At 39.9% G+C, this 72,089-nt stretch overlaps 1 pseudogene; it reads right to left on the bottom strand.

Annotated features, from left to right (window-relative positions):
- Positions 1–31,002: 31,002 nt before the first annotated feature.
- On the bottom strand, positions 31,003–52,229 carry LOC147443114 (uncharacterized; annotated as a pseudogene).
- Between the last annotated feature and the right edge of the window lie 19,860 nt (positions 52,230–72,089).

Raw genomic sequence — 72,089 nt, forward strand, 5'->3', positions numbered from 1 at the left:
CTTGGCAGTTGGTCCTGTTCCAAGTCCTTCAAACCAACCTGTTGAAAATAGTGACTCATGTAGCCCTGGACTGGCTTTAGTGTCACCCGATTTTCTTCATGACGAGGTAGTTTCTGGTTTTTTAACATTACATTGAAAAGATCTCTCACAAAGTTCATCTCTTGGAATAGTTTTTGGTCCTTGGCCCAATATCCAATCCCTTATGGAGTACCCTTGGTATTTGGTTTGTTCCACCTCCTCACGAGTCATCGTAATAAAGTTATTGTTATAACAATTCCTAAATAGGTAGGTTGGTAGATTTGTTGTTCCCTTGTCTTTGATTTTGAAGATATAGATGATCTTCATGGGTGTTAGCTGTCCTGATTTGTCATGAGGAGTCCATAGAAGATCTTTGACATTTCTATCCTCCCAACAATAGACTCCGATCCTAGGATTATCCATGCTAAGCCGTTTCAGAGGCTTCAAATCAACTTGATCGTATCCCTCCAATTTTAAAGTCGGCGGTCCTTCTTTTGTTGTCATATTGGGAATTATGGTATTTACTTCTAACCCCCATTTGTCTATCACATCAGGGTTTTCAACTTGTAAATATTGAGTTTCGTTTCTATTCATGTATAATTTTCCCTGTTTGTTTGCCCTAATTTCCTCTTCAAACTCTATGCCATGGACATCAATGTGAATAGCATACTCTTCATTAGGATCCATGTAAACCTAAGCTCCATGGAAATTAGTCTTATAGAAAGAGATTATGTTCTTATATCGCACCGTCGTTCCAATTTCTGAATGATTTGAATAGGAAGACATTTTAGATGTTGATCCTGAAAAAGTGTCTGAGACTTCTTCAAAGATAGTGTGCAAGTGATTGCCTTGATTAACACTCTCTTCATCGGTTGATACTTTACTAGCGGTCTCTCCAAATATGCCTTGATTTTCTATTATACGACCAGATCTAGACTTGTGAAGCCCTGGATAGAGTACTTACCGTCCGATTGACTTGTTGTCAACTTCTTCCACTTGACTTGATTGCAACTTCTGTCAAGCTTTCAATTCCTTGTCTGCAACCTGATTCCTGTATCATTTTTAATCAAGTTAGCTATTCTTTCACAAAGATTGTACAATTCTTGCTATGTATTGTGATTGGTCTATGTGTATCTCTTCAAATTAAGCTCGGTGAGTCAGCACTTGAGACTTTCAAAAAGCCAAAGCCAAAGACTAATCTACAACTTAGAAATTGAGTGAAGATCTACTAATTTGGATCCACTTGAACCCAAAATTTCCCGGTGGCCTTGTATTTTGTTGGTCCAACACTGTACAAGGTCAAAAGTAAAAAAGTGTCTCTGTGTATCAGCACTAAATAATCGCGATTATTTACATTTCTCAAAATTTTGCACTTTTTGGCTTGTTTTGCCAAGTATGCAACTTGTTAAGGTCCCTGGACAATTTTCACTAAGTTTGAATAAAATTTATTCAAGTTATCAATTGTTTTGTGTCAATAGGCTCAATTTTCAAGAATCTGGCTTAAGTCTCACTTTTGTGATCCAAATTTCACCAAATTTGATTTTTGTGGTCTACTTGATATACTTGACCTTGTGGTATACTCAAATGTGCAAGAATATCAAAATTTGTAGCAGATGTAAATAATCGCGATTATTTACTTTGCTATTTTTTTGTAATTTTTTGCCACAATCTTGACACAGATTTGTTAAGCAGCTCAACTTAAGCTCCCTAGCCAAGTTTCATCAAGTTTGGATAATTTCTGTTCAAATTGTCAACAGTTTTGTGTCTATAGACTGACTTTGCAAATTCGGCCACAATTTTCAATGCAATGATCCAAATCTTACCTAATTTGATTTGTGGACTTAATATAACATGCTAAAACTAGTGGTATACTGTGTTGGTCACAAAAGTTGAAAATTGGGACAAAAGTAAATAATCGCGATTATTTACTTCTGGCAAATTTTTGCATCTTTTTGGTCAAGTGAGCATGCACACTTGTTTATCACATCAATATAAGCCTATGAGTCAAGTTTCACTGAGTTTGAACAAAATTTTCCCAATTTACACTCAAATTCTTGAAAGGCAGTACAGGATTCAAATTCTATCCCTGTTCTGGTAAGTTTGGTGATCCAAATTCTATGGGCCTTTACAAAAGATGTTTGTACACATGCATAGAGTCTCTGGTATCAACCTTGGTCACTTTTGAGCTGAAAGTAAATAATTGTGATTATTTACTTTAGGCGGAAAATGAGCACTTTTTTGAACTTTTTCACTGGATAGTCTTTTCATGAGCTATTTTAAGCCTCTAAGTCAAGTCAAAACTTAATTTGGCCTAAAATATCAAGAAAAAGTAAATAATATGAGTGTTTGTAAACTCTTGAAATTTTTACCTCAATGCGTTCTTAAGCTTACCCACTGGTTCATACAACTTTTAAAGCATACTCCCCAACTGGATTCAGTGGTTGACAGTCTTCTGTTGTTATTTCTAGCAGTGGACCTGAAATTCTGCAACTTCACATAAACAAATTCTGCAACTTCTGGATAGAACAAGGTTTTGAGATTCCACCTTGAATTCTACTTAGCCTACTCTTAGGTTCTACTACAATGGGGTTGTGGAAGGTGTCCACAAACACTCATTTTCTTGTTTTTTAATGGTCTTTTTAGACTTGATCTTAAGACTTGTATTGTCCATCAATCATTCTCAAAATCCTAATCTAATTCTACAATCCTAAAAAGTACTTAGCAAGTACAACCTACTTCCACGCTACCTCTACACAACAAAAGACGACAATCTTAAGCTATCCAGTTTTTAAAAGAAAGTTTTGACTCTAGGAGATCCTAAAGGAATTTAAAGAATAACTTCACAAGACGCTTGTGTTTTTCCCTAGCTACGAATTACCATCATGAAATGCTTACGCCAATCCGTAGAGCTCTTACCTGCGGTTGCAACGCAACATATGACACTACAATGTGACAACCGGGAAGGGAGTAGGAAGTGCAAGAAGGAAAAAGTGAGCATCATTAGCTCATGCTGTGTTTCTATTATCCAAAACTTATAAAATACTTACAAAAAATGGCTTTTATACCTTAGCCAAGGTTTTTTGTAGTCAAAACTAATAATCTGGGAGCTCTAACTAAAGAGAGGTTGATACAATCTGGAAGTTTGTAGCCTCGGCTCATCAATTACCATGTTTATCTAGAAAGTAGGAGTTACAATATTCTCGATTCATCAAAATAATAAGTGTTTTTACAATAAAAAATCTGAAATGATGTCCGAGTTAATTTGCTGCTAACAATGTTACAATTAGGCTATACAATCCACAACTCAAGGAGGGTGGTCAAAAGAGGGTTGGAAGCCAGCAAGTTTCCAATGGACAACAACATAGTTGGAAGTGGAGAAATCAAGGCTAGACTCCGTTATAGTCGGGGAAATCATAGGGGTCAAAAGGTGCAACAATGCAAGTTTCAACACCCAAATGAGGGTGGTCAAGAGAGTGTTGGGATGGACAAGGCCGGTAGAAGGAGAATAATTTCATTAGAGGGAGCTGGAGGCCATTTGGCAAGCTCTTGCATATCTGGTTAAGGGTAGAATCTCTCTCTCTCTCTCTCTCTCTCTCTCTCTCTCTCTCTCTCTCTCTCTCTCTCTCTCTCTCTCTCTCTCTTTGTGTGTACTTTTGGTAGTGTAGTTTATTTTGTTTGATTTGGTGTTCTTTGTTGTTCCTCTTGCTATCATTTTATAGAAGAAAAATATTTTGTGCAATCTGACTATGAACGTGAGGTAGTACATAGGCAAGCATGTTAGTGCAAGTGTGAAGGCACAAGAGGTGAAGAGTGTGGCATTGTGGCTTGAGGAGGTGGGTACGTAGGTGGTTGTTCCAAGCATCTCTACCCCAAGCTAGCTACAATGGACTACACAGAGTAGTAGGTGGACTCTGTAGTGGAAAGCTGAGGCCAATTGAAGGTCAATTTGAGCTTGGGATAGTCAAAGCACAAGGCCACAATGCACATGGAAGTGCACAATCATGGGAAATGATGGTGAAAATCCTTGGGAGGACATCAGTGGCACATAAGGAGGGGTTGTTTGGGAGTATGTGCATAGGTAGACCTGATGGACAAGGGTAGTGGAATGGTGACATAGTTTGATGGATGAGGGTAGTGGGATGGGCCTCGTACGTGGTGCAGCAATGCAAAGTGAAATTTTGGCAAGAAAGGTGCCATGTGGCTACATTTTCCCCTTCAAATTCTTGTCTCCATAGGCTTTGAGCTCCTTTTTCTTTCTTTTTTCATGGCTAATAACGTATAATGGTGAAGATATTCTCCTACCATGCAACAATGCATGCTCATTCCAATTGTGAGAAAAAGGTTTGTCCTATTTGCAAGGCTGGAAGGGTGCACCTGCAAGGCTGGACCCTTCCAGGTTAAGGTTTCTCCTACCAAAGCCATCATCATGGCTTTGGTAGGAGAAATTCCAATTGTGAGAAAAAGGTTTCTCCTACAATCATGGCCCACACTACCATGTATTTAATGCTTCAATCTAGAATATGAAAAAATATGGTTGGTCGCCTCAAGGCCCACAACCATGCGGAGAGAGAGAGAGAGAGAGAGAGAGAGAGAGAGAGAGAGAGAGAGAGAGAGAGAGAGATTTCTAGCATGTAGATGACTGCACAAGGCATACTCTCCCCTCTTCCTCTCCTTGTACCCAGCCATGAAAGATGGAAGCTTGCACACGATATATAATTTTGATTACATAAATTTAATCGATATGTCAAAAGCACATAAATAGCTTGAAGAGAATCATGCCTAAGCGTCGTTTCTTGAAGTACATAAATTACATGATATGTGCATTTTCCTTGGGATGACGGGATTTCAAATTGAGGGGTCATTTCTTAGACTACATAACTTGGGATTATGCGTAAGATGCACATGGAAAGAACCTCAAGGATGTTCTTTCAATTGAAAAACAAGGCTCTTCTCTACATCCAATCAGATATTCCTGCATCTTGAAGGTTAATCATATTATTCAAGAAGTTGACACCTTCAGGAGACATTAAGGGTCAGTCTTCAAAAGAAGGGTTACTTTTTGTAATGGCTTTGTCAACATGGACTTTTAATTTGGGAGTATGCGTAAGATGCACATGGAAAGAACCTCAAGGATGTTCTTTCAATTGAAAAACAAGGCTCTTCTCTACATCCAATCATATATTCCTGCATCTTGAAGGTTAATCATATTATTCAAGAAGTTGACACCTTCAGGAGACATTAAGGGTCAGTCTTCAAAAGAAGGGTTACTTTTTGTAATGGCTTTGTCAACATGGACTTTTAATGAAATAAAAACTCTCTAATGAGATCTAATCCTAGAGAGGTCATTGGCCTTTGAAGTCAAAAGATTGATCAAATAGGACTGCTCACTTGCACCACTATTGGTTGCAATCAAATCTTGGCCCCTGGTCAACATGTTGGAGGCAAGTGCTACAAGAAGGGAAATTCATGAGATTTCTCTACCTGATAACAAACCACTCTTGGCTAAACTCTTTGCTACTGACTCACTTCTTTTTGTGAAAGCAAGCTCTAAAGTGTTAATGAAGGCTCTAGAGATTGTCGAGACATTTTTCAAAGCCTCTAGATGTAAGTGCAATGTGGCAAAATAAAAAATGATCTCTCTAATAGAGAATGGCTCATTTGACCCTTATGAATGGTCTAAAGAGATCATCTCAAAAGGCAAGGTATTCAGCCACCTCGGCCACCTCGGAGCCCCACTAGGGGTAGGAATATCTCATAGATTCCACTATGCCATGGATAGAATTAGAAACAATATGTAAATATTGGAATTTGTGCTGTTCCCTTTCCACAAGATTCTTAATTATCACCGAACAAAGTTATCCGAGAAAACTAAAAACATAGCAAATTAGTTCAAGAAATAACTTTGTATGCGTGTGTGTGTTTAAATATAGAATGGTCTTTGTATGCGTGTATATGTTTTTTTGTATGTTAAAGTATATGTATATAGGTATACATAGCATGCCATAGATTTTACTTCAAAATAAAAAGTTGATATTTTTTATATGGGACTACATTAAACCAAAATTAAACCTAGGCTTTTAAGAATTCTTTCTTAGCACTATTTTATAGTCAACCTAAAGTCAAAATGAGGCCTATATCACAACACTATTTTTGTAAGAAATGCAGAATACAATAAGGATCTAATAGCAAGAGAGTAGAGAGAGATATGGTACAAAGTAAATTAGGGGAAAATCAAAAACTTAAATTAACACACTATCACAACATGATGGCATCATCCACCCATGTTCTCTCAAGTAATTAGGAATAGAAGGGACTAACAATCCTTCAATAAGGATGTGCATGTTTGCATCTAGTGTGCACACCATTCACCAAATTACTCATGGAGAAGGCCTCCTTATATAGATGTAAGGGAACCTCTAAATGCCCATGTGTAGCCGCCTTTAGGTAGCAAAGTCCAAGTAGAACTTGGCCATGCATCCATGCACGTGGCGGACCTTCGGTAATCAAGTCCAAGTAGGATTCTCCCATGCGCTCATGTGTAGCTGATTTTGGGTAGACAGTTCTCCTAGAACTTGGCCACCAGCCAAGGAAGTCCGGCCACTGGACAAAGACCACTGGCCGTTGGCCACCGACCAAAGACGATGGCCAACCAACCATCGAACGACCATTTTCTAATTGTCTTCCTGCGATAGTCCCTGTCCAAGATATTCTAATATATCAAAAGTTGGCCCTAAATTTTCTGTGTACCATCCACGATCACAAATAAAGATCTCATCAGTGTGCAAAGCTAGAATCCACTAAATATATATGCACTAATGGATTCTCCTCATAAGGGGGCCTTACAAATTGTGCAACATATATCGTGGTGGAAAAATTGAGAGAGGTGGACATTGAAATTGTACCAACACCCCCCCTCAATGAACACCCCAGATGATTTATATCGGTTGTGTGCCAACTCCAAGATAGTAAAAATGTCAAAGTAGCCAATCTTTTCAAGAGCTTTGGTGAAGATATTTACACAATTATCTTGAGTAGGACAATAATCTAGCTCTACAGTCTCATCCTCAATTAGCTCTTGGACATAATGATGTTGAACCTTAATATAATTTGTGTGTGCATGGAAGACAGAGTTCTTGGCGATATCCATGGATCTCTAGTTGTCGTAGTGAAGTGTTGTTGCTGAATCCACAAGAACACCTAAGTCCATGAGAACTTTCCTGAACCAAACTACTTCACAAGCTACAAAACAAGCAACTTTATACTCTACTTCCATTGAAGAAAGAGCGATGGTTGGCTAGCTCTTGTTGATCCAAGAAAACACTCCAAAGCCAAGTGAGAAACAATATTAAAAAAGTGACTTTCTAGAATCACAATCTCCTACCCAATCAGAGTCACAATACCCACTAAGAGTATTTGTGCCACTTCCATAGAAAATGCCATGGCCCAAAGTACCTTTGATGTACTTTAGAACATGCATACCCACCTTCTAATGAGATTCCCTTGGTTGGTTGGAAAACCTGCTCAAACACCTATTGCAAAACAAGTATTTGGTCTAGTATTACACAAGAAAATAAACTTCCCACAAGATTCTTTTACTTCTTGATGTTGACTAAGGGAGAAGAATCTTCCACGAAGAGTTTCACATTTACCTCCATTGGATTGCTCACATGTTTACAGTCCATCCAAAATCTTTTAGGATATTTGTTACATACTTTTGCTAAGAGATGAAGATTCCCCCTCGGACCCCAAATTTGGCCCTGAATTTTCTCACTATCATCCACGATCACAAATAAAGATCTCATTAGCATGAAAAGATGGAATCCACCAAATATATGTACACTAATGGATTTTCCTCATATGGGGGCCTTACAAATTATGCAACATATATTGTGGTGGCATAACTGAGAGAGGTCGGCATTGCAAGTATTCCAAGAATGTTGTAGTCAACCTGAAGCCTATATCAAAGGAGAGGTGTTTGAGCACAACGTATAGAAGTTATTTGATGCATAGTTGCAATTCTTAACTTGATGCATTAATAAATACAAGATGGACTCCCTCCATCTAGCAATAACAAAGAAATGTACAAATCCATGAACCTTTGCTCAAACCAACTTTGGAACTATGGCCCTTTGTCTCTAGCAATCTCTATCTTTGAACCCTTGCTGTGGGTGTTTATAAATATAGTTCTTGATGACATTACAATACTTGGTTCTAGCATCTTTCATCATCTCCATCTAGCAAATTTTGTATCTTTGCAATTATATATTGCACCTCCATTGTTTAGGGCTTTGAGAACAATGTTCTCATCACATTTTGCATTGCTCAAGTGCTTAGATTATTTTTTCTTACAAGGGTCTAGGAGAGATCAATTTTTTCTTTGACCACAAGTGATAGTTTGTTTTCTTAATGAACCATTTTGTGCCCACCACATCGGCCTACACCCTTGAGTATCAAGGTTACTACCATGTGGTTTGAATGCTACTTATTTAATGTTTTATGAAAGCAAGATGATTGAATCTAGCAATAAAGAGCTTTCTTTTAAAGCGTTAATTCAAGCCTATGTGAATTGTGGAACATGGTAAGCAGATAAATTATTGCAATGAAACATAGGTGTCGGTCCAAGATGCATCACCAAAGCTACCTAGATTGTAGACTCACATTGCATTCCAACTAGCTCCCACTATTTGTTTTTTCATCCCTTATTGTGTAAGAGTGTACGGTAGTTATGCACAACCAATCTTGGCAAAGATAAGTACGACATGACTAGACATTTCTGTGCCTTGTGGCTTCCATTGTCACAAAGCTCAAAGAGCTCATCTTTTCTAAGCAGCCTCTCCTTGTGTTTGCATCATATCATTAGTCCACATATTTTGTAAATTTGGCTCCATGATTTCTTTTTTGTAAAATTTGTATCTCAGAATATCTTGCTTCAAAACGAATATGTATTTTCACCCTTACATGAAGAGAGAGAGAGAGAGAGAGAGAGAGAGAGAGAGAGAGAGAGATAGAGAGAGAGAGATTTTTAAGGAGATGAATCTATCTCCTTGAGTAGACTTTGTGTCCATTACAACCGCAATTACAATGACCACATAGCAGGACTACTACCACACTTGTCCATTATTTAAAGCTTCTGATTTATACAACCATTCTCCTTGCTTTTGGGTCCCACTCATTATGATTTCAAGTTTTGGAAGAACCTTGTGACCCTAAGCGCCGAGCCCACTCCACATGCAACCTATGACCATTTGAATTGCCAGTTGGAGACCATGATAGGGATCTGCTACCATTTTTTGTCCAAAGCTTCACACTATAGACACAAAAACTAGGAAAAACTAGCCATCAATATAGTTGTCATCTTCGTAGAGCAAGAAAAAGGAGTCCTTGTAGTCATTGTGCACGCGCACACACACACACACACACACACACAGAGCTGCACGTGCTATTGAATCCATAGAGTTATTCCTTGTGAGCAAGAAGCTGCGAGATCCTTCCTTGAAGGAGAATTAGTAGTGTGAGGAGGAGTGTCAGTGGTCTAAGTGTTCTAGGGTCTTCTAATGTAGCTACTGAAAGGGTTTGAGACCCCCCCAAATCAACCTGTGGTGCCGCAGATAGATTTAGGGGGTCTCAAACCTATTTATTTATGCACATTCTCTTTCAACACCCTCAAAATTTGCAGGAAATATAAGATTTACTAGCAACCCTTCATTACCATTGTTGTATGCTACCAATGAAAAATTTGGAAAATTCTATTAAAAAATATATACCTAAGGTCCTCCCAAATCCATCCACAGTGTCGCAGATGGATTTGAGAAGGGTCTCATACCTTTTTGTAACTGATTAAAACCCAAATTGACTTTGATCGGATGAATTTAAAAATAAAAAAACATTGCAAAATGATTTCGAAAACAATGAAACATATGGCCCTCAATTGCTTCTACAACAGCGCCGCGATTTCATTTAGGGAGGTTTAAAATGCTTCATACCAAGACATGGAGAGGAGGAAATTCAAGGCAACCTACCTTGTTGGGAGTCAAGCTTTCTATGGCATTGTTCTAGAAGAGAAGATTGGTCACACAACTTGGTGCTCGTACGCCTTGATAGAGCCAAAAGGCGTACTCATGGGCTATTCGCAGAGCACATGCTAACACTTCAAGATATCTAGTTCAAAATAGAGTGAAGAGAATGAGTACGAGAAAAACATAGTGTTTCTTTAAGAAAGTAATATAATAGCTTAACTTGCTCTCCATAATGTTGTAAGGGAATAATAAATCCTGTTTATATTTCATAAACATCTAAAAATAAGATAAAATTTTAAACCAAACAAGTAGAGTTAGTTTATAGTCATTACTAATTGGAAAAAAATTCAGATTGAATTCTCCTTTTTCTTGGGAAAGGACACATCATGGTTTGCAATTTATAATATTGTCAAATTTAAATTGCTAGCTCTTATCATTTACACTATCAAGAAGGGGGGCCATTATTTTTTTAAAATACAAGTTTTATTCTGGATTTCCCATTCGTTAGTTCTTACTAGTATGTGACCCGAGCCTTGCCACGGTGGCTAAGATAAAACCTACCTTTTTGGTATCCATGTAGAGTATCCATGTTGAATATCACCATTTTGAGTTCACGTGGTATCTCCTCAAGCTTTGAGGTCTCTTTGGATTGCTCTTTTGACATTAAAAATTTTCCCTCTTCTTTTTTTTTCTCTTATTGCTGTATGGAATTGCTCTCTCTCTCTCTCTCTCTCTCTCTCTCTCTCACACACACACACACACACACACACACACACACACACCCATACTATACATATCCTCTTATTTGCAATCCACATCATGGAAACAATCTCACTCATCTCCACACTCTTTCATGTGAGATAGAGCATTAGTGCGTTGAGCCCCTTAGTTTATGCACAGTATGCCCTTGCAAGTTTGAGAGTCTCTGATCAACTCAAAATTATATGTGACATGTTTCATTTGGCTCCATAGGTCATATTTGATATCCGAAGAGATAATATGATCTCTCAGTCTCTCTCTCTCTCTAAACTAAGTGCAATAGATTGGTTCTCTCAATTTTCTTTTGAGTTACACGTCTTGACTTGAGGACTTGTTGTTGATAGACATATAGGGTCTCTTGGATTGTTTTTCTGAAAGAGAAGAACTCTCTTTTTCTTTCCTTCTTTTTGTGGCTTGGCCATGCAATAGAACTATGCATCTACTTGTGAAAAAGTTAGGATGTTGAACTGTGATTAATAAAAGAAAGAGGAGGCAAAAGGCCTAAGATTCTTGAACAATGGAGTGTCATCATCCTTGGCCTTTTTTTTTTGGGTGGCTCCAATTTTTAGATCCTAAGAGCTGATCATCTCTACAATGATCTACCTCTAGATAGCAGATCCTATAGTAGAACATCAAGTTGAAGTTGAGGTATGAATAGGGATTTTTAATCTATAATACTATTGGAGAATTCATGATATTGTTGTTGTAGGTATAGTAAACGAGCCTTTAGCAAGTTCCATAGGAGGTATGAAGAGTTCAATACAGAATGAGGTGTAGCACACAGGTTTGAGAATGGTGTTTCCAACCCTTCACAACCCTTAACACATTAGTTCCACATATGCCTCCCAAAGCTTTTGGTGAAACAAAGCTTTAACCTTCTCTGTCTCTCTAATCTCTCTCTAGAGGTGTCCATGGACTTATATTTAGCCTCTCCAAGGCTCTTTCTTCTTTGCTTCAGTTTTGGTATTTGGTGAAATATCTAAATTTTGTGAGTAAAGTTTGTCCATGGTGTTATTATGTCAGTCCAATCCCTCTCACTCTAGCCTTTACTCTTTGCTTTTTTGGTGTTCTGGTGGGCGTGGGCATCCTACTTGGCTTCAATGGAATTCTAGGCATGTAAATAACGGTCTCTCAATAGCATATCCCTAGCTCTCTGGTGTGTCAGAGGAAATGTTTCCCAAGTGTGATGGGAGAGAGGAGAGGTGTGAAGTATGTAAGCACCTTCAAAAATCAAGAAAACCATTACAGAATAGTTGAAATGGGTATGAATCTGTAAAAATGATAAATTGATTGATTTATAGTTAAAAGGTAAAATCTCTCGAGGGGCTCTCAGGGCATTAAAGATGAGTGTTCTGCACACTTTTGGTGATGCTAGCCATTGACTTCCTTGAAGACGTAATCCAACAGGTTAAAGGTGTACCTCTTCTGTACTTATCATTGTTGACTACCTGCATTTTCTTGATGTTGTTGCTACATCAAGTACTCACAATGATTGTCAAAAGCATTTTTAAAATAAGGACACGCTTGAAATTAGTTCAATTATTTGTTCCAATTTAAAGCATTTGCCGATGTTCACACTAAAGCTTGTAAAATTTTGTTGGTTTTCTGACTGCAAGCTTAGAATCTAGCTAAGATTTTCATGAGAGAAAAAAAGTTAGACAATGCACACACAATTAAACTCTCTTGCAGAGAATAGGTCATGCATATCCATCTCTAGAAATGGCAGAGGAGCGAAGCATGGATGCACCTAGATTCCTCTCTCTCTCTCTCTCTCTCTCTCTCTCTCTCTCTCATGACACATACACACACGAACCCTCACACCCACACACACATTATTGAAATTATCTTTCTGTCTCCCTCCATCTCTTTCATCACACACACACACATACTTACACCTACACACACATCAATAAAACTCTATGTCTCTCTCTCTCTCTCTCTCTCTCTCTCTCTCTCTCTCTCTCTCTCTCTCTCTCTCTCTCTCTCTCCTCAATTGGCCATGCAATTTGGCTACATATTCAAGCTAGCTAAGTAAAGAGATGCATCTCATGGGTAAACAAAGGGAGCCAACATGATGACATGCCACTCAACCTATTACCTGCCAAGCCAACAAATAGGGTAGCCCACAGTATGATGACCACCCCATCCACTCTCGGTCCCAGCGAAGGCCCATTGCCCTCCCCTAGGATTGCTTGCTCGACTTGTGCAGTATGGATCACCCACGTGAGCACTGGCTAGGCTCACGAGGGAGAGCACCCTGTGTTTGAATGGTTCCTACCTAAGCTATTGCTCTTTACAATCCACCTTAATGCCACACATGTCTCTATCTCTCTCTTTGTGTTCTCCCCCTCCCTCCCAACACACACACACACACACACACACACACACACATAGATGCTTCGATTAGCATGTATACCATGTTTACAATTGACGTCGAGAAAATCTCTCTCTCTCTCTCTCTCTCCCCAAGAAGGCCATAGAAATGTGCTAGATTCTATAAGCTTCTGTTACCATAAATCGGCTACGTGCGTGCATACGTTTGAGAGGTGCTCTATTTATCGACGCATGGCATGGCTAAAATCTTGATAATTCCATAAAGAAAATAGATAGATTTACTTTAGAATTATTTTGATCAAGGAAAAAAGATTTGGCTCGCTTTTTGAGAAACCTCTCTTTCTCTCTCTCTCTCTCTCTCTCTCTCTCTCTCTCACACACACACACACACACATGAGTGTGCGTGCATGCACCCTTCTATTTTGAGGCTATTTGAAATTGGTATTTGATTAAAATTGGGGTTTTGTGTATTAATTACAAAATCTGAGCTAAACTCCATACGAACAATTTCTTAAATTTTGAACTTTTATGGCCATTGTCTTTCAAAATCAAAAGTGAAGTGTAGAAAAGTATAGTCATATCTTTTTTTATTTTTACTTGACAGGTTGAAAGTTGAAAGTTGAAAAGGCTCATAGATTAAATGCTTTATTATTATATCAACCTAAATTACATCGACTTTGTACGACAACAAAAAGTGCATAGAGAATTGAATGAGCACAACAAATATAGAGCATAAACTTAAAAGATTGCACATTTGAGGGGGGGAGAGAGAGAGAGAGAGAGAGAGAGAGAGAGAGAGAAGAAGAAGAACATGGATTTTTTAACTTGAGAGAGAGAGAGAGAGAGAGAGAGAGAGAGAGATGGAGGGAGGGAAAGGGAAAGTAAACAAAAAACAACAATCCACTTCCATTATTGAAAGTAGTCTTTGCAAGCATAACTTAATATTCATCTCTAAAGGAAAAGTTTTTTGAAAGCCGCTACATTTTATCTAACCAAAAATTTCCAACTTCAAAATGACAACCTTTGGGATGTTTTTTTTGGTACTCGTAGAACCCATGAGCCCACACAATGAATGATCCTACCAAAATGACGATGGCCCTCATGCAAGGTGTACAATACAATCCTCCAATTTTCAAACCTATCCCTATAATAGTATTCTGCATTGGCCGGCAAGCGATCTACGAGCTCGCAAACCCGTATGCGAGCTGAACCTTCATCATGATTCAAAGCCACACTGATGTGAAATTATTTTTGTAGTCCGCCAGAAAACTCATGCACTTCCATTAAAATGTTATCACAATAATAGTTATTTTGTGTAAGCCAACGGGTTAAGTACAATAACGTCAATACCCACCCAAAATATAAAAAAGCATTGTGCTTCATTGATGTTCCTTACCTAACAACTTCAAAGCTCTCAACAATGTGTACTACATTGTGCATAGTGAGTGGGCCTCTCCAACCAGGTGGATATACATGAGAAAACTGTCAGTTTGAACACAAACCTGAAAATTTTACAAAGAATATACTTAGATGTTACCATAGATATGAAATGGTGGATGATGAAGCATCCAGCTAAATGTAGATCTTATCTCCAATGCCTTCTTTGACATGGCATCTATAAATAGAACATTTCAACCCCATCCAAGAAACATCATAACATCATCTTTTCATGATAATCAAAGTGTATAGAGAAGTGAATCAACATAATAACTATAGTATGTGAATCATATGTTGATGAGAACCAAAAGAGAACACTATTAATACCACTATGTAGCATTTAATGGCCTAGTAACTTGTGTGTAGCGGAAAATAGCATGAACATAGAGAGCATTTCATTAGAGTAGATTCCTAATGAGAATAACAAGAGTGCTTGGGTGGAGAGAGCAACAAAAATCATAACACCCAAGAACATAGAGAGCATGAACAATACTTCAAACGAGAGAGAAATTAATCTATTCAAAACAATTGAGGACCGGATTTACGTGGAGCTGGTCCCGCCTCCAAAAGCCTTTGTATTATGGTTTCTCCCATCAAGAAAGACATTTTACAATACAATTCTTTGTGTTCCTTCAATACTAGCTAATGCAATGAAGATGGAAACTTCATGCACTAAGCAAAAAACTTATCAAACACAACATCAATTCCCTCACGATCTCAGACCCAAGACCTCACACACCTTTGAAGATGGGGAGAGCTAGCGGGGTATGAGAGTAGATTGAGAGGAAGAAGGAGTATTCTTACGAGAAAGATGTACATGCCCTCACATAATCACTCGTATTAGCATAGCTTAGCTTAGTAATTAGCATGGTAGAGGAGATGAACATGCATTGAAGCTTGGCTCTTGGTTGGATTTGCATCACAAAGCCAAGAGTTGTTGGTGTAGGCCTCCCTTCTCACAAGCTTGGAGTAGGTGATAAGGTTTCCATTAAATCTTGGGAAGGAGAGAGAGTCTTCTTACTCCACCCATGAGCTAGTGTGAGTGTGTAGGTGATAATGCCTTTGAAAGATCAGCCCCCTCTCTCTCTTGGTCGACCCCTCTTGATATTTTCTCTTGCTAGCATCCTATTGGACCTCCCCAGGCTTAGGCAATGGTTATTAAGCAGCGTACGTGATAGCCTTCTGACATGTTTCCCCCTTTACCCTTTTGTGAGAGATTTAGGTAATTAATAAATGCAACTAAAATCTCATTGGATCCCTTTGCCTCCTGGCCAATAGGAATCAGGTAAGCCATTGGGCTACTGAATGCTCATTGGACGCCTTGGGAGACTATCCAATAGTCTCCCAAGGGGCTTAATTCCCATTGGTTCTTTTATTAAGTGTTTTTAAATTAATTAAACTAGATTTTCTCTAGCCTAATTCTCATTGGTCCACCTCCAAGGCCATCCAATAGGATTTGAGTACACCTTGTGGGCATCTAGGCTAGGGAGCTGACATGTATCCCTCATTCCCTTTGTGTAAAGGGAGCTTGTGTGTGTATGTGTGTGATTTTATCTCTCATCCCCTACTTGCAAAGCTTGCCCCCTCCTATGTAGGGATGGATGAAGACTTTTGGCACACACACAAAGCATCCAATTTCCCTAATGTTTGACCTTTAGACACAACCTTTGAATTTTGGAACCTTAGCATTTTGGAAGTCTTAATGGGCTGAACCTTAGGGTCTTTTAAGCCCATTGGTGCACATAGATCTTTTGCAGATGCCCCCCCCTTTGGATCCCTATTTTACCTCCTTTGGATCCCTACTGTGGCCGGTCTGCTATAACTAACCAATAGTCTATCTTTTTCTCCCCTGGCACTTCCCCATATTAAATGATCAGTTTAACATGAGAAAATCATTTTGGAGAATTAGATATTGATTATTATGACATTACGTCTCTCTTGAAATCATAGTCGTCCTCAACTATCGGGTAGAGAATATAAAGCATAGTCATTAGTCCTTTTTCCTAGCGGGTAGAGGATCCCTATGTTACCCTACGAGATCGTTCCACAATGGATGACTAGTCCACTTGGAGATTGAGAGCCTGAGACTGCCGCAAGCATGTTTGCACATTAGTCCTATCATCTTCCATAGTAGAGTGACAAGCTCTACTTGGTGTTCGGGAGACGTCGTCTCTGCAAACTTGATCTAAGCATGCATACTACTTCCTTTTTGTGCACAATAAAGAAAAAGAGAGTCTTATAAGACCAAAACTTTGTTCATTTTAAACATTTGTACATTTGCTTACTCTAGGGAAGCATTGTAAGCATTGACAAGGTTTAGGTTATCCTTTAATTGTATGCCTTGCATCCATCTAGCATCTTCAAAAGGATAATTCTTAAACTTAATAAGATATTGTTGGATAGTCTTACCGCCTCTTAATACCTTGTCTTCATGTCGGAGAATGGACTCGGGCTGCAGTACCTCTTCTTGGTCCTCGATCTGTGGTGGGTCTTCAATTGTTGGTTCTTGTGGTGGCTCTCCTTTGTAAGGCTTTAGTAGGCGCACCTGGAAAGCATTGTGTATGAGCCAGTGGTTGGGCAACTTGAGTTGATAGGCCATCTCATTGACTGGCCTAAGAATCTGGAAGGGAGCATAGTACCTTTTTGCTAAGTTAGCATAGTACTTTTGGTGTCCTGTAGGATTCTTGCCCGTCGTGTGCCTTAATCGAGCCTTGGGAAATTTAAGTAAGAGCCAATCATTTTCTTTAAAGGTTTGGGATCTTCTGTGCTTGTCAGCAGCAGCCTTTTGCCTTTGCTGTGAGATAGAGATAGCATCCTTAATCTTTTGGAAATATTCTTGTAGGTCTCGGCTATACTCATCTGCAACGAGGATCTTCCCGTGTACCTTAAGTAGCAAGGGATTTTTTTATCTTCCCTCAATTACCTCAAAGGATGCTTTTCCCGTGGAAGTATGTACATTGTTATTGTAGGCATATTCCATTAAGGGTAAGTACTTCTCCTATTGGGATCTTTGATCTACTTCCGCTACATAGGCTTTTAGTAGATCGAGAATGGTTAGGTTATCTATTTCACTTTGGCCATCCGTTTGCGGGTGATAGGACGAAGAGAAGTTTAACCTTGTTCCTAAATTCTCAAAGAGACCCTTCCAGAAACTACTGGTCATTCTAGGATCTTTATCAGACACTATGGACATTGACAAGCCATGGTACTTGAAGATTTGTGAAATGAAGAGGGTTGCCATTTGATGGGCTTTGATAGTCTTTTTGGCAGCTATAAAATGAGCTTGTTTACTAAATCTGTCTACTATCGTCCATATTCCCATTTTCCCATGGATAGACTTTGGCAATCCAAAGATAAAATCCATGGTATGCTCTCCCATGGTCAATTAGGGATTTGCAAAGGTTGAAGAAATCCAGGTTGCTTCCCTCTATCAAACTTTGTCTTTTGGCATACCACACATTTAGAAACATACTCTTGTATGTTTTCTTTCATGGTAGTCCAATAGAGATATGTTTCAATCCCCTTTAGGGTAGACTGAATCCCTCTATGTCCTGCATAAGGAGGAGCATGAGATTCATACATTACTTTCTCACGTAGTGAGCTAGTAACACATAGTCTATTGCCATAGAGAAGATAACCATCTTGTAAAGTAAATGGTTCCTCTTTCTTTCCTAGTGAAAGGGCTGAAATCACATCTCTAAAATCGGGATCAATAGCATACTCATCTATCATAGAAGATAGATCATTGTGAGTTGCTATGAAAACCGCATTCACTCTCAGTCGTCTTGAGAGTGCATTGGCTACTTGATTATGCTTTCCCGTAATGTGAGAAATATGAAAATGAAATTGCAAAAAAAAGTTTGCCCACCTCATTTTTTTGTCGGAGAGCTTGGTCTGCGTCATGTAGTATTTAAGACTTTGGTGATTCGTTTGCAGAATGAAAGGAGTCCCCAATAAATAGTGCTTCCATGAGTCTAAGGCATGTAGAACTGCGAGGATTTCCTTTTCATATATGCCTAGAGCTTTCTCAACAGGGTCGAGCCTTCGACTTTCATAGCCTATGGCGTGCCCTTCTTGAAGCAAAAAAGCACCAAGGCAGACTCCACAAGCATCACATTGGACCTCAAATGGCTTTGAGAGATTCGGTAGTGTAAGCACAGATTGAGAGATAAGCTTTTCTTTAAGCTTTTCGAAAGCATTTTTCTCCTTGGAAGACCGTGTGTACCTAACATTTTTCTTTGTTAGGTCATGTAATGGTCCTACTATTAGTGAGAACTTTTCTATGAAGTGTCTATAGGAATGCGCACATACTATAAAGCTTCTTAATTCATGAAGATTCCTTGGTTCAGGCCATCCTTTTATTACCTCTAACTTTGATGGATCCATCTGGATGCCATCTTGAGAGATAATGTGACCTAAGTACTGAATCTCTTGTAAGGAAAAATCACTTTTCTTTCGATTAACATAAAGTTTATTCTCTCTTAGAACTTGAAATATTACGTGGAGGTGTTTCTTGTGTTTGTCTAATGAATTAGAGTAGATGATGTTATCATCAAAGAACACTCCAACAAAGGTTCAGTGAGGCCTGGATAGCTTCTCCATCAAGCGATTGAATGTGGCTGGTGCATTGGTCAAGCCAAAAGGCATGAAAATATATGCGTAAAGAACAACGTAGTGTGAAATGCGGTCTTTACAATGTCTTGATCAACTATCCTTATATTATGGTAGCCACTTTTTAGGTCAATCCTACTGAAGTAGGTCGATCCTTGTAGCTTATCAAATAGGTCTTCTACCCGTGGAACGGGAAACATATTTTTGATAGTGATCCTATTTAGTGCTCTATACTTGACACACATGCGATATGTGCTGTCTTTTGTTTGCACAAGTAAGATAGGTGAGCAAATTGGAAATGAGCTAGGCCTAACCATGCCCTTTTCAACTAACTCATGCACTTGCCAATGATCCTATTTAGTGCTCTATACTTGACACACATATAATATGTGTTGTCTTTTGTTTGCACAAGTAACACAGGTGAGAAAATTGGAGATGAGCTAGGCCTAACCATGCCCTTCTCAACTAACTCATGCACTTGCCACATAATCTCCTCTTGTTGAGCTTGAGAAACTCTATAAGGAGGTTTGTTAGGCGGTGAAATTCCTGGAAGAAGTTCAATTGTTTCTCCCCCTTATCCAAATATATTTGAACTTCTTTAGCACAAAGCTTATCATGCATATCTAAAATTGAATCTACGTCCCTATCCATATTATCGGTACAATGAACCCAATCATATGCAACATCAAGAGATTGCACTTCACTATGCACCCTCTCTGAATAAGCATCATCAAGTTCATGATCATTCTGCCATATTGGCATCTCTACATCACAAAACCTTGCTAAAGAAGGAGTCAGCACCTCCTCTAAATCATCACCATGTGGATCTTCAAGCACATATCCTTGCTCATCCAATCCCTTAAATCCGGTGTATCCAAACCCTGTGAATCTGATATACATGAGTCTTGTGGATGCTCATGTACATCCACACCCTCTGAATCCTTATGTGTGTACAGACCCTCTGAATCCTCATGCTTTTCTTGACCTTGTAGGTCTTCAACTTCAGCCATTAGCATGGAATCTGGAATCCCAAGCTTTGCATAGACAGCTTGGACAACCTCTTCATCATCTTTATCTTGTAATAGCCTATCATCCTCAAGAAAGCATTCATCAATAGAAATCTATAGCTTACACCTAATCTTCTTACAAACCTCCGCATATGTAGGCACATCAACATAATCCTCATCATCTTTATATATACTAACATTCTCGGATAACTACAGCCTTAAACTCGCTCCAACTATGCATATGTTGTTGTTGAAGCCCTTGGACTTGCTTAATGAAATCTGGGATCACAAACCTGTCAAATTTTAGAATCTTTTTCTCTTTTTCCACCCCATGTTGCTCCAACTCCTTGTCATAGCACTCAAAGTATCCTACTGGACCATGACCATCCAAAATCCCCTGCTCATTAAAAACTGAGTGTTTGGCATTTTCAAGTGCTAATTGTAGGAGCGTCTCTTGTTTCCAGTTATGTGATGCTTCAAATTTCCTATTTTTTCATTATTGGCTCCGATACTTTAAAAATTTCTTTGTTATCATGGCCTTGAAATCCACCCAATTCACTTTTTGCACACTGTTGCAATTCTCAGTTCTCAATTTTCAAATTGGCACCCAAATTTTGACTCATATTCTGCACTTGACTTGCATACTGCTCCTGCAAAATAGCAGATATTAACCCTATAATCTGCTACATCTCTTTCTCTTGGTTTGTTGACATGACTGGCTTTGTCTACCACAGTCAAGTTCCATCGGGTTCACCAAAATAATGTCGGAGTGTGCACGTCTCCGAGGTCGATTGGGAAAGCGTCGGGCTTTTGGCTTTAGACGAAGAAGCATGATGTCAAAATGACTGTGAAAATTGCCTCAAAAAGTGCTATGTTTGTATATGTCTAGAAACCTAGAGAAACTGTGTGTGAACGGGCTCAAAATCTCCTTGTAACTTGCCTGTCGGTGTCTATATGTGCCAATTTCCATCGTTGAACGGAAATGTGCTAGTCAAGTAGCCGTCAAGAGATTCGTAGATGAAAATCATACCATAAAGTCTGATCGGTGCTCTCCTCTATTATAGAGTCACCTCACCTCTACAAGTGGCAAGCACAATCGTTCATGGGAAGATGGTCGTCTTTGCGGGAACATTAGCATTGGTTTCAGATGTCAAAAATCCACCACATAACGTGCAAGAATAGTGTTGTGGTCGTCCATAGGAAAGGACCATCGGTGCTCTCTCTCTTGGCCTCAGATTCACCTGCTACTATCGAATCTGCTAACGCTCAGCCTTCAAGGACTTCAAGGCTTACTTGGATTTTGTCTCAAGATCAATTCCCCTCTACTGTAGCTCTCTGTTGGCTCCTAATGCTGTCAAGATATGCACTTGATCGATTGTGTGCGTGCGTGTGTGTTCAAACACCTATCCAAGCCTTTGAAACTCTGTTGCCCAAGTGCTCAAGACCTTGTTTCTCTTGCATTTCTTGAATTCTTGAGGCCTGCTCGACTCCTGTGCTCGGCTGCCAATACTCAATCTTGGTTGTTGGATTTTCTTTCTCTACAACCCAAATTTCCCACTACTGCCGACATTTACTTCAATCTCAATAGTCTACTCACTCTCTCTGCTTGGTTATGCTTCAAGTCAAGCTCATCTTCTCTTGGTGCTTCTCTCACCCTACTGCTGCGGATTTCCCTTACCTTGCTTCAATTGCTCAACTTCTAGAAATCACAAGCTCTCAAGCTTGGCCTCAACCTGGTTCTCAACGTACTTCCGATTCCTGCTCACGATCGCTGCGTCGATTTGAAGCTTTCCTGCTTTTGGCTTGGAATGCCTTGATTGATATGCTTACAACTCTAATTCTCTACCTTGACCTTGACTTCTTGCAGTCTCCTACTTGACTTGCCGTCAGATTCTTATAGAGATTCAACGCTCCTCAAGAAATTCCAAACCTTCTTTTGGGAGAGTTGCACATGCGTTCGGGATCCAATCCGGTCAAGCTCTGATACCACTCATCTGCAAAGAAATGGACTCATTTTCGGGCCTTTTAGCTATAGTGAGAGAATGCTCCTTAGCAAATAGGAAGAAGGCCAACGTTACGTTGAAATAACCTTTTTTCTCATTTTGAAAATGTCCATGAAAACCATTTTGGTGAAATTGTCACTATCATCAGAAAAGTAAGGCGCTTGATAATGACATCTTGCACAAGCACCGAACGCCTTTTTATGACCCGCTATTGCTATCCTATAAAGTGAAGTACTTGTACTTGTGCATCTCGCAAAAGTATTAATCACCTTTTTATGAAGTACTCGGAGTTTAAATTCGAACAGATCGTACTTGATAGTGATTGATAGGTACTATTTAAGACTATGAAGGAGTTAGAACTAAGAGAATAGAGGTCCTTGAGGGGTCTCTGGGACCTCTATTCTCTTCTTTCTGACCTCATGAGGCCCTAGGATTAAGATATATAATTTTTTAAGCCCACGGATGCATCTGGAACGCTCAAAAACCGGATAGCTCTTTAAAACGCTGAAATCTGATGTCTCTAGCACAAGATATAGCATATCTTGAGCTAGAGACATCAAATTTCAGCATTTTAAAGAGCTAATTTTAAGGTTTTTGTACGTTCCGGATGCATCCGTGGTATTATTTTTGTATTTTGAAAATAACTCTTATGTGTTTTCTCTCATTGCACATCACATCACTCATTAAGATTCATAGGCATGGATTTTTGTGTACATTTAAGTTGGGCTCTCGACAAGAATCTTGTACGAGCATGCATTTAAGTGATTGAGCAAACTTTTATGTATGTACTATGAGAAATAGAATTCCAAAAAAAATAAATTGTATTTTTCATAATAACCTCTCTCTGAGTTGGTGTTTCTTACAGGGCCTAGAATTGAGTCCAAGTTTCTCCTAATGTGTAGGAAATGTCTATGGAGTGCAAGAGAGGGTTGGAAAGAAAGGGGGAAGGGGATGAGCACATACAGTATTTGGTGGAGCATTAGAGAGTACACACTCTCTTCTTCTTATTCTCATTATAACCAAGAATGTAAAGTAAAGTGGGTGAGTGCCCGGCCATATCTGGCCACGGGCCGTGGAACCTAAAAAATGGATGTGCACACACATGAGACAGTAACAAAAAGTCAAACAATGAGTATGTTTTTATGAAGAGAGGGAGGCCTTGCCTACTTTTATGACAAAATTGGACCATCCATGGGCTAGCTCTAAATGCAACTCAAGTATCTCATGGGGCTGTGGGGAGAGGGGGATAAGAGAGAGGTTCTATGTATGTGTATATATGTGTGTGTGTGTGTGAGAGAGAGAGAGAGAGAGAGAGATAGACCCCGGGGCGGTCACTTTTTAGAATGTGTATGCTATCACGTGAGTTAACCGGAGAGGATTATTAAAAGATCAAAATGTATCAAAATATATATATACAGAGGGGGGTGGGGGTCTTTTAAATAGGCATGTAGTGTAAATATAGTATGTATATTGAGGTATTATTAATAACCTCTTGAACGCACGTGATATAGGAAGCTTTTGATAAGTGACCGCCCCGGGAGACACACACACACACACACACAGATCAAAGAGGTGTTGATCAATAAAAGGAAGATAGGGAGAGAGAGAAAGAGAGATTAGAGGGAGGTTGGATTTTTAGAACTACTCATGTCAAAGTATCCTCAGTTTTTGGTGAAAGATGATAAATAGGGTTTTCTTTGCAATGAATGTTGGTCGGGTGTCAAGCCTCACCATATCAATGCTAGCAAAGCGAGAACCACATACATAAAATGTCAATCCGTGGGATGTACTTGACCCAACTAGTGCATGGAGGCTACAAAAGATAGCTAATCTCTCATAAGACAAAATTCATATGTGCTCTTGCCTAAATTGGTTTCAAATGTAACATCAAAAACAACTTTCCTTACTGCGAGCTTTACCTAATGATTTTGTATAGCTACGGTGCTTTGAATGCAATGAGACTTACTACATAGATTGTCCAAAGTATTCTAGGTCTCCCCGTATGCTCAAATTTCATTTTTGACACTCGGACAAAATCACACCTAAGATAAACAACCTAATTTGGGAAGGGTGGTTTTGACCTCCAAAGCACTCTATGTCTTCCTTAGGATGTGCTCTATCTATCCCTATGGTCAAAAACCAGTTTAGATGCATGTATTGTGCTTAGGGAGTGGACATAGCTCATAGATGAGCATGCCTAAAAACACAACTTCATTGCAAGAAACTCACTCTAAGGTTTCCAGTTTCTGAAACCTTAGTAATTATACAAAGCCTATAAAATTAACTTGAAACACTATAGAATGATTCAATCATGGCTGATATTGGTATTTTTGGAATCATAACCAAAGCTTTACTATGGTTAGTATTTTTAAAAATCAGATTCCGATTAAATCTGGGAAAGTTACAGGCCCTGAAAGGTTACACTAGGAATTCAATTAGTTAAGTAAAATTGGATGGTTTCAGTAATTATTATTAACAAAGACTTTCTTATCCTAAGGTTCTAGAATTTATTGATATTTTTAATTTTGATCATTAAAAATCAGTGAAAATAGTCAAAATCAATTCTGGAAGCTGAGGGGACAGTGTGGAGCTGTGGGGAACTTGCCCGAGTCAGTTTTAGCAGCAGGTGGCGCTACCTAGAAGCTGGGGCCTTGCTTGAGGTGCCGGAAACTGCCAGGAACAGCCCGAGGCCCAGAAAAACTATAAAAAGACCCCCTTCCTTCATAAAAAATTAGACTCGGAGCCTTGGCACATTCTCTCTCATCTAGAGAGACCTCTACACAGAAATCACTAGAGATCAAAGCTCTAGTTGGTTAATTAACGGTAATTAGCACTAACCTTTCTTAATTAGCAAAGCTAGGTTAACCTATTTATAATTTTCTTAATTAATTGAAGATTAATCCTATGCATACTCAAAAATCCTCTCGTAATTAGAAATTCTTTGCTGATGTGATTAAGCTTAGGGATATTAAGCTAATTAATTATTATATAATATTAGGGTTGAAATTATCCATTTTAACCATAAATTAATGGGAATTATACTAATTAGGTTTAGATTAAGCTGAAATAATTATCAGAGATGTGTTAGACTGTCATTATGCTAGAAGAACTATCTTGTAATTTTGTCAGTAATTTTCATAATTAATTAAGCAGAATTACACTGTTTTTGAGCGAAACGTAAAGGGGAAATGATCAAACTAATCCAAAATTCTTTGAGATAATTATCATAGGTAAATCACATCTTAGGTAACTCGTTATGATTATCTTAGCCTCAGATAGTTAGTTATAATTATCTTAACCTTAGATAATTAGTTTAACTAATTATCTTTGTATAATTACACTATTTTTAGGGGAGATTGAAAGGGGGAAATAGCAAATTGATTCAAAATGCTTTGAGATATTTATTAGAGGTAAATCACATCTAATAAAACTGGTGAAAATTATCTTAATCTCAAATAATTAGTTTAACTAATTATCTTTTTAGGAGAAATTAAAAGGGGGAAAATAGAAAATTGATCCAAAATGATTTGAGATAATTATTAGAGGTAAATAACTTCTTATAAAACCCGTGATAATTATGTTAACCTAAGATAATTAGTTTAACTAATTATCTCAAAGAATTACACTGTTTTAAGGGGAAATTAAAAGGGAGAAAATAGCAAAAGTGATTCAAAATGCTTTGAGATAATTATCGGAGGTAAATCATATCTTATAAAATCCATGATAATTATCCTATCTCAGATAATTAGTATAACTAATTATCTCAACAGAATTACACTATTTTTAGAAGAAAATAAAAGGAGAGAAATAGCAAACTAATCTAAAATTCTTTGGGATAATTATTATAGGTAAAATACATCTTATAAAACCCATGAAAATTATCTTAATCTCAAATAATTATTCTAACTAATTATCTCAAAAGAATACACTGCTTTTTAGAAAAACTAAAAGGGGGAAAATAGTAAACTAATCCAAAATACTTTTTAGAAAAACTAAAAGGGGGAAAATAGTAAACTAATCCAAAATACTTTGAGATAATTATCAGAGGTAAATCATACCTTATGAGACCCGTGATAACTATCTTAATCTCAGATAATTAGTTTAACTAATTATCTTAGCAAAATTACATTATTTTAAGGAAAAAATAAAAGGGAGAAAATAGTAAATTAATCCAAAAACCTTTGAGATAGTTATCAGATGTAAAACAAACCTTGAGTAACCTGAGATAAATATCTTAACCTCAAATAATTAGTCTAGATACTTATCTTCATTAAAAGTAACCGATTTTGTGTATAAAATAGAGAAAGGAAATTAGTAAATGAATTTATATAACAACCAAATAAATACTTGAGGTCCAAAATCACTATTTAAGGTTGGGGAAACTACCTTAGCATAATGATTGGTATAACAAATTACTATCGGAAAAATTTGCCTAAATTAAACCATAAGTATAGGAGGAAAAAGTTATAAATCAGTTTTATGAAAATTCCTAAAGATAGAACATATCAAATTACATCTAGGGTGACTAATCCACTAGTAGATAGGAAATATAATTTACTAAGGCTAATTATGAGATATTCATGGAATATAGACTACGGAGAAACCCAGTAAAATAGCTCTCCTAATTAGATGATAATTATGGGAAAATACTAATAGTACAAGGAAGTTACAGGAGAAAGATCTCATCTAATAAACTATCAAGTATACCTACTTACTCCAAAAATCCTTATTTTTGGGTAAAAAGGAAGAAAAGAGATTATTCAATTAAACCTCTAATCAATTAAGTCCTTTTAAAAAGGCTGCCGATATAGCTCCAAAGAGAACCAGAGGGAATCCTCTTACCGAGGAAGAGGATATTAGCAACAAAATAAATAAAGCCACTTATGACCATGAGGCTGGGCCTAGCCATAGGCCGACGGAGGAAAGTCTGCAAGCTCCAGCGCAGCAGCACATGGACGACCAGTCCCAGGTGGATTTCTATTTTTTTGCTTAAGTCTTTTAAAGTTCATTTCTAAGTTAACATTGCATACGTAAGGGTTAGGAAGGATAAACTGACTGTAAATGGAAGGTAACTTCCAAGAAACCAACGAGCAATGATTGTAAATAGGAAAGAAATGATTGGGTTATGACTGATTGACCTAGGAAAGAAATGTTTGACCATCCTTAAGACAACTTGTCTCAAGACACCTCTGATTCCTTGGAATATTTTACTCCAGGTAATGAGTAATGATGGCGATTCCGCCTTGGATGAGTCGGTTTCCTCAGCACGTCTGGAGTCTTTACCCCGTGCTTGTTTGTGTTTGTGGATATTACTTAAGATATCAAGTTTATCCTAGAGGAATTTCCCGGTTGTATGGGCAACCGGTTGGCATATGGGCGCCCGGACTTTGGGTGATGGCTTTTTCCACCCCAGTTTTTATAAATAAAGAATGGTGCCATTTTTTCACCCCTATATAGGTGGTCTTGAGACAAGTCAGTAGTGGTCAGAGATACTTCAGAATGACAGTACCTTGTCTTAAGTCTAAAGATGTTTGTTTGCTAAAAGAATGTTTTCAATACTGTTTTCAAGGGTTGTTTTAATGAAATTCAGTTATGAAAGTTATAAGAAATCATTGTTTTAATTCTGAAAAGAATGTGGTAGTAATTAAACAACACAGAAATCATGTGTGAGTGCGGGGTGGTAAATGGGGATTGACTAAGGTTGTCAATTATGGAAGGGTGGACCTGTTTAGTCAGTTAACTATCCATTTCCGCGCACTAAAACGTTTAGAAACTTCTTCACTTGGAAGAGGAATCCACCAACAGCTGTGCCCTCACATATGTTAGGGGGGAAATTTTTTGGCTAAGGAAACCTTAATCTAATGATGGAAGTTATAGGGCCGGAATAGTTCTTTTTTTGTGGTCCCGTTTCCACTGCGAGACAAGACTAGGTCTCCTTCTAGGGCTATAAACCTAAACCATTGTCAATGGTAAGGGTGAATTCCCTGGAATTTTTCTTGTGTAAGGACTCTGAATTTAGTAGACCTAGAGACCTGTCAATGGACTCATCCCGCTTTTGGTGTCGGCGGGTTTGGGGATCTTACACTCACATAGAAAGAGAGAGCTTTCACCTGTGACCACGTTGGTGTCCTCAGATTCACAATGCAACATTGCACAAGGGAGACACGAGAAGTTGAAAGTAACATAGAACTCACAGTGCTCAGCTGCAGTGTACACTCACTTTCATTATCTAAAACTTAGGCTCAAAATTACAAAAGTGGGCTTTTATACCTTAGCCAATGTTTAAAGAATGGATTACTAGATATTTAGGCTCAATAACAAGGCTTAAGAACCAAATTTAGATAAAAATCTGGAATCCCTCGGCCCCTTTACACTCTTTAAGAGTCAATGATAATGCAATGGCTTTGGACTTTTACAGGAATTCTCTTTAATACAAAAAGCTGTAATACAATCAATGGAGTAAAAATAAGAAGGATGTCTATTTGTTAGATGAGCAGCTAACATTCTCCCCTCCTTGATTGTGTCGTGTGTTACACAGCTACTTAGGGTGTTGACTAGTGGTTGGGGTTTCTGCCTTCAGTCCTCTTTGCATGGTGTTATAGGCCTTGTTGATACTTTAGACGAAGATCTTTCTCTTGAGTGCACATGAATTGAATAGTGATCTTGTTTCTCAATTCCATTGTTGAATAGATGACAAATCTTGCTTGGAGGTTAGTGATGAGTGGGCCCAAAATCTTTGATATGTAAGTTAAGAAGCTCCTATAGATTGCCCCCTCAAAGGTTTTCATGTAGAAGGATGGCAAGAACATCAATCGAGAATAGAATCCATGAAGTACTTCCACCAAAGGTTTTCCTAATAGATCATAACACAATCCTTTGTTATCTTTGAGGAATGACACTCATGCTGCATCTGTTTGCTCCGCACAGTGCAAATTCAGTAGACATGTAATGAGAATCTTTGAGACCTTTGCCAGCATGATGGAAGCCAAATTTGGTATTCCTCTGAAAAGTTGAATTTTCAAGGAAAGACTGTGCACCAAATAATCTTCAGTAGAGATGCCATTCGGTGGTGGTGGAAATCTAGGATAATTCAGCCAAGGTGCCCTCTTTTGCTGGATGATGAAATGTTGTTGCCAATTACAAAATCTTGGTATTGAAACACTACACAGGATCTTGGTTTGTAGTTGGAGGTGCATTTGCATAAAAAATAAGATACTTGGGGTGTCAATTGAACCAAATCTCCTGCCACTTTGGATGGTCCATTGCAAAGTTGGCTGCAATGTCCTTGAGTAGTCTTTCTCTGATTTGTAGCACTTCAAACTTGATGAGTGGGAAGAGGAGACTCCTTGTTGATGCCATTCTTCATTGATAGTAGTCGGTATGAGAAGATTGACATTGATTGAGTGCAAGATTCACTCTTCCCACTGCATTGCTTCTTTCCATATATAGTATGTCTCCTCTTCCATTTGCTTTTTGAGTGCAACTTCTTCCTCTGCAATAAGTCTTTTTGACCGTGCAGAGGGTCCATACAATCTTGAGGAACCCTAAAATGGCTACTTGATCATAGACCTGAACCCCCCATACTATAACATATCATAAGTTGAGCAAATGATAGAGAAAAACACTATCCATTCTATAAAATAGCACAGGTGTGGGACCTTATATCAAGTGGTTTTCCATATAGCTTGGACAAGTGGTGTACCTTTCTTCTTTCTATGCTTCAATAGGGCTTAACATGCACAAGTGGTGGATCTTGCTTCTTTCCACTCTCCATTAGAGCCTAGCTTGACAAGAGTTAGACTTTGAAACCGACCTCTTCATGATACAAGATAGACTGGATTACTAGAAAAGTAATGGACCTTGTAGAGTGGTTTTTTTAAAACTAGTTAAGATAGATGGTGGATTTTTGCTTCTCTCTATGTTTCAATGAAGCTTTTTGTAGGGGGTTCAACAACACAAGAATCTCTCTCTCACACATGATCTCAAACAGACAATAAATACTCACTCCATGATCAGACTCAACAAAAGACCCAACCAGTTAACTTCAAAATCAGCAAACAAAACATAGAGAAAAGATCAGAAAGAGCCAAGAACACCATGGCTAAAGCTTCTCTCGCATTTCCCTACTCAAAACTTGTCCAGATACAAATACCAACTAATGGCTATAACTGTTCAACCCAAAATTGTTATTGGCATAAAATATCAGAGTCAACAAAATCCGACCTAACCAAAATCCAACCTAGCAATATTCCAACCCAACAAATATTCAAACTCAGCAATAATCAGAGTCAGTAAATATCTGACTGACCAAATATCAAACTCAATAATATTTATAGCCAGCAATACTCAGAGCAGCATTCCAATTTCAGACCCAAGAATATTCAAACTCAACATATAATATCCAGTCAACACATGGCACATCCCGGTGTCAGATTTCATAGAAATTCGACTCGGATGCACACATCGCTTGATCAAAGTCAAATGCCTTATCCTATTTTCCCAAGAGTCCCTAGTTACTATATAGCATAATGTATAGTGCTTGAAACCTAATCCAAGATATACAAATACACCATATGGCACTATGACAAACTCAATGCTAAGATCTTCATATGATGGAAAGTGTAGTGTCTGGTATTTAAACCAAGGTACAGAAAATACATCATAGAGAGAAACTAAACATCCCCCAAAATTTCCTTAAAGGAATATGTCACATGAGAGCTCATAGTAGAACATGAGCTTATGAAACCAAACTTGAATAAGTATGTCAATTCTCCAAGAGCAGGAAGTAAACATTAGCAGAATCAGCCTCTGCAACTTCTAAAACATGATAATCTGACTTTGAAAATCAGGTTCTTGCAATCTAAGCACCAAACCTTGAATATCCTCTTGTATCTTCAAACCTCCTTGAATTTGAAAATCTGCATATTCAGCCTTCAACAACATGTGAATAAAGAGATAATGCTCCCAGCATCCAAATAAAAGATGATCCATATATATTTGTTCTTCAAAATCAAGCAATTTAGGTAAATCTGAGACAAAACAACTACTTCTATATGAAACAATCATTCCACTCAACAAACTCTGCAATTGTGTCATGAAAAACATCCAAAATATCATATCCCTTTTGTGAGGTCCCCACCCCGCCCTATCAACCAACGGATTTGATGGTGAACCTAGTGGCCACTAGATCTATTGCGTAAGCAAACAAAATGGTTCAGGGTTCGACTAGCGGACGATCTCTCATCACAAAGTGAATCGAGTTCGAGCCTACTAGGAGGGAGATCTAGCTCCACCTCGTAGGGGAAGCGTACTTGAATTATCCAGCGATCCTAAGACCCACCTTCCAATAGGAGAGAAAACCCGAGTGCCTTTTTCCCCATGTTTCAAAGGCACGTACTCTCGAGAATTCGCCTCTCTAGGGGCAATGAGCATTACTAATATTGAGTAAGCACTATGGGGACAGAGAGTTCCCGACCAATCAGGACCACCCATCTCGTAGGCATTGGCAACCCAAGCCAAGCCCCCACTTTCCACCCCCACACTCACACTTCCTTGTGTGACCTAATTACTACCACAAAGGTTGTTCAACATAGATATTCCTTGTTTAATTCCGAATCACATTGTTCGTTAAGACAACCCTTCAACCAGTATTGCAAACAACACCAAGACAAAATTCTAGTAAAAATTCTACTCAAACTTATTCATAAAAATTCCAATGTTCTGGAGGTACAACATCGCCCCTCCAGCGAGATTTCACTCCTCCCGTTGTCGCTTAGCTGCACATACAACTAGGTATGTCCACCGCATAGAAAGCACGTCATGGACACTCCCACGGCATAGAAAGAAAGATGTGGGTTCCCACTGCATAGAAAGCAAGTGGTGGGTATCCACCGCATAGAAAGCAAGTCGTGGATTCAAGAGCCCTTTAACGAGGAACTCTGCCCCCTGTGATCAGTAGGGGGGTCAGGACTGATTCAACATTGGAAGTAAAATGAACATGTCGAGTTAAATTTTCCCTAGCAGAAATTCTTTCCTCTTGCAAATAGCATACCCATCAATCATTTCCTTCTTACTTTTAGAACTTAATGTACAATGAATTTAATGCCGAGGTTTCCGTCGGATTTCTCCAACATGTTTGGGAATATGTTCATTCCTAACTAACGTATGCAATATTAATTTAAACAACTTGAACGAAAATTTGACCTACCTCTTCCATTTCTTCATCAATGGCCTGTGAGAGGGCCGGTATTTGTTTCTCCATGGGGCCTTTCCCCTTCCTGTTGGCATTGCTGGTTCCCGCCTCGCGGTCATGGGCACCACCGAAGCGTGTTCTCTTAACCGGAGCCATTTGTCTCACTACTTTAATTAATTAACTTGGAGAAAGAGCTAAGGTTCGCAAGCGTCATAAAAATCTAATAGATAGATTAGCGACATTAATTAATCCCTCCTATATGAGAGGTCTAGATTTTTTTATAGCAATCATTAAGGATGACACATAATCCTATGGGAACCGGCTCTAAAGATAGTTATTCGGCTTACCTGATTTAGAATAATTAGGATTTCACTAAGGGAATTACCTGATGCAGATTAATCTCCTTCTTAGCAATTAGATGATGCAGATTTACCTTATGCATATGTGTGAGGAAAGTCAACTCATAGAGACTTAATGACAGATTAATTTTTCCTTAATTATAACTTAATGCATTAAAGAAATGAAATTAATTTAGTTACAATGTTAATGAGTGATAGAAAGAATGATTCTCTTCAATATACACAATTACTAGCTTACCGATTAATTACTATGTTACCTAGAGAGAGAAAATTACAATAATTATGCACTAATCATTAATCAAGAGTGATGAATGGCTGATAATTCAGCTATGGAGTGATGGTTACATAATAAAATATGGTTAAAGAGAGTTTAGAGAGTAACTATAGAGAATTACGACTAGGAATAAGCATAATAGACGAAGAATTTAGATGGTAGAGAAAGGAATTTACAGCTGGCATTAATTAAACCGTGGTTACCATGATTAAGGGCTGATAATCTTCTCAATTTTCTGATCTAATTGAGCTTCTTGAGACAAGAATTCGGCAGCACCTTTCTCCTTGCTTCTCCTTCAAAAAGTGTGTGAACCGGCAGCACCTTCCCAGTGTGTGTAAGTGTGTGTATGCATTGTGTGTGTGTGTGTGTGTGTGTGTGAGCAGAAGTGTGTGTGTGTGTGTGTGTGTGAAGGCCTTTAAATAGACTCCTACAAGATGAAAATGGATTTGTGGTGCTATAAGCATCTGAGTGAGCACTCAGTCCTTGCATGGTAAGTCTAGTTCCCTACTCTCCAAGTGTCAGGTTGGCTAGTTAAACTGACTCTAAGACTTAGTTACTGGCTTGGCAGCTTTCCCAGGACTCCCACGAGGCAAGAGGGAGCCCCCTAGCTGCTAAAGCTGGTCTCGAGTAGGTTGGAACCTATTCCCACACAGCCTCGGGCCCCCGGTACCTCCCCGGACAATTTTTAGGAAATTTGGTTCTAGGCTAAAACGGGTCATATGAGTTGGATTTTGATGCTGAAATTTGCTATACGAAGCTCTAACTAAGACGTACTGGCTCGAGTACCTGCCATATTTAGCAGCCCCCGAGGTCCGAAAATGCATTTTTTTCAAATTTGGGGTACGGGTGCAATTTTTCGAGACGATCAAAACTGGACGGGTCGGGTGACCAAAAACTTAATATTTTTGGAATTTTTTTACAAAAATTATTTTAATTCACATTTTGAAGCTTTAAAACATTCTAAAAATCATGGCACTGACAGAATTCGGAAAACTGCTAAAAATAGTAACTTATTCCATTATATTCATTACATGGTACAAGGGTGCTCTTTTTGATCGGAGTCAGAGACCTTACAACCTCCCCACGTGAAAAATTTGAGATGTCCTCATCTCATGAATGTGTTTGGGTAGTCTTTTATGAGCGTTGGTTCGTCCTCCCAAGTTGCATCTTCTTCAGGGTAATCCTTCCACTTTACTAGATGCTCCATGATAGTTCTGTTGCGTAATTTCCTTTCCCTTGTTTCAAGTACATAGTCAGGTTGGAGTTCGAGAACTCCTTGTGCTGGCATGACTATCTGATCTGAATCCAAAAATTGATCAGGGTTAGGAATATAGAGTTTGAGTAAGCTGACGTGGAACACATCATGAACCTTCAAGTTTGCAGGTAACTTTAGCTTGTAGGCTTGGTCACTCACAACCTTAACGATCTCGAATGGTCCATATTACCTTGGGCTGAGCTTCTTATATCTGCCTAGCGATAAGTTGCTTTTCTTTGGTCGGACTCACAGAAAAACTTTATCCCCTTCCTTGAAAGTTCTTTCTGAACGGTTCTTATCTGCATAGGTGCTTTTGTCTATCCTGAGCGGCCTGAATATCCTGGCGAATAGCTCTAGTCTGTGCTTCCATATCTTCTAACATCTTTCTAGAGGCTTCTACCATGATGGTTGGATTTGAGAAGTTCAGTGGTGCTAAGCAGTCCTGTCCATAAAGAGCTTTGAAAGGTGACATTCCAATGCTTCTGTGTTCGGAAGAATTATAAGCATACTCCACCAAAGGTAGATATTGTAACCACTTCTTTGGCTCTTGTGAACAATAGTCTCTGAGAATGTCCTCGATGACTTGATTAACTCTCTCAGTTTGCCCATCTGTCTGCGGATGATATGTTGTACTGAAGGCTAATTGTGACCCAATAGATTGGAAAAGAGAAGTCCAAAATTTTGATGTAAACTTGGCATCTCTATCACTGACGATACGCTTGGGCAGACCATGTAACCTAAAAATCTCCTTGATGAATATCCAACTAACATCTAAAGCAGTAAAGGTTGTCTTTACGGGTATTAGATGAGCCACTTTTGTGAGCATATCAAAAACCACGAAAACAGAATCATAACCTCCTGTAACAAAATCCATACTGATGCATTCCCATTTCATCTGGGGTATATCGAGAGGTTGAAGTTTCCCTGGTAACTTGATTCTTTCGGCCTTTATCCGCTGACAAGAAAGACATTGCCTCACATAGCGAAGTATGTCCCCTTTCATTCCAGACCAAAAATAACTCCTCCTGACAACATGAAGAGTCTTAGCATAGCGTGGATGTCCGGATGTAGGGCTATCATGTGCTTCATACAGAATGGCCTTCTTTAGAGCTGGGTCTCTCGGTACACAGAGTCTATGTCTGTAGTAAAGACATCCTCCCATAAGAGAGTAATCTTTAGCTTCAGGCATCTTATTCTACTGGACTAGTGATACTATATGCTGGTATTCTGGATCTACTAAAGATGCTTCTTTGATTCTATCCCAGATAGGGTTATTTGGAATAGAGATAGCCCCGAGAAAGGATTTAAGACCATCTGGGACTGCATTTTCCTTCCCTGGTCTATACTTTATGTCAAGGTCATATTCCTGTAATAGCTCTATCCATCGTCGTTGTCGCATGTTGAGAATAGGTTGAGTAAAAATCCATTTTTAACTCTTGTGGTCGGTAACCAGCTGAAACTTGCGCCCAAGAAGATAATGTCTCCATAACTTCAGCGCATGAATAACTGCTAAAAGTTCCAAATCATGAGTAGGATAATTCTTCTCATGATCTCTCAGCTTTTGTGAAGTACACGCGACTGGTCTTCCTTCTTGAGTAAGAACTCCGCCTAGAGCAAATTTGATAGCATCGGTTGCTACTTCAAATTCCTTACTGAAATCGGGAAGCTTTAAAATAGGAGCTGAGACCAAGAATTCTTTTAGCTTAGAAAAGCTAGACTCATGCTCGGTCTTCCATTCGATCCTCATTCATTTCTTTAGGAGTTCCATCAAAGGTGTAGCAATACGCGCATAGTCCTTGACAAAAATCCTGTACCATCCCGTTATCCCAAGAAATCCTCTTACTTCACTGACAGTGGATGGTTGAGGCCAATCAATGATGTCCTTGACCTTGTCTGGGTCCACTGAAATCCCTTCATCCGATATGAAAAATCCAAGATAGTTGACTTTTGGTGAGAAAAAAGTGCACTTGCTCTCTTTAGCGAAAAGTTGGTGTTCCCGAAGAAGATCAAGTACTTTGCGAACATGTTCTTCGTGACCTGCCTCGTTCTTAGAATAGATCAAAATTTCATCAAAGAAAACCAAGACAAAATCATCCAGGTAAGGTCTGAAAATATCCTACATAAGTCAATTGAAGCTTGCAAGAGCGTTTGTTAGACCAAAAGACATTGCTGTGAACTCGTAGTGCCCATACCTAGTATTGAAAGCTGTCTTTGGAATATCTGATTCCTTGATCCTGATTTGGTAATATCTTGACCTTAGATATATGGAATATCTGATTCCTTGATCCTGATTTGGTAATATCCTGACCTTAGATCTATCTTTGTAAATATTTTGGCGCCATGGAGTCTGTCCAAGAGTTCGTCAATCCTTGGAATTGGATACTTGTTCTTGACAGTTACCTGCTTCAGTCCCGGTAGTCTATGCATAGTCTTAAGTTCCCATCCTTCTTCTGAAAAAGAACTAGATCACCCCAAGGAGAAGTACTGGGTCGAATGAATCCTTGCTCAATGAGCTGCCTAAGTTGTTCCTTGAGTTCGATGGCTTCCGGAAGTGACATTTTATAAGGTCTTTTTGAGATAGGTTTACACCCAGGGATAGTCTCAATCTCATGATCTACCTCTCTATGTGGTGGAAGATTCGTAAGGTCTTCGGGGAATACATCATCATACTCCCTCAACTAGTTTGGTCGAAGTGAGGTATCTGATTGGTCCACCTTGTTGAGTTTAACCGCATAAATTTGCTAACCCTTCCTTAGTCCCTTCAAAAGTGTGCTGGCCTTAACTAGAGTAGCCTTAGGTCTCCCATTTTCCCCCTCGATTAAGGCTTCATTACCCAAGTTATCTGTAAAGGTAAAATTCCCTTGTGCACAATGTATGTGGGCCCTATTTTGCTTTAGCCATTCCATCCCTAGTATCCCATCAAAGAATCCTAAGGGTAGGGTTCAAAATTGGGCAGAAGTTGGGTGTCCCCCTAAATCAAAGTGGATTTTTCCTGCAGAATGTTGAGATACTACTTCCTTCCCGTTTGCTAATTCTACAACTAGCTTGCTTGTTGGATACTTATTGAGCTTTAGCTTCCTCATGCATCTGGGTGAAAGAAATAAAAGAGTACTACCACAATATATAAGGAAGTTAACTTGTTTGCCTCTGAGAGATCCTGGCGTATGAATGAATGTGTATTGCTCGCAACCATTGGGATTGTCAATTGCAGCATGTAGGGTTGCTCTCTCCACTGCTTCGTCACCCACAGTTGGTTGTACCACTGCGGCATTCACTCTGGCGGTAGCTCCACGCCCTCGTCCTCTGTTCATCCTTCCTCATCCTCCTCTTCCATTAGCTTGGCCACGCCCACGGTTATTCAAGGGTATGGCATTGGCATTGGTTGCCTGAATGTTCCTGGGGCAATTGGATCTGTAATGTCCATGCTCGCCGCAGCCATAACATCGAACATCAGGGAACTCCATGGTTGTGGTGGTAGCCACAATAGGGCGCTGGTTATATGCGTGGTTGGCTGGTCTGTTATCCCAAGCAGTGGTCCTTGTCGTCTTTGCCCAATGATTCCTCCTGTTCTGATTAGCCTTTTGTACTTCGAGAGCTAGAGGTTTGGCCCTCAACAAGGCATCCTGTAGCGTCGTCGGCGTGAGAGCTTCCAACCGAGTATTCAGGGGATCGATTAGTCCTTGGCAGAACCTTGCCACCTGTTGTTCCAAGGTCATCTTAGGAGCATATCTCCGAAGAGTGACAAACTTTGCATAGTATTCTTCGACAGATGAATTCAGCTGCCGAAGTGAAAAGAATTCATTCATCCTCAAGGTTCTATAGGCAGGCAGTAAATATCGCCCCATTATTGCAGCTTTAATGTCTTCCCAGGATTGGGAAGATCCCTTAATATCCATGTCCCTGCAATGCTGCTTCCACCATATCTTGGCATCGCCAGTCAAGCGGAACATCGTAAGCATGGTCTGATTTACGGGTTGGGTCCCCGCGGCTTCAAAGTAATCGTCCATGGCTTCCATCCATACTTCCGCATCTCTCTCCACATTTTCCCCCTTGCCCTTAAAGATCAGAGGTTGGGCTTGCTTAAGGAGGAGCTTCTTCTCTTGCACTGCCAAGTACAGAGCAACAAGCGGTACCTACGATTATACGAATTGTTGATACCATTACTTGGATTTCAAAATAGATACGAGACTTTAAATAAAATTCAAGATTCTACTTTATCAAGAGACAGAGATTCATAGACAAAAATCACTTTATTGATGAAAATTTATTACGATTGAAACCCCTCAAGGTTTAGGATAACTGATGATCAGCTTATTACATGGCTTTATGGATTGCGTATAACATACGGCTAGGAGATGGTATTGACATTATGCACTACTTCATTCGTGTAATAGTTCCTATACTCATTCTTGAGTGGATAATAAACTAAGATATCGAGCCAGAGTTTCGCTTTCAGTAATCCAAAGGTTTTGACTCGGTTCGCTGGGATCACATTGGTGACCTTCTCCAAGAGCCAGTCGTTGATGGTTTGATTGGAGTCTGGTCCAATTGTGTAGGCACCAAGTAGAATATCTCTATTACTCTCAACTCTTCTCCCCAACATATCTTCTTCAAGTAGGTAGCCAGGCATCCTAGCTTCCGAGCGTTGATGTAGTAAACCCCTCTTGGAAATGTCCAATCAAGTTCCCATCCTCTATCAATGCGAGTGGAGTGTGGCGTATAAGCCTTCAACACTATCTCCATGAAATCTCGCCTGAACTGGTAAACTAGGGATCTTCGAGCTTGCTCATAAATAAGCTCAAACACTTGGAACTTTCGATATTTGAGCACGGGGTCTTCCTGCAACACCAATGCAAGGAATTCGGATCAGCTACCTATATACTTTCAGTTCCTTATTTAAATATTCAAACAATACGGCTTAATTTCCCAGCCTAACCCAGGCTCTAGTACCAGGTGTGAGGTCCCCACCTCGCCGTATCAACCAGCGGATTTGATGGTGAACCTAGTGGCCACTAGATCTATTGCGCAAGCAAACAAAATGGTTCGGGGTTCGACTAGTGGACAATCTCTCATCACAAAGTGAGTCGAGTTCGAGCCTACTAGCAGGGAGATCTAGCACCACCTCGCAGGGGAAGAATACTTGAATTATCCAGCGATTCTAAGACCCACCTTCCAAGAGGAGAGAAAACCCGAGTGCCTTTTTCCCCATGTTTCAGAGGCACGTACTCTCGAGAATTCTCCTCTCTAGGGGCAATGAGCATTACTAATATTGAGTAAGCACTATGGGGACAGAGAGTTCCCGACCAATCGGGACCACCCATCTCGTAGGCATTGGCAACCCGAGCCAAGCCCCCACTTTCCACCCCCACACTCACACTTCCTTGTGTGACCTAATTACTACCACAAAGGTTATTCAACATAGATATTCCTTGTTTAATTCCGAATCACATTGTTCGTTAAGACAACCCTTCAACCAGTATTGCAAACAACACCAAGACAAAATTCTAGTAAAAATTCTACTCAAACTTATTCATAAAAATTCCAATGTTCTGGAGGTACAACATCCCCCCTCCAACGAGATTTCACTCCTCCCGTTGTCGCTTAGCTGTCCATACAAGTAGGTATGTCCACCGCATAGAAAGCACGTCATGGACACTCCCACCGCATAGAAAGCAAGACGTGGGTTCCCACCGCATAGAAAGCAAGTCGTGGGTATCCACCACATAGAAAGCAAGTCGTGGATTCAAGAGCCCTTTAACGAGGAACTCTGCTCCTTGTGATCAGTAGGGGGGTCAGGACTGATTCAACATTGTAAGTAAAATGAACATGTCGAGTTAAATTTTCCGTAGCAGACATTCTTTCCTCTTGCAAACAGCATACCCATCAATCATTTCCTTCCTACTTTTAGAACTTAATGTACAGTGAATTTAATGCCGAGGTTTCCGTCGGATTTCTCCAACATGTTTGGGAATATGTTCATTCCTAACTAACATATGCAATGTTAATTTAAACAACTTGAACGAAAATTTGATCTACCTCTTCCATTTCTTCATCGATGGCCCATGAGATGGCCGGTATTTGTTCCTCCATGGGGGCTTTCCCCTTCGTGTTGACATTGCTGGTTCCCGCCTCGCGGTCATGGGTACCACCGAAGCGTGTCCTCTTAACCGGAGCCATTTGTCTCACTACTTTAATTAATTAACTTGGAGAAAGAGCTAAGGTTCGCAAGCTTCATAATAATCCAATAGATAGATTAGCGACATTAATTAATCCCTCCTATATGAGAGGTCTAGATTTTTGTATAGCAATCATTAAGGATGACACATAATCCTATGAGAACCGGCTCTAAAGATAGTTATTCGGCTTACCTGATTTAGAATAATTAGGATTTCACTAAGGGAATTACCAGAGAGATGAATTAAGTATGATTAATCTCTTTCCTAGCAATTAGATGATGCAGATTTACCTTATGCATATGTGTGAGGAAAGTCAACTCATAGAGACTTAATGACAGATTAATTTTTTCTTAATTACACCTTAATGCATCAAGGAAATGAAATTAATTTAGTTCCAATATTAATGAGTGATAGAAAGAATGATTCTCTTCAATCTACACAACTACTAGCTTACCGATTAATTACTATGTTACCTAGAGAGAGAAAATTACAATAATTATGCACTAATCATTAATCGAGAGTGATGAATGGCTGATAATTCAGCTATGGAGTGATGGTTACATAATAAAATATGGTTAAAGAGAGTTTAGAGAGTAACTATAGAGAATTACGACTAGGAATAAGCATAATAGACGAAGAATTTAGATGGTAGAGAAAGGAATTTACAGCTGGCATTAATTAAACCGTGGTTACCATGATTAAGGGCTGATAATCTTCTCAATTTTCTGATCTAATCGAGCTTCTTGAGAGGAGAATTCGGCAGCACCTTTCTCCTTGCTTCTCCTTCAAAAAGTGTGTGAACTGGCAGAACCTTCCCAGTGTGTGTAAGTGTGTGTGTATGCACTGTGTGTGTGTGTGTGTGTGTGTGTGTGTGTGTGTGTGTGTGTGTGTGGGTGTGTGTGTGTGCAGGCCTTTAAATAGACTCCTATGATGCATGGTTTTTAGGACCCCTTCTGAAGATGCAATAAAGGCACAGTCAGTTGTTGGGGAGATGAGGATACTCTAGTCCAAGGGATCTCGAAAGAGAAGAAAAATCTACTTCACAAGCACCAAAGAGTAAAAAGTGCCATGGACAGAAGATACGTGGGAACGAGCTCTTATGCATGCCTACAACCTATATCTTACAGAATAGCCCATTCTAGGTGTGAATTTCTAGTGAAATTTACACGAGGATGTTCGTGTGGACTCACAGGCACAGCATACTCCGTTTCACGTTTTTACCGACAGTGAATATTTTTTTACCAGCAGTAAATATTTTTTACCTACAGTAAATATTTTTCACCTACATGGTAAATACAAATCACTTTTTACCTACAGTAACTTTTTTACCCATGGTAAATATTTTTTACTGCACCATAAGTATTTGGTAGGTAACAGTTCACTGTTACTAGAAGCAGTGATTGGGCATCAACAATGCAGTTACAGGAGGAGAAAAGGGAAAATCTTATGGTAAAGGTGAGTCAACAGGGATAAAGACTTTTGAGTTGAAAAGACATGCTGATTTTTTCAAAGAACACATGTCAAAAGAAGCCATGGTTGAGGATTTTTTGAGAATTTGATATTCAGGAGGACCGAGCTGCCACCCCCCCGCAGGTCCCCCCCTGACATGTGCAGAACCTCCAGTTTCAACAGCCACCTTACCTGCTCTTAAATGCTGGTCAAGGCCTTATCCCCATGTGTCACAATCAGAAAAATCAGCATTTACCCTCCCCTCTCACATCACTCTAGAGAATATCTTGATGGTGACATATCAGGTGACCTCAATCTGTTGACCACCCTAAGCAAAAAGTAACCCCAATCAGCGGATTTAAGCATGTTTATCCCTAATCCTAAACCCTCTCAGAAACCTATATAAGGAGGCCTTCTCTCACTCAAAACCAACACTTCACCCACTTCACCAAGCAATGAAGCTATGACGACATTGCTCACAACGAGGAGCTATGGATGGAGCTCTACTCTCTCTCCTCTCTCTCTCTCCCCTCTAGTATGCTACATTACTAGCCCTAAAACCTAAATAAGGAGTCTTCTCTCATGCTCCATGGCCACCATCCTCGCCATCATTCTCTAAGGTATTGATGTGTTGCTAGTAGGATCATACCTACTTGCTGGGTTGATTGTTTTTGACAAGGGATTATGCCATCCTTGGCTTGCTTCTCTATACCCTTGTTATGTATGATCAGATGCCGTTGTATTGTTAAGCTGGTGTCTTGTGTATATATATGCTACATAAGGTCCCTAAGCTTCGTTTTGCCATATGTTTTGATGCCATCATAATGCCAGAAGTCTCACTTGCCTATGTGCACTATGTGTGAGGTCCCTAAACCTCTTAATTTAGGGTGGTGCCCCCTTTGTTTTGTTCTTTGCTTGTTTGCATGAGGCGTGGTTTGTGGAGTGTGCACGAGTACAGAGGCCACCAGGTTGCACTGCTCTTTTTCCCGCTATCATTTTGGTGCCCCAACTGAGGAGGGCTACACAGACCTTCAGTCCACAAGCAATGAAGATGTGCAATCTACAACATGGACGAATGGCGTGAGGAGTTTGCAAATTGGAGAACAGAAGAGGAGGAGGCTTTAGAGGCCTTAAAAGCTTTCATCAAGGTCTTGTTACCAGGTTGCAGTGTCATTGAAATTCAAGAAGTAAGTTCTTCTACATGCCTTGTTCGTGATCGTCGCCAACGAAGGAGAGTAAGAAGAAGAGCTTGATATACCTCTCCTCTCAACCTATGAGTGCTCCAGAAACCTCCAACGCACACGAGCTTGAAATATTCTACATCAACATACACGAAGGTACTGTGACACACATTAAGGGAAGAGAAAGCATCACCAGACCTCTCTTTCCTGAGGAGCCGACTAAGAGGAGGAAGATCACCTCTACACCTAAGTGGCCCAAGGCCGCAGCGCGTGCTCAAGCGTAAGGTAACATTTGGCTTAATCTCATTAATAAGGGATTACATGACCACTACAGGCAAGAAAAAGGCTAGTGAGCAACCAACTTCAACCTCCAACTTGCAACCACGACTCTCACCCCTAAATCCTCCTGAAGCAAAGAGGCGAAGGCTTGCCTACAAGATTGCCGCCCGTCTGCGAGTGCTCCCAGTGCACTTTGTGAATCCAGACACCACCAATCCCAAGCCAACCTCCTGTCCGCGTGAAGATCACTTTGGATATTGTCCAAAGTGCTTTGGAGACCGGGTGAAAAGCCTCCCTGCCCTACCTTTGCTGCTAATTTTCAAGAAGTTATCTCAATCTAAGGAAACTATCTTAGTTGATGATGTGCTGCACATTAATGGTGTCACTTTCATTCGTCATGCTGATTATGGTAATAGCATCCAATTGTTGCTTGCTAAAAGGCTCAGCATTGTACAAAGTGTTGCCATCACGCCTTACGTCTTCACAGATGCATCAGGAAGAGTCGAAGTGATCCGAGGTGCTGACCTTCTGTGGCTGATCAGGCTCATTGGTCCCAAGGTGGTGCAACTAAGCTAGGCTCTTGTGTGTAAGTATGGATGCCAATAATGAGAATGATGATCCCCGCATGTTTCCTTTCCATTTTGTGCGTCATATTCGTGTGAATATTTGTATTGATAGAAAAATCTTTTATCAGCAAAGAATAGCCCTGTTGTTTGGAGCCGAGAGACTTGGGGAAATCTTGCGCTCTCCTCATCTTGTCATTCTACCCTTACTAGACTATTACCATTCCTTTGATGTGTCGATCTTCATCCTATTTTGAGCTAAGTTGTGCTAAAGCTCCAAATTGTAATTACCATACTCTATTTTAAAATAAATTGGAGCTGTTTGTGTAATTGTTTACTCTCTCACTTATGGCCTTCCCTAATCTTTATGGTAAGCCTGGGGAGGTTGCTCCAGACTTTTTGGATAATTTGGAAATGGCCTTTCTGGTATCGGGAAGGGATGACAAAGCTACTAAGTTAAGGGCCTTTCCTTTGGTCTTGAGGGAAGGTGCAAAATTATGGTATCAAACTTTGGCACCTGAAGAAAGAAGAGACTGGGAGTCCTTAAAGATGGCCTTCATCGAAGAATTTCTCCGCAATGAGCCTCCAGAGGAGATATGGAGACAGCTCTTAGAGCTACGCCAAACATCACCCAATGACTATAGAAGCTATGAAGGAAAGTTTTCCAACCTGTGGGAGAAATGGTGTGCATCACTAGGTGAAGGAGAAAGGGCGCCAGAATGCCTAAAGAAGGACTGTTTCCTGGCAGGGCTTTACCCCACCCTTCGAGAAAAGGTAAAAGGTAATTTCCCAGATACCTTTGATAAAGCTATGACTTATGCAAGGGAGAAGGATAGGAAGTTAAAATTCCAAGCTCAACTACAAGGGGGAATGGAGCCTCCACCGCTAGCTCAACCGACGGCAAGGGTAGTAGCAGGGACAGGAGCAACAGACCAAGAGTCCTCTCAACAAGAGTTACTTCAACAAACCACCAATCAACTAGAGAGCCTGTCCATAAATCTGGTTCAAGGTGTAAGGGCTCCCCAGCCAGGAAATGAACGAAATAGACAAGAAGGACAAAGGCAAGCACGTGAGTACATTTGCTACAACTGTGGAGAGGTAGGTCACGGCATGTATTATTGCCCCCATCCACGACGCTATCAAGGAAATGGTAATCAAAGACGGCCTCCTCGCCAGCAAGTCACTCCTCCTCGAGCTAGGCCACTAAATGGACAAAATGCACATGTGGCTCCACCAATCCAAATATTGAGACCCCCTCCTCCACCACCACAAGCACCTAGCAGAGATCCCTCCACTACCATCGGGAGGGGAGGACAGGGCTGTCTCTGTCATAAGTCTTGACAATGGTAAGGATAAAGGGAAAGAAAAAATGGAGGAAGCTGTTGCCATGCCAATAAAGAGAGTTAGGAGACAAAGAACTGATGAAATGGAAGCTTCAGAGCCGGATAAAGGGAATGAGGGTTCCTCCCAAGTGATAGGAGACAAGAAAAGGAAGATTAGGTCAAGGAGGCACATAGGAGTAGAAGACTTTCCACTTGGGGTAGGATCCATACCTTACGACCTGGTAGCAGATGTGAGTAAGCAAGGACCAAAGATTTCATGGCAGCAACTCCTCCACCTTTCCCCAAAGATGCGTAGAACCTGGTCTAAGATGGTCAGCACCAGGAGGGCTAAGGCAAAGTCAATTGGGTCTATTAGTGCAAGAGGCATGAAGGATATCGTACCAGTCATTAATGCAGAGATTAAGAGTCAGAGAGTCTCCAATGTGTACGTAGATGGTGGAGCCGAGATTTGTGTTATGACAGAGAAATTAATGCACAGGTTGGGTTTGTAAGTAAACGAGCAAACTTCCTTACAAGCTAAGATGGCAAATAATGTAAGGGTGGCTTGTGTGGGAAAGGTTAATGGAGTGAAGGTTTCAGCTTTTGGTGTTGCAATCTCAATTGATGCTTATGTGATCCCAACTAAGGGGGAGGGCTATCCGCTAATCCTTGGAAGACCTTGGCTTATGGCTATGAAAGCTAGGCAAGATTGGGAGACAGGTTCCCTTGAGTTGCGACCAAATCATAAGGTAGGTGGCAAGCAACAAAAAATTGTGTATGACATGAAGCAAGGTAGACAACAAGACCTAGAGATGGAGACTTCTATGGATGAATGGAGCACAAGCAGCTGTTCTTCATCTAAGGATGAGTCATCTGAGGAGGATGCTAGCTCGTTGGAAGTCATGGGTATAATACTGCGAAACCCAGAAGGAGAAGGTGGTCAAGACTCTCTAAACAAGGAAGAAGCCATAGGCTTAGAGGAGATGCTAGCTACGGACCTACTAGAAGAAGAGAGAGAACCCTATTTGCAGGTACTAAAGAAGCATGCCGGCCTCTTTATAACTGATTATGAGCACATTAAAGGAGTGACGGTAACCCAACACCATATCCAATTAAAGGAAGGTGCCAAACCAGTGGTGCAAAGGCTAAGGAGATTAGGGCTAGTGCAACAAGATGCACTCTTAAAAGAAGTAAAAAGATTACTCAAGGCAGGATTTATCTACCAAGTGGAAGATTCTGAGTGGGTGTCTCCAGTTGTGGTAGCACCAAAGAAAAATGGGAAGTGGAGGGTATGTGTGGATTACAAGCCTCTAAACGCAGCCATAAAAAGGGACCATTTTCCTTTGCCTTTTCAAGATGAAATACTAAATGAAGTGGCTGGTCATGAAAGGTACGCAGTGTGTGATGGGTACTCAGGCTACTTCCAAATCAGAATTGCAGATGAAGACCAAAGAAAGACTACCTTCATAACACCTTGGGGGTGTTTTGCTTATAGAGTTATGCCTTTTGGTTTAACTAATGCCCCAGCTACTTTCCAGAGGTTTATGAACTTGGTGTTTCAACCTTACTTTGGTAAGTCCATACGAGTCTTCATTGATGATTTTTGCATTTACAGCTCTAGGGAAGTACATCTCTCCAAGGTTGATGAAGGTTTCACCCGTCTGGCCCAATTGGGTGGGCAATTGAATAAAGACAAGTGCCACATAGGTGAGAGTAAGGTCACTCTACTAGGCAATGTTGTGTCTCAAGATGGTATTGAGACTGACCCTGAAAAGGTAAAGACATTGTTAGCTTTACCTACTCCTTCAAACGTGAAGCAACTAGTCTCCTTCATTCAAAAGGTTCGCTACATGGGACGATTCATACATCTCCTTTCTCAGGCAATCTATCCTTTGCAGCAGCTCACTAAACACACTACATTGACATGGAGTGAGGAGGGTGAAAGGTGCTTTCAAGAAGTTAAAACCATTTTGATCTCATTGCCTGTCGTCCTACAACCCACATGGGGTGAATTATTCTATGTAAATCCTAGTGTAGGTCTAGAAGCTCTAGGAGCTGTCTTGATGCAAAAAGACCCAAAGACATCTCTCATGAGACCAGTCTACTTCTCTAGTAGAGTGATGACAGCTGCTGAAAAGGGTTTCAGCGCAACTGAGCAATTGGTGCTAGCTCTTAAGTTTGCAGTGGAGAAGTTTCGGGCTTACTTACTTCCGAGACAATTTGTGGTGATCACAACTGAGGAGGTTTTTCCATATGCCCTACAACACATGGAATTGTCTAAAAGAATAGCAAAGTGGGTGGTGCAGCTTCAAGAGTTTGACTACACACTACAAGTAGAGGATTCCACCCGTGCTTGTTTGGCAGATGTCCTCACACAAAGGTGTTATGAGAAGGCCAAGAAAGAGGCACCTAGTAAGGTACCGCCTATCCCAGAGCCTGAAGTTCTACTGGGAGCACACAGTCTGTATTTTGATGGGGCTTACAAGAGGACCAAAGACAAGGCATCAGCAGGCATAGTAATATTAGGTCCAGGGAAGGAGAAGATCTTTACAAAAGGGTTTCATCTAAAAGAGGTTCATTCTAACAATGAGGCTGAGTACCATGCCCTTGTTTTAGGGTTGCAATGTTGTCTTTCTCAAGGCATCACAAAGCTAAATGTTTTTGGTGACTCCATGTTGATTGTTAAGCAAATGGTTGGTGTATGGGCCTGTAAAAATGACAAACTGTCTGTTAAGATGAGGGAAGCAAAGGCCTTGTTGAAGGGTTTTAAAGAAGTTCGAGTGCACTTTGTACCTAGAGATCAAAATCGAGAAGCAGAAGCCTTAGCAGGTGAAGAACTACAAACTCTCATAGTAGGTGCTATCCTTGTGAAAAGTCCTTTATACCAGGGAAAGGAGGAGCTGCATGATTTACTTTACTTTCTTGAGCATTGTGAAGCACCCTCTGGTATGAGTAAAAGTGAACGTAGGTGGTTGGCAAAAAAGGCTACCAACTATAGCTTAGTGAATGAGGACTTGTATTGTAGAGGGAAAGATGCTGTCTTAAGGAGAGTTCCTGCATCCCAAGAGATAAACGATATTTTGTTTAGTTTTCATGAAGGTGTGTGTGGTGGCCACTTTGCACAAGAGATTACTAGCAGAAAGATTTTACAAGCAGGGTTCACGTGGCCAAGCCTCCATCGAGATGTACAACATTGGTGCCGCACATGTGAGGTTTGCCAAAAAGCTGGACCAAGGTGTCTTACCCATGAAAATCAGCATCCAATCAAAACCTATAGGCCATTTGAAAAATGGGGGATAGATGCAATAGGGCCACTACCTTGCACTGAATCAGGGAAGGAATACATCATTATGGGGGTGGAGTACATGACCAGATGGGCAGAAGCTCGTCCCACAAAGCGCATCACAACCAAGGACGTGAGTGATTTCATTTTTGAATGCCTTTGTTGCCGTTTTGGCACACCTTTGGAGATTCTCTCGGATAGGGGGCCGGGATTTCGAGCTGATTTAGTCGGGCAATTGATGAGCAAGTTAAAAATCAAGCACAGGCACTCTACACCATACTACCCTCAGTGCAATGGTCTTGTGGAAAAGGTAAATGGTCTTATATGTAAAATCATCACTAAGCAAGTGCATTTACATCCTAAGGCATGGGACAAACACCTAGATGCAGCACTTTGGGCCTACAGAACATCCTTTAAAACATCCTTGGGGTATACACCTTTTCACTTGGTTTACGGGCAAGAGGCACTATTGCCTATAGAAGTGGAGCTAGCGAGCCTCCGAGTTCTAAAAGCACATCAAGAGGATAGTCAAGAGAAGCAGGTGGAAGGAAGAATCATAGATTTGGAGAGGTTAGGGCTAGATCGAGAGTCACCAGTGAAGTACTATGTAGCCCAGGTAGAGAAGAAACGAAAGAAGTTCAATCACAACCTTGTCAAGAAAGGTATCAAGGAAGGTTCTTTAGTGCTCAGATACGACAATCGCTTTGATCGCAGGAAGGATGGTAAGTTCTTTCTTAAGTGGGAAGGCCCTTTTGTAGTGATACAGAGGTTCTCAAATGGTAGTTACCAACTATGTGACCTAGATGGTAAGGTACATCAGACCCCAGTAAATGGTTGGCGATTGAAGGCCTACCAATGTCGTCTTTCACAGCCATATGCTGGTGAAATCAACGCTAAGGATGGTTCAGAGGAGAGCTCATCATATTCGAGCTCCAACTAAGGTAACAATCATGTACATAGTCGTTTCAAAAAAAAAAAAAAAAAAGAAGGAAAAAAAGAGAAGAAAAAAAGAAAAAAAGAGAATGCTACCAGTGAAAGTGGATATTGACAATGGATGGGGTATGGCTTTCAAGGGTCTAGGAGACCAGTTGTTAGTCATGGATGGATACAATTATTCATCAGAAAGGACTAAACAGGGTGCATCAGCTAAGAAAGCAGTAACATGGAAAATTCAATTGGTACCAGGTGGGTAAGTATTCAAGAGAACCCTATTGTAGCACAACCTATAGCTAGAGGCATCAAATACCTCTAGCTTAAGGGGGAGGGCTATATGATGCATGGTTTTTAGGACCCCTTCTGAAGATGCAATAAAGGCACAGTCAGTTGTTGGGGAGATGAGGATACTCTAGTCCAAGGGATCTCGAAAGAGAAGAAAAATCTACTTCACAAGCACCAAAGAGTAAAAAGTGCCATGGACAGAAGATACGTGGGAACGAGCTCTTATGCATGCCTACAACTTATATCTACAGAATAGCCCATTCTAGGTGTGAATTTCTAGTGAAATTTACACGAGGATGTTCGTGTGGACTCACAGCACAGCATACTCCGTTTTCATGTTTTTACCGACAGTGAATATTTTTTTACCGCAGTAAATATTTGTTACCTACAGTAAATATTTTTCACCTACATGGTAAATACAAATCACTTTTTACCTACAGTAACTTTTTTACCCATGGTAAATATTTTTTACTGCACCATAAGTATTTGGTAGGTAACAGTTCACTGTTACTAGAAGCAGTGATTGGGCATCAACAATGCAGTTACAGGAGGAGAAAAGGGGAAAATCTTATGGTAAAGGTGAGTCAACAGGGATAAAGACTTTTGAGTTGAAAAGAGACATGCTGATTTTTTCAAAGAACACATGTCAAAAGAAGCCATGGTTGAGGATTTTTTGAGAATTTGATATTCAGGAAGACCGAGCTGCCACCCCCTCGCAGGTCCCCCCCTGACATGTGCAGAACCTCCAGTTTCAACAGCCACCTTACCTGCTCTTAAATGCTGGCCAAGGCCTTATCCTCATGTGTCACAATCAGAAAAATCAGCATTTACCCTCCCCTCTCACATCACTCTAGAGAATATCTTGATGGTGACATATCAGGTGACCTCAACCTGTTGACCACCCTAAGCAAAAAGTAACCCCAATCAGCGGATTTAAGCATGTTTATCCCTAATCCTAAACCCTCTCAGAAACCTATATAAGGAGGCCTTCTCTCACTCAAAACCAACACTTCACCCACTTCACCAAGCAATGAAGCTATGACGACATTGCTCACAACGAGGAGCTATGGATGGAGCTCTACTCTCTCTCCCTCTCTCTCTCTCCCTCTAGTATGCTACATTACTAGCCCTAAAACCTAAATAAGGAGTCTTCTCTCATGCTCCATGGCCACCATCCTCGCCATCATTCTCTAAGGTATTGATGTGTTGCTAGTAGGATCATACCTACTTGTTGGGTTGATTGTTTTTGACAAGGGATTATGCCATCCTTGGCTTGCTTCTCTATACCCTTGTTATGTATGATCAGATGCCGTTGTATTGTTAAGCTGGTGTCTTGTGTATATATATGCTACATAAGGTCCCTAAGCTTCGTTTTGCCATATGTTTTGATGCCATCATAATGCCAGAAGTCTCACTTGCCTATGTGCACTATGTGTGAGGTCCCTAAACCTCTTAATTTAGGGTGGTGCCCCCTTTGTTTTGTTCTTTGCTTGTTTGCATGAGGCGTGGTTTGTGGAGTGTGCATGAGTACAGAGGCCACCCGATTGCACTGCTCTTTTTCCCGCTATCATCCTACAGGCTGAAAATCGAGTTGTGCTGCTATAAGCATGTGAGTGAGCACTCAGTCCTTGCATGGTAAGTCTAGTTCCCTACTCTCCAAGTGTCAGGTTGGCTAGTTTAACTGACTCTGAGACTTAGTTACTGGCTTGGCAGCTTTCCCAGGACTCCCACAAGGCAAGAGGGCGCCCCCTAGCTACTAAAGCTGGTCTAGAGTGGGTTGGAACCTGTTCCCACACAGCCTCGGGCCCCAGGTACCTCCCCAGACAATTTTTAGGAAATTTGGTTCTAGGCTAAACCGGGTCATACGAGTCGGATTTTGATGCCGAAAATTGCTATACAAATCTCTAACTAAGACGTACTGGCTCGAGTACCTGCCATATTTAGCAGCCCCCAGGGTCCGAAAATGCATGTTTTGCAAATTTGGGGTACGGTTGCAGTTTTTCGAGACGATCAAAACTGGATAGGTCGGGTGACCAAAAACTTGCTATTTTTGGAATTTTTTTACAAAAATTATTTTAATTCACATTTCGAAGCTTTAAAACATTCTAAACATCATGGCACTGACAGAATTTGGAAAACTGCTAAAAATAGTAACTTTTTCCATTATATTCATTACATGGTACAAGGGTGCTCTTTTTGATCGGGGTCAGAGACCTTACACTTTTGATTTCCACTTGACTTTTGCAAAATCAGGAAAAAAACCCTCTTTGCCTAATCATCAATCCGCAAAATCTGATTTAGACAATATAAAATATGGATCACTGAGTCATCAAATGCAACATCTTGCATCTGCAAAATTTTATTTGCAACTTTTGCATTGAGAAAATCAGCAATATGCTCTTTAGACATAGAAATATGATCTCAAAAATCTTCAAAATTTTGAATATCTGCAACTTTTGAGTTTGAGAATATGCTCATACAACTGGTATGCATCTCTATAATCAAATTTAGGGACCACTTTGTACTAGATAACACTTCCAATAAATCAGAGTTCACCTGATAATGACCTAGAATTGGTTCAAGATGAAAAAACCTCTTTGGAACCATCAAGCAATGCTTCTTCAACATTGCAACATCTTAGGACACTGATACTTTGCTTCAAAATCTTTAGGCTCCAAAAACCCATTTTCTTGATTTTGTAAATTCAAGAAACAATCAATCTGATCTTCCTTTGGTTCAATCTAAATTAATTCATAGCTATAAAACAAAGTATTAGCATCATCTTCACACAAATTTTGCAGACCTACATTAGTTTTCTCAAGTCCCTCCTCAAGAACATCATAAAAATCTGAATTTGGTTGTAAAACAAATAAATATATAAACTCCTCCTCAATCTGAGAACTTTCAAGATCATTTTCAATTGCGAGGAACTCCATAAACACTTCAAAAAAATTTGAATCAATGCCTTGCATCTCAGCTTACTCTTGTTTGCATTCAGGAATATATGCATGATCTTCCATTTGAGAGAAGTAAGCTTCAAAATCAGCGAACATAACTTCATTTGGATTTCTATTTTGATCTTGCATTGCAAAATAAAGATAATTTCCAAAAAGAATGGATTTTTGAACATCAAGGTATTCCAATCCTCCTTCCGTAATTTCAAGTTGAGTTCTTTTGCTTACTGAAAATTTAGATTTCTGCTTTTTTGATGAAAGTGTATTAGTTTTTTACACATTCAATGCATCATTGAGGTTGTAAAATTGAAGAATTCTCTCTTTTGGGTAGTTGCTTGATTTTGGTGTAGGGGTTTCTATGGGATTTTGGTGGTTTCTTTGGCTCACACCAATGTGCAATTCCCTCTTCCTTAATCATGAACACTCCCATTGGATAACTCCAATCCTCTTTGTCATCATCACTACTCTCATCAAACCCAAACTCCTCTTCAAGTTTCCCTGTCAAATGCAAACATGCCTTTTGAAAACATCTGACTCCCTTCTTGGTAGAACAAGATTTTAGTCTTCTATCCTTGTCTTCAAAAAGATACTCCAATTATGCATCTTCAAGTAAACATTCCAAATCATCTAACTTCTCCTTGGCTACATGAAACTTCCCCCTTGATGATGCTCTATGACAACGTTTGAAAACTTTCAAGACCTTTGTGCACAAATCTGTCATACAAAAATACTTGCAAACATCTCTTTTAAGATAAACTTTAAACACCAACGGACAATCATCCTTAACATAGTCATCTTTCAGACAAACGTCACACTTTTTCTTCTTCTTCTTCTTCTTAATCATTTCAAAAATTAGAAACCACATACAAAGTTAGCCCTCATATTCAGTGCACCACATCAAACTGAGACTACATGTAATCCTGAAGTGGAGAGCATAGGATACAATACCTAGATCCACTCCCATTTTGACATGTAGTTGCTTCATCATGTTATACAGCTTCTAAAATCAAAAACTTAGGTAAACTTTGTGAAAGATTTGAAATAAATCTTACTTGAAACACTCCAAACTCCTCAAAGCTTCAAAATTGGATAAATTTTGAGGTTCTAGCCTTCAAAAATACCAAATCGAGCACTTCCACTTCATTTAGCATTCAAATACACTTCCACTTCAGAGTTGAGTCAGATTTTCACATCCAATTTTAGGTTGAATCTGGTTTTTTTATTTCAGTGGCACAAATAGATTCTAATTCATCAACTTCAACTTCTGATTCAACACCGTTAAGATGAATACGCATGTTGAGATTCAGTATACTGCATGTTCAGATTCAGCAAACTGTAGGTTTTGATTCTATCTTCGCTTCCAAGTAACCACATCGTCCACCATTTTCTCTCCAATTGTAATCTCTCGTGTTGTTCATGGCCCTAAATTTAAGCACGCACATGTCACTAGACCCACTCGTAATCCTCCATTACAGTGAATGCTACAATTCAGGGACACTCCCTTGATTCTCTAAATTGCTAAAAATTTGAATCTACAGGTGAACTTGCACATTGTTTCGTGCCAAGGATGCTATTAGTAAGAAGATGAATTCCAAAGCAAGTTTTTTTTTCTGTCTACTGCTGGGAAATACACCTACAAAGGGGAAAGAAAAGCGCAGATGGATTGCTCCAAACTCATCATTTCTAGGATCTCTCCACTGCAATCACAAAGATTGTAGCCTAACAAAGTTGTAAACACAGTAGGATCACCAAATGTGTTGGGGGTTCAACAACACAAGAATCTCTCTCACACAGACATGCTCTCAAACAAAGAATAGATACTCACTCCATGATCAGACTCATCAAAAGACACAGTCAGATAACTTCAAAGTCAACAAACAGAACATAGAAAAAAAGATCATACAGACCAAAGAACACCATGGCTAAAGCTTCTCTCGTGCTACTCTAAACTCGTCCAAATACAAGTACCAACTGATGTTTATTACTGTTCAACCCAAAAATGTTATTGGCATAAAACATCAGAGTCAGCAAAATCCGACCTAACTAAAATCCGACCCAACAAATATTCAGACTCAGCAAATATCTGGCTTACCAAATATCAGAGTCAACAATATTCAGAGAAGCATTTCAATTTCAAACCCAACACTATTCAGACTCAACATATAATATCCAGTCAACACTTTTCTTGGATAGGTGGTGGACCTTTTTCCTCTCTATGATTCAATGGAAAACCAGATACAATAACTCATAGACCATTCTCCTCTCTATGATCACTGGAGACAAGATTCAATAACTGGGGCACCTTGTGTATTACTCGCTTAGCCATTCTATTAGAGATTATAGTTTGGAAAAGTGGTGTATCTTGTAGTCATTCATAGAAAAAACCTTGGAGAATTGGTTGAATTTACTTCCTATGTGTTTTAAGGAAGCATAGCTTGGACAAATGGGGGACCTTACTTCTCTTAAATCTTGGAGAACTTATGGAATTTACTCTCTATTTTTTTAAAGGAAGCATAGCTTGGACAAGTGGTGGACCTTGCTTGTCTTCAAGCATCAATGGACTAGGGTTTGGGTAGGTGGTGAACCTACCCAAACATAATGAGAGGAAGCACTTACAAATCATCCAAGTTAGGCTATAAGTAGGTATCTAATGTGTTAGCCTACACGGTCTTTGGATATTAGCTTCCATTTGTACAGATAAATGATCTAAGTAGGAAACTCAAGTGTTCATTTGAAGGATTTTCACTTGTCTAAGCTAATATCTAACTCAATCATAAATTTTTGAAGGTCCACCACTTGTCTAATCTAGGTTCCAAAAGAGTCTTAATTGGTTTATGATAAATTCTAACTTTCTCGAAGGAGAGTTCTGCTCCAAGGTACACCACTTGTCCAAGCTAAATATATTGAAACATGGTATAGAATAAATCTCCACCATGTGTCCAAGCTAGGAAACATTAAACATTAGCATAAGAAAAACTCCACCACTTGTTGAACCTAGGGACAACCATAAATGATATTGTTTCTCACCAATTGAGAAACTCTTGATGTGTTTGTACATGGATAATTTTATTACAAGGCCCACCACTTGTCCAAGCTACCTCCAAGCTATAATAATATTTCTCACCATTTGGAAAATCCATGGTATGTTGTACATGGGGGCTTTTGTTCCAAGCTCCACCACTTGTCCGAGCTAGTTCTATTGAAATATAAGGTAGAAGCAAGCTCCACCATGTGTCCAAGTTAGGCTCCATTGGAACTTGGAAAACCAATTGTCCAATCGAGGTTACCTTGAAACACGGAGGGAGGCAAAGATTCACCACTTGTCCAAGTTAGACTTTGTAGGTCCACCACTTGTCCAAACTTGGCTTGTTGATGTATGGAGATTATCAAAGGTCCACCAATTCTCCAAGATAGACTTATAGCACAATTTCAAGGTCCACCATGTGCATAACTAATGAGGGGCTATAACATTCAAGGTCTTACTTCAAGGTCTACCATCTCCTCTCCAATGGCTAGGGTTCCATTGAAGCATGGAGAGAAGCAAGGTCCACCACCCAAGCTAGTACTTCTTTCCACCACTTCAAAAATCCATGATATGTTGTCCATGGGGTTCACCACTTTTCCAAGGTAGGTGCTCCATTGAAACATGGAAAGAAACAAATATCCGCCACTTGTATAAGCTAGGCTCCATTGAAACATAAAAGACCCATGAGATGTTGTACATGGGTTGTTTTGTTTCAAGGTGCACCACTTGATTAATCTATGATACTTTGCAACATTTAGAGAGGTCAAGCTCTACCACTTGTCCAAGTTAGGCTCCTCTAAAACATGGAGAGAAGCAAGCTTCACCACTTGTCCGAGTTAGGATCCACCAAAACATGGAGAGAAGAAGCAAGATTCACCAACCTTGGCTTGATGTATGGAGATAATCAAGGTTCCACCATTTCTCCAACATAGGTATATAAAATAATTTCAAGGTCCACCATGATATGTTGTACATGGAGATTTTTTCTCCAAGGTCCACCACTTGTCCAAGCTAACTCTAATGAAACATGGGGATAGAAGCAAGCTCCACCATGTGTCCAGGCTAGGCTCCATTGAAACATAGGAAACCACTTGTCTAAGCTAGGATCCCTTGCAACATTAGCATAAGAAAGACCCCGCCACTTGTCCAAGATTTAGACAACCATAAATGATATTTTTTCTCACCAATGGAAAAACCTGTAATGTGTTTCTACATGGATATTTTTTTAACAAGGCCCACCACTCGTCTGAGCTACCTCCACCACTTGTCCAAGCTACACGTGGGTAGTTTGGTTTCAAGGTACTCCACTTGTCTAAAGTTCACTTCATTGAAGAATGGAGATAAAGAAGGTCTACCACATGGCCAAGATATGGTCCATCGAGATACAAATAGAAGCAAGGTCAACCACTTGTCCAAGATAATGTAACAAATTGGTGATGTTTTAAAGTCTACCACAATTATCAAGATCTTAAGCCGTTAAGTTTAGGTTGAGTCTTATATTTTTAATCTAAGGATTCACAATTCAAACATTAAATACTTGTTATGAAAAAGATAGACTCAAGTAATACTATATAAAACAAAATCTAACACTAAGAGTATCAAATTTCCAAAAAGAAAACACTACCATTCAAAGCGTATGTTTCTCGATTTCCAATGATAAATGACGCTCTTCTTCTTCTTCTTCTTCTTGTGGAGAAATATCATTTTCACTAGGCACATTATCATCTGGTTGCAACGTGGATTGTTGGGTTTGAAGACCAACCCCTTCTTCTATATCAGCATGGGCCTAAGTAAAGTCTAGAAGCTTGATTGCTAAGGTTGTTTTCTCTTCCACTCTCTCAACCAAGCATAGGACTTCTTTTTTTTGCTGTAGTCCTTCTTGTGCAACCAAGGAGCCATCACCAAAGAGATCAACGTGAGATCAACAGGCTTGTGGTCTTCAAAACAATATGTATGGATGTAGTGCTTGACCAAAGAACTTTTTTTGGCTTCCAAATATTGTAGATCTGACATGTCTTCACGCGCGTTTATCGTATGTGTCAATGCAAGGGACTTGCCGATACACTGTGTGTGAGCCACAAATGGCTCCAAGCACACAACTAGACTAATCTAGCAAGCTCAAGAGAGCAAGGGTGTGTCACTCACCACCCTACGCTTGCCTTCGTGGAGGCCTCGCCACGAAGAAGAAGGAGCTATCGTCGTGCCGCACTCAACCGCCTCGGTGCCGCCGTGCCGTCGTTGCTATGCTCGATCTCACACACACACATAGACACTCTCTCTGTCTCTCTCTCACGCATACACACACACACACACACACACACAAGGAGATGAAGAAGAAGAAGATGGAGATGGAGCAAGAGCACTCTTCAATTGCACAAATGAGAGAATGAATGATTTTTAGGTTTAGGTGACTTTATATGAGCTCGCCCCATTCACACTTGGGCGACCATACTTATCCTACTAACCCTTGAATGTTCCTGTTAGAGTGCACCTCTCATCGGCGCTCACTCTTACCCTTTTCCTATTGGATCAACAAGCCCGGTCCCTGACTCTACCAAATAAATAATATGGTGTCTGTCGTAGGTGACAGGAATGTGTGTGAGGGTTAACATGCCCCATTTCTTGATGTAGATTCGATTGTCGGAAGCTATTTAGTTGAAGCCCATTCATCGAGGTGGAAGAGCATTTGAGATGAATGTCCTTACCCTTGTTCAGTCACTGCAAAATCAAACAACATTGGCACAGTAATTGCATTATCATATACAATTAAAAAGCATATGCAGTTGTAGTCAGACAAATTGATTGGTAACATAATTTTAAACCATTTTTCAGCAAAATAAAAATTAAATTGTAATATAATCAAGCGCATAAACAATTGTAAATGTAAAAAACTAAACAAGTTTGAGATCGCTAATTTAACGGTCAAAAGTCACTAAAGATCGACTATTAATATCATAGGTAAGCTTCTCAATTTTCTCTAGTCAATTAGGAGGAGTCTAGGGAGCGGTGTCTAGCCTAGATCTTCCGTCTTAGGTAGTACTAGGTTGTGGTGTAGAGTGTAGGAGTTGGAGTGGTAGATGTGGTGGTAGGTGGACTTGAGAGTCCGTGTGAGGCCAGGAAGCAACCAAGACATCAAAATCACCATCTCACATGATGAGTAGGAGTAGGGTAAGTAGGATATCTTGATTGTTGATCTAGAGTACTTTATGCATGTTTTATTTGTTGTTAGGCTCGCCAGAGAAGTGGAAAATGCTAAGTAGGAAAGACGGTAAATTGTGTTTGGAAGCTGATTTGAAGTCCAAAAGTTTCTGTGATTATTGCTGAGAGCTCTATAGAGCATAGGGAGTACTACTGCCAGAAAAAAATTGCATTTTTAGACAATAGACATCCTACGTGTAGGATGTCTCTAGGGCACTTTTGGCGGGGAATTTGGGGAAACTGAGGTTACCAGTGTGTTCAGAGGGTACGTTTTACCCTAGTAACATATTGACTTGAGTGTTTTTTCCTATTTTTGTTGACCAAAAGCCAAAAGGTGGAGTCAAAAAGCGTAAAATTTCAGAAAAGGCTTAAATTGAGTGATTTTTGCATGTTTTTGCAAGTGTGAAGCATACTTGCACTTGCTGAGACCATAAGGAAGCATCAGGGACACTTCAGTCTGGAAAAATAAGCACTAGACACCCTACGCGTAGGATGTCTACAGGGTGATCTGGGCATTTTTTTGAAAATGTGAGGTTACCAGTGTGTTTAGAAGGTAGGTTCTACACTATTTTCACCTAGAAAGTGGAAATTTGACCAAATTTTGACAGATTAAAGCCAAAAGACGAGAATTGCCAGACATCCTACCCAATTGTATCCAAGGCCTAATTTTGAGACCAAACCATAGGATGACTCCATAGGCATGTTCTAAATGTGGTATTGAGTGCATGTGATAAATTTCATCTCATTTGGGTCAGTGAAAGTGAAGATTGAACAGACTTTAGCGTTTTTGGACGGACAAAAGGCAAGAATAGCTAGTTTTGGGTTCTTTTGACATCCAAACTCAAATCTAAGCATACCAGTGGGTTGCTGAAGACTAGGGGAATCTTTGGTCCAAGTTTGGGTTCATTCTGAGCAAAAGGACATCCTACGCGTAGGATGTCTACTGCATGATTCTGAGACCAAAATTCTATTGTGACCATACCATGCTGTCATATAGCCTTAGATAAGCCTCCTAGGCAAATTTGGTCCAATTTGGAGTTGATTTGACTTAGGAATTCATCAGAACAGACATCTGGCTTCTAAAACAGATACTTGATCATTTGACTAGCCTACAAGTGTCAGAATCAAGAAGTGAGAATAGCTATGTGTTTAGCACATCAAGGGGAACCTTGGATTCAATTTTGGGCTAAATCTAAGCAAAAAGACATCCAACGCGTAGGATGTCTCAAGGTCATTTTTAGGTCCAATTGAAATTTTGAGCATACCAGTGTGTTGTTAGACGCCAGGGGAACCCGTGGTTCAAATTTTGGCCAAATCTAAGCAAAAAGACATCCTACCCGTAGGATGTCTCCAGGTGCTAAATGAGCTTCTGGGGATATTTTGACCTCATACAATTGTTTATCATGTCCTATTAAGCTTAGCCATGCAAAGAATGCAACTGGACAGAATGCAACTGCATCTTCCATCCACCACTTATAAAGCAATCTCTTCACAATAGGACTGCACGCACAAGAAATCTTCATGACTTAATAACGCCTTCATGGTCCCTAAATTTTAATCGATATTGCATTGATGAACATCTTAGGTCCTCCCACAATCAAAAGTTAGTTGCTTATATACACACTTCTGGCAAGAATGGAAATGCAAAACTACTAGGTGGGGCCCTGAGCTCAAGGACACGCTTTTTCCTCATAGTTAAGGACATGTGCAATATTACTTGACCATGAGCAAAGCTAAATCACAACCATAAGCAGTGACAGCTTAGAGAAGGACAAAACATTCACTACCACTCAAAGTTAGAACTACAGAGAGACATAGTGTCAATCCTCCCTTATGACCAAGTACATACATATCCAAAGTAGGCAACAAAGAGAGTACGACACACACACACACACACACACACACACACAGAAGATAAAGAAGGAGAGAAGAAGAGAATTTTAACGTCGTAGGAAACTATCCCAAGAGACCTTAAAGATCTATCCCACTAGGAGAGTCGAACTCAAGACTTGTTATTCAAGAGGGAAATGGCATAACCAATCTACCACACTTGGGTGATAGAAAGGTTATACCATTTTGAGAGAGAGAGAGAGAGAGAGAGAGAGAGAGGGGGGGGGGGGGGGGGGGGGGGGGGAGGTAATAATGGCAACCTTCAAACTAGAATGTACGGTCTCTCTCTCTCCCAAGTATATTCACGACAGGTTGCAAACAGTCCAGTGACCCTAATTAAGTAGATGAGCTATTACTCTGATACGTGATCGACCATCAGAACACTATACATCCAAGAATACAGCTCAATGTGAAGAAAACTTTTTAATCCTTTGTAATACAGCAACAACAATTGCATCTAAAATACGACATGGTCAATTTAGCAAGACACAACGTTTTAAAGAAGCAATCATTCATTGCTACCAATAAAAGAGAACTAAGCAAATGAGACTACTCTTAACAATTCCAATAATTTCTTAGCACTCTAAATCTAGAAATTGTGCTAATAAAACCTAGACAACTCTCTAGGTAGGTGAGGTCACTACATCTTTAAAGGTTTTTCTTTCGTTTGAAAATGAGCTCTTGCCTCGCGTGATCAAGTCTCCCATAGGCATAGTTGTGATACCGCCAGCTTAGGACTCCTCTTGCTCCTTTTCTGTAAAATATATGCTAGAGACAAGCCAATAATAATTGAAGGGTTAACGCGAGGTTGTCTCCCATGACTTTCCTTCCACTCTTGAGATCAAAGAAACCAAGTGTGCAGATGAATGCAGTCGCATCGCTTATTAACTTTTCAATAGGGAAACCAAACAAGGTCAAGATTGTGCATGCAGGAGCTCTTCTTTTCTTTGTAGATGTACTTTCCAATTAGTGTCAAGAGGCTCAAGACCATGCTACTCGGACAACATTCAATCTGGCAATTGCTAACGGAAACAAACACCATTGGGAGTTTTGAATGCAGTCCCTGATTACATTGTACAAATTCTTCACACAAGACCGAATAGGACTTGCCAAGGTGCCGCTATGACACTTCACTATCTTTCTTTGCTATAGGACCCATCAAAGGTAGAGGTAATAAAAGGATGGCCTAAAACAAGGAATCTTCATGAACCAAGAAGATTTATAGGTATGTGTGCATACTATAGATGCTTCATAGAAAAGTTCTCACAAATTGCAAGACCATAACATGACCTACCAGAGAAAAACGTTAGGTATAAATGATCTGCCAAGGAGAACAATGATTTTGAAAAGCTTAAAGAAAATCTTATTTCTCAACCTATGCTTACACTATCGGATCTCTCAAAACCATTTGAGGTCTAATGTGACGCTTGTGGTGATTGCCTTGGAGTTGCTTTGCTCCAAGAAGGGCACACCATAGCCTATGAAAGTCGAAGGCTCGACCCTGTTGAGCAAGCTCTAGGCATATATGAAAAGGAACTCCTCGCAGTTCTACATGCCTTAGACTCATGGAAGCACTATTTATTGGAGACTCCTTTCATTCTGCGGACGAATCACCAAAGCCTTAAGTACTTCATGACGCAAACCAAGCTCTCCGACAAACAAATGAGGTGGACAAATTTCCTTTCGCAGTTTCATTTTCATATTGCTCACATTGCTAGCAAGCATAATCAAGTAGCCGATGCACTCTCAAGACGGCCGAGAGTGAATGCGGTTTCCACAGCAACTCACAATGATCTATCTTCTATGATAAATGAGTATGCTATTGATCCTGATTTTAGAGATGTGATTTTAGCCCTTGCATTAGGGAAGAAAGAGGAACCATCACTTTACAAGATGGTTGTCTTCTCTATGGCAATAGACTATGCGTTACGAACTCACTACGTGAGAAAGTAATGTATGAATCTCATGCTCCTCCTTATGCGGGGCATAGAGAAATTCAATCTACCCTAAAGGGATTAAAACATATTTCTATTGGCCTACCATGAAAGCGAACATACAACAGTATGTTTCTAAATGTGTGGTATGCCAAAAGACAAAGTTTGATAGAGGGAAGCAACCTGGATTGCTTTAACCTTTGCCAATCCCTAGTTCATCATGGGAGAGCATATCCATGGATTTTATCTTTGGATTGCCTAAGGCTATCCATGGAAATACGGGAATATGGACGACGATAGTAGACAGGTTTAGTAAACAAACTCATTTTATACCTATCAAAAAGACTATCAAAGCCCATCAAATGGCAACTCTCTTCATATCACAAATTTTCAAGTACCATGGCTTGCCAATGTCCATAGTGTGGGATAGGGATCCTAGATGACCAGTAATTTCTGGAAGGGTATCTTTGAGAATTTAGTGGCAAGGCTATATTTCTCTTTGGCCTATCACCCGCAAACGGATGGCCAAAGTGAAATAGCTAACCTAACAATTCTTGGTCTACTAAAAGCCTATGTAACGGAAGTAGATCAAAGATCCCAATGGGAGAAGTACTTACCCTTAGTGGAGTATGCCTACAATAACATTTTACATACTTCCATGGGAAAAGCACCTTTCGAGGTGATTGAGAGAAGATAAAAAAATCCCCTGCTACTTAAGGTACACTGGAAGATCTTCACTACAGATGAGTATAGCCGAGACCTACAAGAATCTTTCCAAAAGATTAAGGACTCTATCTCTATCTCACAACAAAGGCAAAAGGGTGCTGCTGATAAGCACCGAAGAGCCCAAGCCTTTAAAGAAAATGATTGGGTCTTAATTAAATTTCCCAAGGCTCGATTAAGGCACACGACGGGCAAGAATCCTACGGGACACCAAAAGTACTATGCTAAGTTAGCAAAAAGATACTATGGTCCCTTCCAGATTCTTAGGCCAATCAATGATATGGCCTATCAACTCAAGTTGCCCATCCATTGGCTCATACATAATGCTTTCCATGTGAGTCTACTAAAGCCTTACAAAGGAGAGCCACCTCAAGAACCAACTATTGAAGACCCACCGGAGATCGAGGACCAAGAAGAGGTTCTACAACCCGAGTCCATTCTCCGACACGAAGACAAGGTATTAAGAGCAGGTAAGACTATCCGACGATATCTTATTAAGTTTAAGAATTATCCTTTTGAAGATGCTAGATGGATGCAAGGCATGCAACTAAAGGATACCCTAAACCTTGTCAATGCTTACAATGCTTCTTTGGAGTAAGCAAATGTACAAATGTTTAAAATGGACAAAGTTTTTGTCTTATAAGACTCTCTTTTTCTTTATTGTGCACAAATGTGAAGTAGTATGCATGCTTAGAATCAAGTTTGCGGAGACGACGTCTCCCAAACACCAAGTAGAACTTGTCACTCTACTATGGAAGATTGATAGGATTAATGTGCAGACATTCTTGCGGCAGCTTAGACTCTCGAGTGCCAAATGGATTAGTCATCCTTTCTGGAACGATGTCGTAGAGTAAGATAGGGATCCTCTACCCGCTAGAAAAAGGACTAATGAATAAGCTTATCTTCTCTACTCCATAGTCGAGGACGACTATGATTTCAAGAGAGAGTTAATGTCATAATAACTAATCTCTAATTCTCCTAAATGATTTTCTCATGTTAAACTGATCATTTAATATGGGGAAGTGCCAGGGGAGAAAAGGCTAGAATATTGGTTAAGCTGGCAAACTTGCCACAGTAGGGATCCAAAGGAGGGAAAATAGGGATCCAAAGGGGGGGCCATCTGCAAAAGAGCAAGGTGCAACAATGGGATTTAACACTAGGTTGGTAACCTAACAGGACATAAAAGTGTCCTTTCAAGGTTTTGAAAAAAACCTCCAAAACCATAGTAGATCCACTCATTTTGTAAAATCCTTTCATGAGGTTATAGTTCAAGGCCTACTAAACATGGAAAAAATAATAAACTTGTAAAATTTCTCATCTTTTGGTCACACCAAGCCTCCAAAGTTGATGGACCAATGAATTTTCATCAAAACAATCATTTCTTACGTTTTGTTGCATAAAAATAAGATTAGGGATTTTTGTAGGACTTGAGATAAATTCCCTAGTTAACTTCAATGGGTTGGTGATGAGAACATATGATTGCTTCTCACTCACTATTTTTTGTTTTTCCAAAATAAATAGGTACAAAAAAGTTGAATTTTTACCATTCTGCAAACCTATCATCAAAGTTTCTATAGCCACGTTCAATACAAATAATATATGCATGTTTTCTTAGTTCCCTATTGTTCTTTATGTTCATAAGGAGCCATGGAGCATGTCAAAAGAATAATACATATCTTACCAAGGGGAATCTTGGGGACAAAGATGAAGTGTTAAATACAGTAAATATGAAAAAGCTGGGTTGAACATTATGAGTTGTAGAATCCCATAGAAACTATTCAATATCTAGCCAAATTTGATCTTTATGACTAGATATGGTTACTACCTACAAAATGCATGTAGTTGTCACAAGAAACTAACAATATTGAAAAAGCTCTACTTGATTGAAAAAGTTCTTCCATAATTGAAAAAATCAACCATCGTTGTGTACTATGCAAAATAGGGTATTAGGTGCCCCAAAACTCAAGGAATGTTAGCTTTATGTTACAATATGCGACATAGAAAATCAATAATGAATTTGGATATCATGAAATCCACCAAAAAAGTCATAGAAGAGCTAAAATTGGCTAAAAAACATGATTTGACAATTTTTGTAATTTGGTCATAACTTACACCTTTAATATTTATTTCTCCCTAGAAGCATCAGGACATGTTGAGGACTACTAAAGATAGTTCTCTAGCAATCTAGACCTCACAAACATGAATTCTAGAGTGGTATAGTTGCAAAAAGTTGAAAAAAGCCAAAAACAGGACCCGTTTTTTCACACAGTTTAGGTTGTGAAATGTTGTGCAAGGACAATGTTAAAGATGGAATTGATATTCCAAAAAAATGTCGAGTTTTTTTCAGCTCATGAGACAACTTTCTAGATAGATAGCACCTCAAAATCCATTTTGAAACTCTTGACATAATTCAAGGAAAATGGTCACTTCACAGGACATAAAAGTGTCCCAGGACATAAAAGGGTCCCATTACCAACCTAGTGTTAAAGACCCTAAGGTTCAGCCCATTAAGACTTCCAAAATGCTAAGTTTTCAAAAATCAAAGGTTGTGTCCAATGGCTAAGGTTAGGAAAAGTGGATGCTTTGTGTGTGTGTGTGTGTGTAAAAAAGTCTTCATGAATCCTACAAAGGAGCGGGCGAGCCTTGCAAGTAGGGGATGAGAGAGAAACACACATACACACTCACAAAGCCTCCTATACACAAAAGGAATGAAGGACACATGTCAGCTCCCTAGCCCAGATGTCCACAAGGTGTACTCAAATCCTATTGGATGACCATGGAGGTGGACCAATGAGAATCAGGATAGAGTAAATCTAGTTTAATTAATTTAAAAACACTTAATAAAAGAACCAAAAATAATTAAGCTCTCTAGAAGACTGTTGGACAGTCTCCCAAGGGGTCCAATGAGCATTCAACAGCCCAATGGCTTGCTTGATTCCTATTGGCCAAAAGACAAAGGGGTCCAATGAGAGTTTAGTTGCATCAATTAGTTACCTAAAGCTCTCACAAAAAGGGAAAGGGGGACACATGTCAGAAGACTATCACTTATGCTGCTTAAATTTCATTGGCTAAGCCTGGCATGGTGGGCCAATGGGGTGCCTGCATGAGTAAAATGGAAGAGGGGTCGACCAAGAGAGAGAGGGGGCTGACGTTTCAAAGGCATTATCACACACACACTCACACAATCTGATGTGTGAAGCAAGAAGACTCTCTCTCTCCTTCTCAAGCTTTAATGGAAAGCTTATCACCTACTCCAAGCTTGTGAGAAGAGAGGCTTACACCAACAAATCTTGGCTTTGTGATGCAAATCCAACCAAGAGCCAAGCTTCAATGCATTCTCATCTCCTCTACCATGCTAATTACTAAGCTATGCTATGCTAATATGAGTGATTATGTGAGGAGATGTACATCTTTCTCGTAAGACTACTCCTTCCTCTCCATCTACTCTCATACCCCGCTAACTCTCACCATATTTGAAGGTGTGTGAGCTCTTGGGTCTGAGACCGACCGTGAGGGAGTTGATGTTGTGTTTTATAAGTGTTTTTCTTAGTTCTTGAAGCTTCCATATTCATTGCACTAGCTAGTTATTGAAGGAACACAAAGAATTGTCTTGTAAAATGTCTCTCTTGATGGGGAAAACCTATAATACAAAGCCTTTTGGAGGGGGCACCGGCTATGTAAATCCGGTCCTCAACTGTTGTCAATAGCTTAATTTCTCTCTTTTGATGTATTGTTCATGCTATCTAACTAGGTGTTATGCTTTTTGTTGCTCTATCCACCCAAGCACTCTTGTTATGCTCATTAGGAATCTATTCTGATGAAATGTTCACTATGTTCATGCTATTTTCCGAGTACACACAAGTTACTAGGCCATTAAATGTTACATATTGTCAGTGTTGGTACTCGACGAAGAATTTGCAGTATATCGGCAAGAGGGAATGTTGGACCTTTTGCATGTGGCGCTACTTTGCACACACTCTGTGCCTGTGAGCCGCCTATTCATGCGCACTGTCATGTGTTGGGTTAAAGGCCTAAATAACCCCTCTTGTACATTTTTATACTTTGTCCAAGTTCACATTGAACCTGGACATATTATTTTAAAAAGTCACTTATAATAAAAGTGAGAAAGCCACAAACTCAATAAGTGAGTTTTCCCCAAATCGAACAAGCGCTCTCTCTCTCTCTGTGTTTTTGATCTTCAGCGTTGCTTCCTTCCTGCACTTACACCTGGCTCTACCCGGCCCAAACCTGCACTCTTTCACCTCGCTCATCCCCGGGTAATCTCTCCTTTGCTACAAAGGGAGCAGTCATTGCAGTATAGTGGTAAGTTGCATAACTTATCACAGTGCTTCCAATAGATCGAGACCTGCTAAAAATCTCTAGGCAAAGTAAGCATCCAGACAAGTCAGTATCAGCCTTGGCAAGCAAGGGAGCTAAGAAGTTCAAGCAGTACAAGCAAAGCCCAATTTAGAAAACTCAGAGATTAAGGCATCCACAAAAGCTGAAGGACCTCAAGCGAAAAAGACCAACACATGGGTGCTAATAATTTTTATTAGCATTGAGTCAAGCAATTAGAGTTATCACTGAACATGTACAACAAGGGAGTCAAGCCGAAAGCAATGGGGTCTCAAAGGAATCAGACCAGTGGAGATGAAGCTTCAAGTACATCCACAAAAATTACAAGAGAGAAAATTTGGATCTATCTGATTGGCCACTACAAAGGACTGCCATGCTATGAGGATGTCAATCGAAATTCGTACATCAAGACAAAGAAAGATACAGAGGAAACTCGGACATCTCAACATGTGGAAGTTGAAACAACGAAGAATGTACTACACCCACATCCAGATTTCATTGAAGACTGTCTGGGATCAATTTACATGAGGCACGGAAAATACATCGACAATGAGATAGAAATGTTGTTCAAGGATCAACTTACAAAACTATATGCATATCCTCCAATTATTTTTTTGTACAAAGCTCAAGATGGGAAACGGAAAATTGGTACCCTCTATGTAGATGAGGACGGTCGCTACTACAAATCATGAAGTTCCTGCAGAGAGTAACCAATATTTTGCAGCTAAAATATTTGGATCAAGAGGGGAAGACTACAAATCTCAAGGTGGTAATGTTTATCATCTATTCATGCCTTTACCTCTTGATACGCAGCTAGAAGAGTTAACAACTACAGCTGTCACTACACAAATGAGTGACACACCACATGACACACAACAAGGCACAACACAAGACACCACATGGAAAGACACGTCACAAGTCTCGTACACTACAACAGCACCAGACAAAGCACAAACACATCAAATTGCACAAATAGGCAATACGTCGGAGTACCAACTATGAAGATAACACAACTTCAAAAAGAGCTAGATCGGTCTCATGAGCTACTTAATAGAGCACAACAAGTCATATCATCAGGCATTAAACAGATGCCAACATCAGATATGGAACCCTCTCAGATGGGGGGAGTTCAAACTCAACAAAGAGACCTAATCCCTTCAAGAGTGGGATTAAGAAGTCCAGTTTTACAAGAAGCAGTGTCCTTTTCAGGAGCCCGAGTGGAATTTCAAGAAGCATTGGAAGATGCCGAGCCGGAGGAGAGACCACTGGAAATTCAGAATGCCAAATGTAGAAGGTCAGGTCAAGATGTCATTGTGGTCGACAAATATGGTAGGCACTATGAAATAGTCGATGTGAAAAATATGGATGAGTTTAGCATTTGTGGGCAACCTGTAAGTCACATACTTGGACCCCGTCCAAAAGCACCATCCAAGGAAACGGAAAACAAAGATTCGGTTCGATCTTCACCCTCGGTGAAAACCTCGCCAAAATCAACTCGGAAACATATCCCTAAGGCTATGCAGAAGCCCCACGTCAAAGATCATATGTTGATGAAAGAATTAGCATTACGATTGCTAGAAAGCATGGATAGTGATTTGATCTTGTATGCAGGCAATAATGGAAGCTATTTTCAGCTTCTCAAGGACAAGACGATGGAGGATAAAGATACGAAGCCAGTGGATACACCTAAGTCACTCGTAATCTACAGGTTCATGCATGCAAAGAAGAGGTCATATTTGTATCTAGATACCACAAGAAACCATTATCAGTAGTATTATGGAGAGCTACCTCGTCCAAAGGGTGCACATGCTGAGATAGAGGCATATTGCAACCAATGTGCCATCAGTCATTTAATCAAGAACTACCCAGCAAAGCTCTACCTGGAAAAGAAGAAGCAAGGAGCCAAAAGCAAAGCTCAGATAGTGACAACAAGGGAATGGAAGCAAAAATCCCCAATGAGATCCCCAGAAAAGAAGCAGATCTTGTCGCAGAGCACAAGAGATAGGCTCAAGACACAGTTGCTTGACGTGAAGGGTGTCAACGACATTATCATAGAGAATCAGGCTTTCAAAAAAGATCAATTGAAGCAGCTGATTCAAGATAGATTAAAGACCCTCAGTGAGGACAAGTCAAAACATCCACAAGGTGATGAAGATGAAGCTTGCAGTTCAAGGTTCAAGAGAAAAAGAAGCCAAGATTCTGAATATGGTAAGTCAACCCAAGAAGAGGTGGTAGAGGTAACATCAAATATTAATGCCACGTCACAAGCGAAAGGCATGCAAGAAAAGTCAACGAATGAAGCTGAAATTCTACAAGAGAATTCCTCTATTGTAGACTCTACAAGGATGATTGAAGAAATCAAAGATCAGCATTTAAAGCTAAAAGATGATGTAGCTGAAGTCTTAGAACCCACCAAAGAACAGGAAATGACCGACTCCAAGATTGACTACCAAGGACAAGCAATGCAGGATATGAATGAATATTTTCAAACAGAGACTCTACAAGAACCCATGGAGCGATGTGAACCAAAGTCTATGGCGACCGTTGCATCAGAAGAAGAGAGTCAACCTCAAAATCCTGCTACACAAGCTTCAAAAGATTTACAAGAAGAAAAGTAACCATTGAATGACCTTCAAGTGCTAGAAGAAGTAAATAGTGACAGAGAGCTTCCGAAATCAAGAATCAAGGCGTCATAGTCAGAAACTAGCAATGAAGACCAACAAGCAGCTCACACTATAGACCCCGAAGCTATAGATCAGAAGATAGTAAGCACTTGGGACACGCTACAACTAGTCAAATGACAAAGAAGTTCAACATACAAGAGGATGACAAAGCTTCCAAGGCACAAAAGTCCAAGACAAGTACCAAAAGCAAAGAGGACATCAGTTACTTGGCAGTCAACAAAAAGATTAAATTCTCGTTGGATGCGCATGAGAAACTGAAATTCAATTTTATAGTAGAGATAGATTGCACTTCCACGACTAATGTCATGTCTTATGGGCTGTGGTTACTTCTAGATAAGCCAGAACTGTATGAAATTCAGGTACAAGTATCCCTATCAAATGGAGTTAAGGTCACAAGTTTGGGGATTGCAGAAGCTACCCTTACACTACGGTCAAAGGTAATCAAAGACAAATTCCTAGTGGTGGATTCCTCCAAAATGAGTATACATTTGATTTTGTCCAAGCACTGGGCAAAAAATTTGGCAGAAGAACCTGAATTTTCAACGATGGTCATCACGACTAGCTCTCCAGAAAGCCAGCCTACAACCGCTCCAGGATTATCGGTTGCCGACAAAGGCAAAGCCAAAATGAGCCCACAAATGTCCTACCAACAGAAGCAACCCCTTAAATCAGAGTCTTCAATCCAACCCAGAAAAGTTCAAGACAGAGCTTCTATATCAACTGACCACATGCTTCCACATGAAAGGCAGACTCGAAAGAAAACCTTTCAACCGAAATACCCTACACTGCGAGATCACCGCCGCCAAAGGTTTTCAAAGGTCTACATTAAAGCTGAAGAAAGAAAAGTCAAGGACCCAATATGGATCGCTGATCCAAGCCAATTGATGAACGGTAAACACATGGGATGGATATCCTCCTAGTACAACTTAGCAAAGCAAGGCTACTATGAAGGTCAAAAGAAACTTTGGTTACCAAAACCACAGACCTTGGCTTATGTGGTGGATAAAGGTTTCAAAAAGCATCCCCAAAAGCAACAAAGCTCATATTTATATCGCCAAAGGAGACCAACCAACAAGGCTCGCCAAAGGTACGCAGGAAATTTCAAATCCAGCTGGCCTTCATACCAACATAGGACTTCATCGGTAAATAATCCCAAAAATGGTACTCTTGTACATCTCAATACGACATCAAAAACATCATGGGAAGTGCCATCTACAATTCTTCAAGCACAAGGTTACTATCAAGGAAATCGGAGAATCTAGCTACCAAAGATGCCAGATAAACATTCTTCAATCAAACGACTTCCGCTGGAAAATAATCGCAATTTCACGGAAGGCAAAATCAGGGACAATGTCACAATCAAGGCAAGGGATATCTGCAAAGACACGCTAATCACACGATGCAGATACAAATGGATGCCAAAAGAACGACACATACTGAAGAAGATTGAAGTCATCTCTAGCTCTCAAGAAATGTCAAGACATGATAGACAAAGTGTTTCGGAGAATGGAGCAAGCCAATCTTCTCAACCAAGGGACCAAAAACAACAAAAATAAATTTTGACAACCAAGGTCACCTAGGTATGGAAA

This window comes from Adiantum capillus-veneris, chromosome 14, assembly GCF_014529385.1.
Source record: "Adiantum capillus-veneris isolate H3 chromosome 14, ASM1452938v2, whole genome shotgun sequence".
NCBI lineage: Eukaryota > Viridiplantae > Streptophyta > Polypodiopsida > Polypodiales > Pteridaceae > Adiantum > Adiantum capillus-veneris.